Source organism: Onychomys torridus, chromosome 2, assembly GCF_903995425.1.
Source record: "Onychomys torridus chromosome 2, mOncTor1.1, whole genome shotgun sequence".
Lineage (NCBI taxonomy): Eukaryota > Metazoa > Chordata > Mammalia > Rodentia > Cricetidae > Onychomys > Onychomys torridus.
Genome location: NC_050444.1, coordinates 149915941 through 149987449, shown reverse-complemented (window position 1 = coordinate 149987449; position 71509 = coordinate 149915941). Strand labels below are relative to the sequence as shown.

The 71509-nt window shown below is 47.9% G+C and overlaps 2 protein-coding genes and 1 pseudogene across 4 annotated transcripts in view; 1 reads left to right on the top strand and 2 right to left on the bottom strand.

Moving 5' to 3' along the window:
- Positions 1-5865, bottom strand: part of Luzp1 (leucine zipper protein 1) — an 81273-nt gene extending 75408 nt beyond the window's left edge. For both annotated transcript variants that reach the window (XM_036178071.1, XM_036178072.1), the window contains exon 1: positions 5770-5865. The gene's annotated coding sequence lies outside the window, so the exon portion shown is untranslated. The remainder of the gene's footprint in view (positions 1-5769) is intronic.
- Positions 5866-28567: 22702 nt separating this feature from the next.
- Positions 28568-49278, bottom strand: Htr1d (5-hydroxytryptamine receptor 1D). Of its 2 annotated transcripts, none has more exons than XM_036179204.1 (2): positions 49252-49278; positions 28568-31084 (listed from the first exon to the last, which is right to left on the bottom strand). In XM_036179204.1, the coding sequence occupies exon 2, from the start codon at positions 30514-30516 to the stop codon at positions 29392-29394; it is 1125 nt and encodes a 374-aa protein (XP_036035097.1). In that variant the 5' UTR covers positions 30517-31084; positions 49252-49278; the 3' UTR covers positions 28568-29391. The 2 variants fall into 2 exon arrangements, with proteins under 2 accessions (XP_036035097.1, XP_036035096.1); XM_036179203.1 differs by lacking the exon at positions 49252-49278 and adding an exon at positions 48933-49011 and having other exon boundaries at positions 28568-31197.
- On the top strand, positions 31951-32283 carry LOC118578340 (annotated as a pseudogene).
- Positions 49279-71509: the final 22231 nt, after the last annotated feature.

Below are 71509 nucleotides of genomic sequence, written 5' to 3'. Positions count from 1 at the left end.
AACATGAGAGAATAAAAACACAAAAGATGACACAAACAAAAATGCGAACTTTGGGATATAATCATTAAATATTTATGCAACACTTACTCCACGCCGTACTGTGCTAGGCATTAGGGATACAAACACTGGAGAACAAAACAAATGACTTCTTTGCTCCTATGGAGTGTAGTAGGAAGACAGATAATAATCATGCAAGCAGGTGTATCATTATAAATCATAATAGGTCCAGTGAAGAAAAGCAACAGAAGCCAATGACAGGGAATAACGGGAAAGGACTAGCAAGACAGGGTGATGAGAAGGATCTCTGATACTCAACATAAGTTCAGGTACTTGGGAGGCAGAGCAAGTGGATCTGTGAGTTTGATGTCAGCAAAGAAAGTTCCAGGACATCCAGAGTTACAGGGTAAAACCTTGCCTGGTGGGGGGGACGACAGGACTCTTCCAGAGAAAAGAGGGGATGAAGTCCATAAAATAATAATTTAAAAGGATAAAAATAATTGCTGCTGGATAATCGTGAAGAAGAGAGTTCAGATCCCAACACTAACTTAAAAAGGTTTCACAATGCCTGTAACTCCAGCTACAAAAGACCAATACCTTCTTTTGGCTTTGTGTACACACACACACACACACACACACACACACACACACACACACAAACACACACACAATTTTCTTTCTTAAACACATACAAAGAAAAATCTTTAAAAAGAGAAGTGGAAGGTCAGCCTGGTTGACAGAGTAAGTTTAAGTTTAAAGCCAGGCAACTTAAACACTATCTCAAAATACAAGGTGATGTCATGTTCAATCCCTAGTACCACAAACACAACAAAAAAGAAAAGGTATGGTAGGTTTTTAAAGTTTTATGCAAGTTTTTAATAACACACACTTAAAATACTACTTGGTCAGGGCATGGTGGTACATGTCTGTAGTTCTATAATTCTAGTACTCAGGGAACTAAAGCAGGAGGATAGTCATGAGATCAAGGCCAGTCTGGGATGCATAGCAAGTTCAAGGCTAGCCTGGTCTGCAAAGCAGGGGGTGGGGTGTGGCAGAGCACTTACCTAGCATGTGCAAGGCCCTGAGCTCAATCCCCTGCAACACACACACTAAGTATTTCCTCAGCTACACAGGAAGTCTGAGGCCTGGGCTATATGAGACCATCTGAAAACTCAGATAAATAACTGTCCAGATAGAACAGAGAGGGGCACAGGCCAAGTATGAAGTTCTTGAATAACAAACTAAGTGATGGAAACTTTGGATCACATACAAAAGAGAGGAGTGGCCCAAACAGTAAATGAATACAAAATACTATACTTAAAAAGAATAAATGCTGAGTACGGGAAGGGAAATGTGCAATAAAAGATGAGCATTCTTTAGCATTAAGGAGGCATCTCTAGGAACTAAGAGAATAGATGAGAACAACAGCAGCATGCCTACTACATTGCAGCTCAAATTTTGACATGGTGTGTTCATGTTTATTATTTTAAGATCCCCCCCCCCATATACTAGAGTGTAACGAATAAAGCTTCAACCTGCCTGACCTCAAATATATAGTCAGCCCCTCACAGGGTCTGGCAGTAATCTCTGAGCTCAGCTCCCTCATGTATAAAATGAGGATAATAACTACTTCACAACTATGAAGTAAGCTACTATAATTTTCTCCCTACAGTCACCCAAAATGTTGAGTAGTCTGGAGGGTATTTTAATTTAATTATTATTTCCTAATAGTATATGGAGAGAGAGTCAACAGTTGATATTAACAAAAGTTTCTATTCTCAGAGAAATTCACAGATGAGAATGGAGAATTGTACAACAGAAACAAAATGAGAGAGGGGAAAAAAGGAAAGTAAGTAGAAATGTGGTTTCTTCTAGATTCTAGAAGCTCTGCAAGGAAGGTTTTGGCATTTCCCAATACAGAGACACTTAAACTAGAGCAACTTGAGTCAATTCAGTGACTCAAAGTATAAGGGGAAAAAAGTCAGCAGATTATCTTCCTAGCAAGCCAGTTTCTACCCAATATATCCTTCCCTTTGTGTAAGGTTGGCTAAAATCAATCAGAGATCAGCATTAAGGATAAACTGGTTACAGTGGGAAGGTGAGACTTTCAACCATTTCACAGCATCCCTACCCTTAAGTATTATGTGGACATGTTACGTTAACTATAACATTTTAAGCATTTATTATGTATACAAGCTACACGTCAAAGAGTTTTACTCTTAATAAAACTTTAAATAGAATTAATTTTAGCAAAAATATATCCTTGGGCTTAGAAGTAACTAAAATCTACTTCCTCTCTTATGTGCACCATTAAATATTTAAGATTTTCTTATTTCCTACCAAGTTGGCATTCAGACTCCCTAGTATGCATTCTGATCTCACAGTATAAAATCTAAGCACGGAAACCTCCTAATCTTCCTGGGATCAATCTGTTATCAATTCCTTAAAGAAAAGTTTAAAAGAATAAAGGTAGTAGTGACTTCACAATTATACAACACTACACCTTTGTCAAAGCTCAGACTATATACCTAACATTGGTCAATTATATCACATATAAATTATATCAATAATATATAATATACTCATTCAGCAAATAAATTTACTGAGTGTCTACTATGTGCATCAAATTTTATAACAAATCCTTCAAGTTGGATTATCTGAATCCTACAAGTAGCATGCTTGTGATAGTGTGATATTGTGTTCCCCAAAATATTGTGCAGATAAACTCATCTGGGGTCAGGGCACAGAACAGCCACTAGATACAGAGGCTAGAAAATGGTGGCACTCAGGCATTTAATCCTAGCATTCCAGAGGCAGAAATCCATCTGGATCTCTGTGAGTTCAAGGCCACATTGGAAACAGCCAGGCATGGTGATACACGCCTTTAATCCCAAGAAGTGAGCCTTTAATCCCAGGGAGTAATGGCAAAAACAGAAAGATATATAAGGCATGAAGACCAGAAACTAGAAGCATTTGCCTGGTTAAGCTTTTAGGCTTTGAGCAACACAGTTCAGCTGAGATTCATTTGGATGAGGACTCAGAAGCTTCCAGTCTGAGGAAACAAACAGGATCATCTGAGGAATTGGTGAGGTGAGGTGGCTATGGCTTGTTCTGCTTCTTTGATCTTCCAGGATTCACCCCAATACCTGGCTCCGGGTTTGATTTTTACTAATAAGAACTTCTAAGATTCATGCGACAGCATGTTTTAATTAGTTGGTACTGTCCCAAAACTGTTACATGAAAATCTTTCCATTTTTTGATCCTGAAGTCACCTTAATGGTGGCCTCTAAAATTCAGGTGCTCTCTAAGGCCAGGTGCAGAATCATTACACCTTTCTACCAGCTTCTGTTATATAGATGAAATGTATAACCAACTTAGGCAATCACTGTTTTAATACAAATGTTTCCAACACAAGCAAAGCATTAAGTACCTACTGTATACAGTACATATTTTTATGTAGCCTTTGTATCAAGGCCTCCAGAGCATACTGACATCACTCTAGGGTCCAACTGTAATCCAATGGGATGACTCAAAGATCTAGAAATTAAGTTTCTTGTTTCCCAAGGCAGCATACAATTGGAAGTAAGTATGGAACAAATAGACTTGGTTGGTTTCAAATTCCAGAGCCACTTCTTACTGGTTATATGGATCTTACTGGATGAGCTTGGTATAGTCACTTGTACAGTCTGTTCTTCACTTTTCTCAACTAGCACTTCACAGACTTATTTATTGAGACTGTATAATATACTCGCCACCTAGCACTATTATTGAGTAGCAACTCAACATTATTTGTTCCCTTTCTTGATCTTAAGGCTTAAAAATAATCATGAAGGCTAATTAACAATCCATGTTATAGGAGCTAGATAGAGCGCAAACGTTTAAGAGCCCTTCTTGCTCTTCCAGGAGACCAAAGTTCAGCTTCCAGCACACATCAGGCAGCTCGGAACCATAACTGCCTATAACTCCAACTCCAGGGGGACCTGGCCTTAGAGAGCACCTGAACTCATGTGAACATTCCCATACACAGGCACACAATTAAAAGCAAATCTTTTAAAAATCCTTGTTATTAATGAATGGTCAGCTGTGAACTTACACTTCCTGCCTTCATAGTCCAATCCATCCCTTACCCATCCCACTATTTCTAGTTTTTCAAACTTTAGTTGCTATGTTTAGAAAAGTGATTTAATTTTAGAGACCTGGAAAATTCTTCTGAGTAAATGGAGCAAAACCTTAATCTGCCCCAAGGGGAAATTCTGTGCAAAACAATTATTTCTAACAAGAGAAGAGTCTTCTATGGGGGTTACAGAATTTAACCACACAAATGCCACCAAAGTTGCACACGAAGTGACAGAAGGCCATCTGGAACATGCTGCACAGATTTTCCAAAAGGAAATGTCCTCCCCTCAGCTGGGGTTGCTAAATCTTCCTAGGTGATCTGAATTCTTCCCAGCTCTGTCACTAGTCCAGATCCTTAAGCCAGAACCACAGCAGTTGGTAAAACGAAATATCATAAACAAACCCCACTTCTCAAAAAATATCCCCCAAACGGCAGTGAGGTCCAGGGAGTATTTTCTCCTCAATGGACAGAAAAGCCACCACGAGGCGCTCAGATGCACAATCCTTCCCCCCAAGGTCATTCAAGTCAGTGAAGAAGCAGCGACGGAGAATCTGCAAGCTCCCCGGTAAAGAACACTGCGGAGATTTTTTTTTTTTTTTTTTTTTGAGGTGTGTGAAGGGGGATGGGGGTTTGCCTGCTCTCTTCCCCTCTCCCACCCCAAAGTGTGAGCACCCGCCTCGGCATTTCCGAAACAAGCCACAACAAGCTCTGCAGTGTTAGGAAAGGGGCTGACGCGATGAAGAAACAGATGCTCCAAAGCAAGATGGGTCTTTCTCGGCCGGCGGAGGCTCCTGCGAGGTAATTAGCAGAAACCGCAGGCACCTCGGAGAGGTCCCCACCGGGCTGCGGAACCCCCCAGCCCCGCCGTGCCGTGCCCGGGACGCCGGCTTTCCCTCGCTCGTCGCCTCGCCAGCCGCAGGCCAAAAGCGGCTCCCGAAACCGCACTTCATTCCTGCGCTTCGGGAAGCCATGGCTCCCTTCCCCGCCGGGCCGCGCGCGGGGCGGGGTGCGCGCTGCGGAAAGTTCACCGCGGCGGCGGGAGGGGGCCGGCGGCTGCCCGAGTGCCCCTGCAGATTCCACCGTTAATTAGTCCTCGGGACTGTCGACTGGCAACTTAAACAAAGCGAATGCCTCGAATTCCTTCCCGGGCCGCCGCGGTCTGGCCGCGAGACGGAGCAGCGCGCCGGCGGGAGCCGCGCGGGCCGCAGCCCGGGCCGACAGCTGCGGACGCCCCGGGGCCGCCGCGGGCCTCTCTCCGCGTCCCCCGCGCGCCGCGTCCCGCACACCGGCCGCGGCCCTTCCTGTCCGCTCACTTCCTTCCTCCCCGCCCGCCGCCCCGCGGAGCCCGGCGAGGACCCCGACGCCTCCCCGGCCGCCGCGGCCGCGCTCGCCCTCACCCGGCGTCTCCGCAGTCTCCTCAGAAACGTCCCTCCCCCTCCTCCGGAGTGGGGGAAAAAAAAAATCTCTGAGTCTCTCCCTCCAACTCCAGCCACACTCTCCGGGCCGGCCCACCGGAGACCTCCCCTTCCCGGCTCCGCTTCCAGAAGCCGCGCGCACTCCCTGCCGCCCCGGGACACCCGGCCGAGCGCCCCCGCCCCGCACACAAGCCGAGCCCTCGGGCCGCCCGCCGGGCCGCGCTCCCGCCGCCGCCTCACCTCTGCCGCTCCGGCCCGCGGTCCCGCCGCCGAAGGATCCGGCGCTTCGCTCCCAGCAGCCGGCGCCTGCTCAGGCTCCCCCAGACTGACAATGAGGGGCGGGGCTTCGTATGGCGTCAGCGTTCCGGAGGCGGGGCTGAGTCGATGCCACTCCCCTTAGGCCTTTCTCTTGCCCTCCCACTTCCAAACCCAGGGTTTGAATCCTGCCAAGTTTTCATTGCCTTCCTAGCTGTGCTGGGCTCCGAGGGCACCCTGACTTGGAAAGCAAGGCGGAATTCAAAAGGGATGCCTCTCAGAGACGTTGGGAGAGTGCAGTGAGATCATCCATGCACAGCGATTAGCCCAGGGCCTGAAATGGAGTAATCGCTCAACAAACACCACTGTTATTTAGTAAGTGTGGAGAAGGAACTGGGCGTGGCTCGGAAGTCATGAGTTCTAGTCCCACTAACTCCAGGTTCATTCCTCTTCTGCTGCCAGGAAAGTCCTTTCCTATCTATATTCCCTATTTTCAAACGCCTTCTATGTGCAAAGTAGTATGGCCCAGAGAAAGGCGAATGGACTTTGAAGGTAGCCTAGGACCCACACCCAGCAGAGTACAGGCCACAGTCAGACACATTCTCTGTGAATGCCCTCCCACGCGCTGGCACCCAGCAGCCTGCACAAGCCGGGACACAGATGGGCTAAAGGCTGCTTCCTCTCTGACTGCAGCAGTATGGTTGGTCTCTGGAGACGCCTCTTGTGTAAGCTCTTTATTGCCTATGGAACAAAGGCCAAATCTGTGGCCTGGTATGCTCACTTCCTACCTTCATACACACACTGTCTAAAGTTTACCCAAACCCCCTCGGCACACCCACTGTTTTCCCACACCTAGCCTTCTGCTCATGCTCTGTCCTTGCCCCCTCATCTCATGTGCGGGTCCTCCGAGTTTCCCCTAGGCAAAGCCAAACCTCTAGGCTCTCAGTACCTGATGACACTGACTTGAGCTCTCACAGGGCCATGGACAACATCATAACTTGTATCCGGTTGACCTCCAGCTGGGTGTGTGGTGGTGGCACATGCCTACAATCCTAACTCAGGAGGCACATGCATTACCAGTTTGAGACCAGCTGGCTAAGACTAAGAGAATATGCCTTTTAAAAAATAATGCCAGGCATGGCCATGCACACCAGTAGACAAATGCTAAAGAGGGTGGGACAGGAGGATCACGGGTCTAAGGCCAGCCTGGACTACCCTTTGGGGCTGGGGATAGAGCTCAGTTGGTAGAGTATTTGTCTAGTATGCACAATGCTCTGGCTTTAAGCACCAGCATTGTATAAACTGATGTGGTAGTACACTCCTGTAATTCCAGCACTCAGGAGGTCGAGACAGGAAAATCAGAAATGCAAATGCAAAACCAGCCAGAGGGTCTGTTCCACGCCTTAAATCCCAGCACGGGAGACAGAGGCAAGTGGATCTCTGTGAGTTCAAGGCCAGCCTCATCTACATAGTGAGAGGGCAGCCAGAGCTACATAGTGAAACCCTGTCTAAAAAAAATAAAAAATGGTCCAGTGGTTAGAGCATTCTGCAGAGGATCCAGGTTCAGTTCCCAGCACCCACATGACAGCTCACAGCAATCTGTAACTCCAGTTCCAGGAGATCTAATGGCCTTTTCTGGCTTTTGCAGGCACCAAGCACATACATGGTACACATACAAACATGTAGGCAAAACATTCATCCACATAAAAAATTAATAAATAAAAATAAAATTTTGGGTTGTTTTTGTTTTTGTTTTTGTTTGTTTGTTTTGAGACAGAGTTTTTCTGTGTAGCCCTGGCTGTCCTGGAACTTGATCTGTAAACCAGGCTGGCCTTGAACTCAGATGTGCCTCTGCCTCTAGAGTGCTGGGATTTAAAATAATAAATTTTTTAAAAAGAAAATTAAGGTCATCCTCAGCAACACAGTGAGTTTGATGTCATTCTGGGCTATATAACACCCTGACTTTAAATAAATAAATTTTCCATTTGTTTCTTAGTTATTTCTGGGCATGAGAACCCACACATGTTTGTGGAACTTGAGTTGTGATACCACAAACCCATTTCCCAACTCATAGGAGTTCACTAAGCCTCAGTCCCTTCATCTGTGAGATGGAAATAATCATATGATCCTTGTTTAGTCTTGACTTGGCAAACTAGCTCAGTGGTAGATCCTGGTCTAACAAGCACAAAATCGTGGGTTCAGTTCCCAGCACCAAAAGATTAATTAATTAATTAGTTAATTAGTGAATTAAATGTGATAAGTCAAGCAGAGTGAGACATGCCCGCAATTTCAACACTTAGGAAGGATTAGTTTGTGTCTAGCTTGGGTCACACGGTGAGATGCTGCTTCAGAAAATAAGGAAAATAAATACAATATTTTATAGAAAGCACCAGGCACACACAGTGTGGTTATCATTCTTATTTTCAAAATATCACCGTCAGTGATATTTCCAGCTTCTAACATCACATAGCATTCTTGTGATGATGCATCCAGTCACCAGGATGGTGACTGTAATCCCAGGAGTTCAAGGCCAAATTGGGCCATAAGACATTGTTAAGATCGTGTCTGAAAAAAAAAAGGTGGGGGGGAGAAAAGAGAAAAAAAATCCACCCAGTCATTTCATAGGGGAAGACCTCAAGGGTTAGACATAAGGAAGAGGTTTACTGAAATTACCCATTGGAACAGGAACCAGTTCCCCAGTCTCCAGACCCCAGGTGGATTCTGCAGGCCCCAGGGCATCAGTCTTGGCACACCTCCCAGTTGACAGCTGCAAGTTCTCTCTGCAGGTTCTTGCAGCAGAATGACCTGTTTCTGCTCTGTGCCTCCTCACAGAGAGATGGATACGTGTTAGGCTGCTCTTGGCTGCCCCATGGTCTTCCAAAAGAACCACAGCAAGGCACTGGGTATTTCCAGAACACCAGCCTGTGGGAAGAGGGGAAGGGCTTTGGACTTCTGATTAATTTCCTGTGTTGCAGATAGGCAAATAGTTGTCCTGAAATGCCTGGGCTAGTCCCCAGGGGCCCCTAAAACTTGTGGTTTATTTTTAGAACTAGGAGCTTCAAGAATGCTACTTCCCATGAAAAGTAAGCATGATCACAGGATTGCTTCAGATTCAAAGGGCCTTGCCTAAGTCCCTTTATCTGCTAAAATGCTGAATTAAGATACTGCTAACATTCAGCAGGGAGACGAAGCAGTACAGGGAAGGGTCTGCAGGTCTCTGAAGTGTGCATGGCCCCATCAATCACTAACTCATTCAAGGCAAAAGCTTTGGAACAGGACAGTTCAGGAGTTAAATTACTCTACCAGTTACCAGTTATGAAACCTCAGACTTCCAAATCTCTGCACCTCAGTTTCTCATCTCCAAAATGAGATGGCTGTTGTGGATTGAATGAAATAGTGTGTGGAAGAACTCAGTTAAAAGCACTCAGTTCATGAGAAAGAGGGGGGAGGAGGTAGAGAGAGAGCGCGCGAGAGAGCACTCAGGAGTGTTGTTGGGAACTGAACCCACAGCTTCATGCATACTAAGCAAGTGCTCTATGATTGAACTACATCCCTAATCTGCTGCTACTGTTTCACGATGCCCTCCCACTAAGTCTCTCATGTATTGGCCTCCGGGCTGGAAGGACTCAACAACAGTCCTGCCCTCCAGGAGCTCTTCGTAAAGGAACAGGGTGGGTTTGCATGAGCAGACAGGGGCAAGTGTCTGCTGAGTGTTCTTAACTGCAAATGGCAAGTCACAGAAGCGCAGGTGGACCCGAGGCCTGTGCTTTGTAGTGTGTGCTTAGTCTATGTATAGGGAAAGTTCAGCGGCAAGATGAAAACGTGAAGAGGGCCTTCACCTTCTTTTTTTTTTTTTTTTCATTACTTTTGTTTTTTCTGTATGTATATAGGAACTTAAAAAAAAAAAAAAGACGAAATACTAAAAGGGAGGCAAGTGGGTGAAAATACAGCTGCAAACACATCCCCAGAGGGGCTCTGTACCAGCTGTGAATAGTGCCATAGAAAGTCTCAAAGGTAGCTGGGTGTAGTATCACTTGCCTAGAATCCCAGCACTCTAGAGGCAGAGGCAGGAGGTTCAACTCAAAGCTAGCCTGGGCTACATAAAACCCCTTTTCTAAAATGAAAAACTAAAAGGTTCTACAAATCCCATCTCGTTTTTCTGTGTGGTCCTAGTAAATGTTTCTAAAGATAGAATTCTTTGCCCAAGACCCAGGATCCCAGCAACCATACATTCATTCATTCAAAGTAAGAGCTTCATCCCAGAGAAACACTGAGATTTGAATTTTAGGAGCTGAGGCTACAACTCCATATGCACATGCTGAGGCTTTGCAAGGCCTGGGATTTGCTGCATAACAGGCATACAAGTGTTTGGGGCTGGTGTGCATGGTTAGGGGAGGGCACAAAGTTCAAATCCTAGTCTCTTCTGGAATCATCCCCGCAGACACATCTAGGAAAGATCTGGGCATCCAGTACCGCAGACACACTGACACATAAAAATTAGCCCTCACACTGTGGGATGTCCCTTCCTCCCTCCCAAGCAAGCTGTCAGCTCTTGTGTCTTGTGTGCCTGAACTTGAACTTGCACTTTCATTTTCCCCCATGATATCTTCCTGCAATTTAATATTTTTTACAAGCAGCGCGTATTACGTTGTCATCAGAAAATAAGACAGTAAAAGCATATGTAAAAAGAATGCTAGCCAAGCTGGAGTCGGCTCACCGTTGTTGGTTTGCAAAGAGTAAATTCTAACGCAATCATGAATGAGGCCGGGAGCAAAGTCTCATAGGAATCGTGGAAAGTGAGAGTCGGGAGGAACAAAATCACCCTCTACCTGGCTGCTAGCCTTCAAATCGCATGGTTTATGTCCTCACGTTCCCAGGTTCCCAGCACCTCAACCATTTCACTCATTCATTCTGCAAGCACCTATGGCCCCTTTCGCGTAAACTAAGAATCGTGATGAGTGTTCTGCACCAACTATTTCATAAGGTTATAGGAAGTCTTTATTGCTCTTTCTGAATTAGGAAAACAAGGCTTAGGGGTAAAGCAAGTCAGACAGGCAAAGTAACTTACCTAAAAATCACACGGTATTTAGACCTAAACCAAGAGGCTGACGACAGCTCAATGGTAGACAGCTTGTCTAGTGGGCACAAGGCTTTGGAGTCCCTCCTCAGCACAACTCTCTGCCTCCACACAGGGAGGAGAGCTTGAAAAAGTCACTAAATTCCCATCAATTCCCCCACCTCCTTAAGATAAGAGCGTACAGTGACACCTTATGCAAATTAAGTACTTTGTATGTTGTACTGGAAAAGAAATCCATTGTCCCAGCCTCTAGGGACTGGGTGTCACTCATCTCTGTCTCTGCTGCTTGCTCTCTCCATTGATGTTCATCTCCAGGGCTGTTTAACCCGTTAGCGCATCCTTAGGACCATCTTCACTGCACAAACCCGCTTCATTCTCCTCCCCAGCCCAGTCTGGGACCTCCTTGAAGACAGGAACGGTGCTGATTCATTCCTGGTGCTTTTCTACCCTTAATGCAGCATCTGGCACGCATCTCTCATTCCTTCACTCCTTTATTTATTTCACAACAAATGGCTGAGTGTTTAATGTGTACATGCTACACAATCTGCCCCTTAGCAAAGGTTCCTATCTTCCTGAACTTTGGGACTTCTGAGGTGGAGAGATAGGGCATCGAATACAATAGTTTAATGGTATTAGCACTAAGTGTCACGAGGAATCAGGCCATGGGTTATGAGGGATCGAGGGATACGGAGTAGGGACCTAACGGAGTCTCGGGGAGTTGGAAGACTCCTTTAAGAGGACATGGCCTGGAAGCGCAGAGAAGTTAAGGAACCTACTTATGATCACACAGCTGGTAAGGGGAAAAGCTGGGACTTAAGCTCGAGAATGACCGATTCCAACGACCATGCTATACCAGAAAAGCACCGCCCTTTTATGTCCTCCATCTTTTTCTTCCTTTTAATTGGTGAAAAGGAATTGCGGTCTGCCCATCACAGTAGCCTCTAGGTCCGGAACTGTTTTTGAGGTCTTCACCATCAAGAAACTACATCTCCGGGCGCCAAGAACAAAGTTAAGGCTCAAAAAGACACCTGGGGTCTAACGCCAGCGGGTCGAGCAATTTCCTAGCGGTGCTGTGGACCACTCACCTACACACCCTCAGCTTGTCCGCCCCCTCCAAAAGAGTTCTGGCCAGAAGCCCTCCCTCCCTACGCCCCGGCAGGCGCAGTGGCGCCTGCAGGATCCCGGCCACGCGGCTGCCGCACTGGCGCAGGGCTGGGGCTGCGGCAGGGGCGCGCAGCGGCGGTGACAACTCGCTGCAGCCTAGGACGCCGCAAAGCTGCAGCTCCGGCTTTTCCCACCCACGGGCAGGGCGTTCCCGCCAGCCGGCTTCCTGCAGCCGAAGGCCGGGGCGGAGGGCCCCGGGGCCTGGCAGGCCGGGTTCCTGGCTTTCTCTGCGTTTCCTGAGCCGGACGACCGGGGGATGGGACCCGCGGTGCAAAGCTCCTTCCCCGGAACGCGGCCAGGAAGCCGCGTCCTTGTGAACTCCGGGTTCTCCTCTGCCGGGAACGCGCGGGGAGGGGAAGTGTGTGCGGTGACAGTCTTTGCACCGGGATGGGAGGCCACACACTTATCCCAGGGAGGCAGAGCCCAAGTGCGGCCAGATTCCAACCCCCTGATGTCAGCCTGTTAACTCCATCTTTCGGATGAGAACGCTGAGGCTGACAAGCGAGGGGCAAGAACCAGGTTGCGCATGAAGATGAGAGAACAGCTTATAGGATGCCATTCTAACTCAAGTCGTCCTGCTTATCACAATAGACTTTACCCACTGGGCTAGGAATCTGACAACCAGAGATCATGTGGGTTCTTCATCACATAGCTATGTAACTCAGCTAGGAATTTGACTCCAGGCTCGCGTTTCCAGACCTCAGGCCATTCCATTCATTACACTGCCTCCTAGCTCTAGCTCAGCAACCCGGAAGACTAGGTAGGACCTTATCTCTTTTCTCATGAGTCCTCCAAATGCCCACAGAACTTGGCACAAAGGAGTTAACTCAAAAAAGACTATGAGACCCAGCACCCAGGCTAAAACTCTGGGCATCAGCCTGACTCTTTCCACAACCTTAAAAACGAGTGAAAATTCAACCTCTCTTGGATTTTTCCCAGTCATGGTGTTCTCCATGTTTCCTCTCTTGTGGACAAAAGTTTAAACTGCAAATGTAAAGCCAGTAAACGGCTTGTCCTTAAAATGTCTGCCACAAAATCATGAGGACCTGACTTTCTCATCCCAGGACCCACAAAAAAGCTGGGTGTGGTAGGGCATGGTGGCACATGCCTTGAGTTCGAGGCCAGCCTGGTGTACAGTTCCAGGACAGCCAGGGCTACACAGAGAAAACCTGTCTCAAACAATAACAACAACAACAAAAAGCTGAGTGTGGCTGCCCAACCTGTAATGACATCACTGGGAGGTGGAGACTAACAGGTTCCTGAGGCTCATTGGCTGGCCAGCCTAGCTAAACCCATGAGCTCCGACAGACCCTTTCTCTAAAAGTACAGGTGGTGAGTGTTGAGGAGGGATGTTGACTTTTGGCCCCCATGTATGTGCACAAACAAACACAATTTTTAAAAAATGTAAATGTTCTCTGTGTGTGTCAGAGAGGCTGCGATGCTGTGGAGGACAGAGGCCAACATCCTCAACTGCTCTCCACATTATTTTTTTCTTAAGGTTCATTTTGTTTTTTAATCTCTCTCTCTCTCTCTCTCTCTCTCTCTCTCTCTCTCTCTCTCCCCCCCCGTGTGTGTGTGTGTGTGTGTGTGTGTGTGTGTGTGTGTGTGTGTACCTGAGTGCAGGTGTCTTTGGAGGCCAGAAGAGGGTGTCTGATCCCCTGGAACTTTAGTTACAGATTTTTGTAAGCTGCCACGTGGATGTTGGGAACGGAACCTAGATCCTCTTCAAGAGCAGCCAATGCTCTAACCACTGAACCAACTCTCCAAGCTCACCCCCTTATTCTTTTGAGACAGGCTCTTTCACTGACCCTAAAGCTCCCTGAATCAGATAGGCTCTCTGGCCAATGAGCCGCAAAGATCCATTTCCCAGTACTGAGACCACAGTGACACAAACATTTTCCCTCCCCAACCCTAAATGCTCCTTTTTACCCATGGTTCCTCGCAAACAAGGCAAGCCCATTTTTCTTCCTTCCCCCCACCCTGGTTTTTCTAGTTGGTTTCTCTGTGTAGTTTTGGTCCCTGTCCTGGATCTCACTCTGTAGCCCAGGCTGGCCTCGAACTCACAGAGACCCACCTGGCTCTGTCTCCTGAGTGCTAGGGTTAAAGGCGTGCACCACCACCGCCCGGCTCCCCTTTTCCTTCTTGTGGCCAATCTTCATCCATATATACATGAACTTGACCTGTGTCAGCTGTTCAGTAGAGATGCTTCCTCTCCATGTTTAGAGCGGTTTCAGAGAAACCCAGACTACATTTTTCCAGCCCTTCTTGCAATTACTACGCGACTCCTTCCTACCAAGAGGACAGTGGCAAGGATGACGAGGCACCACATCCAGGCCAACGTGGTTAAGAAGTATGCATGTGCTCTCCCATCTGCCAATTGGATGCCAACGCCAGGGTGACCTTGGAAGCCACATATAGAACGTGGCAGAGCCCAAGTGAGTCGGGGTTTTACTCCATTCCTACACTGGCCAGGGAATACATTGGAAGAGCTTCATTTTTTTTTTTTTACCTTTTCAAATATGTGTATACATGTGTGTGTGTGTGTGTGTGTGTGTGTGTGTGTGTGTGTGTGTGTTCACTTGTGTGCAGGCACAGGTGAGTATGGGAGTGCATGTGTAGGTGTTCATATAGAGTCCTAAGGCTGATGTCATGTATCCCTCTCCATCACTCTCTACCCTAAGTGTTGAGGCAGGGTCCCCCACTGAACCCAGGGCTCGCTGATTTTGCTACACTAGCTCTCTGGCTTGCTCTGGAGATTCCAACCCCACTTCCATGCCCTGGGATTCTAGGTGGGTAGGGTTTGGGAAGGATCCAAACTCAGGCATGTGACAATCACTTTACCCACTGAGCCACTGGAAGAGCGTCCCTTTAGTTAGGCACTAAGGATGTCGGGGCTGGTCTGTATCTCTCTATCATAATTTCATGAACACAGAGTCAACTTGGTTTCATTGTTCTAGCCAGTGGACACTGCTTGGAGACACTCATCCTTGCAGACTGTGACTGGCTGGCTCGGCTGCTCAGAAGGTCTCTATTCGTCTCATAAATGTCTTATGTCCTGCCGATTCCAAAAAGGGTTTGGAGGTGGTTTCCGCTGTGGCCTAAAGACCATTTGATCAATAATTAAAGAGTAGGAATCAAGGAGTAATGAAAGCCTGGGCAGAAGGCCAGAGGAGAAGGAAGGAAGAAACATGAAAATCTGATTACAGCTGCAAGGTTGTGGAAAGTTTTCTAAGGACAGAGACTGTGGTAGAACTCAAACTGTGGCTCTGAGTTTCCTGGCAGTCAAAGCAAAGAAGGAAACAGGATGTGTTTCAAATTGTATAGGAAGTAGTAAACGTGATTAAGTTTACTGGAGACAATGTTATGTTAATTAGCTTTTTTCCCCTGGTGCTGAAGACCGAATTTAGAGCTTTCTGCCTACCAGACAAGTTCCCTATCATTAAGCTATGTTATTTTGAAACCCAACTCTCCTACTTGCTAGTCACATGACTCTCAGTAATTTTTGAACTTCTCTGTTCTTTGGGGTCATTTGGGAAGATTAAACAAATCAAGCAAGTGGTGTGGGGCTCTTACAGCAGACTGGCATGAGGAAAACCATGTATGACAATTCACTATCGGGTTGGTAACATGCATCTAACATGTGCATGTGAGGCTCTGGACTCCGTTTCCAGGACCTCCCCTCCCTGCCTGGAGAAGCTTTGCTTTGGTATGACTGGAAGTGTCCAGGCCAGTGATTTGGGAGAAGCTCATATTTCCCCTTACTAAATTCTCCCTGGCAGATGTCATACAAACAGTGGTTAGTGCTGCCAAGCCGACAACTGCTGTACCTTGTGTTAAGTGTGTCCCTTGGTGGCTTTTGGCCCAGTTCTACTTACTGGATAATTCTAGGTCCTGGGGGAAACTCTGGCTCTAAGTGCACTGACCTATCCACAGGCCAAGGAAATGTTGATGCCTATACATGTGTTAACTTTTTCCAGCCTTGGTTTCCCCACCCATACAATGGGTGAATAACAAGTAGGACCGACCTACCTACCTACCTACCTCACACAGCGGCCATAATGAACACCTGAAAGAGTGCACATAAAGGCCTGGGTGTAACTCAGCGGTAAAGCACTTACCTAACATGTATGAGGCCTCAGGCTCAGTTTTTCAGCAGGCCAGAGGGGGGAAAAATGTAGGGGATGGAGAGATGGCTCAGCAGTTAAGAATGCTTGGTGGGTGAGCATAAGAACCTGAGTTCAGAACCCAGCACTCATATTTAAAAAAAAAAAGTGGCTGAGGTTTTCTGTTTGCCAGACTAGCTCAAGGTTCAGTGAGAGACCCTGTCTCAAAGAAATAAGGCAGAGGAGACTGGTAGAGCAATTCGATCAGTCCTCTGTGCAAGTACAGACATGTGTACACACTCACATACAGGCACACACACACACACACACACACACAGGCACACACACACACACACAGGCACACAACTTACACACATACAAAAACAAAGGAAAAAATAAAAAGGAGGGATAGAGACAAGACGTTTTCTGCAGTAATTGGGGGTTTGAGGCAACCTTCGGTGCACAGGCACAAAACAAGAAAAAGAACACCAAAATAGAACAGAGGTCCTCTCCTTGAAACCTGGCCCAGGAAAGTCATTCTGAATGTTTAAACAAGGGAACAGACACAGCGTCTTCCTCCAGAAGGTGGCCCTGGACTGACCAGCTCTGGTTCTTTGCCTTTGGCTAGATTTCCCTTGGCCTAATTCCATGTGGTGTCAGCCTGGGGCTGACCTGGTTTGAAACCCACCTGGCTCAAAGAGGTACTCCCAGAGTGCTCACCTACATAGCCAGACTCTCTGATGATAGACAACCTGAAAATCTCCCTTCTTGGGTCTTCTCTGACCCTTCCTCCAAGAACTGTGCTGAGCTCTATACACACACCACCTTGTCCAGCCCCTAAGACAGCCTGAAAGGTTGATCCTATCCGCAATCACATTTTATTTTTTATATTTTATTCATTGTTATTGTTGTGTGTACATGTTGGGGGGCTGAATATGTGTGGAGCTCAGGGAACAACTTTGTGGAGTTGGTTCTCTCCACTTTTAGGTGGGTTCTGAGGAGCTAACCCAGGTCATCAGGTACCGGCTGAGCCATCTCCATAGCCACATTTTACAGATGCAGGAGCTGAGGTGTGGATTACCAAAGCGAGACATGGCTGTGGTAACCCAGCCAATAATTAGCAGAGTTGGCACCTGAAAGAGATGCTTACCACAGGTATGTGTCCTAACAGACTGCCCTGCCTCTGCCCTCCCACTCACCAACCCCCATGATTTGGTTTTGCTCCTTAGACGATCTCTCTCCCTAGATATCTACTGATATCAAGGATCTTCTAGGATATACCAGATGGAGAAATTATCTCGTTAGGCCAGGGAAGCCCCCTACCCTGTGAGAACTGTCATCTAACCAAGACAACAGTTTCACTAAGGTGTCTAGGGGCCGATGGGAAGGTCTTGGGGGAATGGAGGGAAAATTGGCCCCGGCTGTCATCTCGCAGGTCCGGCCTGCAGCTCTTTGCTGAGCTTCTTGGTTGGCCTCTCTGTCTCCAGACTCCTCCATCTCCCTTCTTATGTCTACACAGCTCTGCACCGATCTCACCGTGCCATCCTCTTCCGAGTAATCTTCAATAGCGCCATGTTCCTCCCAGGATAAAGTTCAGAGCAGATAGCTTGCTTGAGTCCACAAGGCCCAGCCTGCTTTTCATCCAACCCTCCCTTTCTTCTGAGGCCTCCCTCAGTCCTGCTCCCCTCCTACCCCTCCCCCACCCATTCAAAGCTTCCGGCCTTCCAGCCTTTTTCCCCCGTGTGGTGTGAGATGAGCAGAAGTCTGATTGAACTGCAGGGTCTAAGCTGAGCTGTGGCGCTGTCGGACTCATTAGTGGCCCTTAGAGTGATGGGAGAGACTTCTGCCATCTGGTAGAACCTCACTAGAGGTGGCCACCAACCACCTAAGAAAAGCACCAACAACCAACCTCCATCTCTGTGCAGAGCCCGGGAAATAAGAACCTCATCTTGCATACCGTTTGGTGTGCCGATAACACAACCCTCTGAGCCAGATGCCAAGAAGGTCCCCAGCGGCAAAGTTTTCCTACCCCGTCCGCCGGAGTCTATCTCCCAGCTTTTACCATCGCCTTCTGCTACCTCCGCGGCCAAATTTGCCTCTGTGGGTGTCTGCAATGCGTACAGTGACCTTAGTGCGGTCCCAGAACAGGCGAGGCATGCTTGCACCTGCTTGTTGGAGAAAACTTGTGCCGGAGAAAGGCGGTCGCCCACCCTTCTTTCTGCACTTTTCCCTGATGCCTCTTCGCCACCTGGTGGACAGATAGGGAACGGACCAGGATTTCGGAGGAGGCCAATGCCATTCTCAAAACTTCATGAGGGCAAGATTTTCCCAACTGGGTTCTATCCTGTGTTGGGATCTCAGATCTGTACTAGCCCCTCTAGGGACTAAGTTCCTCTTTCAGGAAAAGGACAAGAAGGGAATGGGTCCTTCCAGCTCCGACACAACCAAAGCCCATGTCTAAAGTTACTCTGTCCAGCACTGGAGAAATGGTTAAGAGCACTGGCTGCTTCTGCAGAGGACCAGGGTTTGATTCCCCGCACCTACATGGACCAGGGGATTTGATTCCTCTCCTGGCCTCCTCAGTCACCCTGTATACAGGTAAAGCACCTATATGCATTTTTTAAAAATCTTAAAATTCAAATTAAAATCAAAGCCCAACGTGGTAGCACATATCTTTAATCCAGCACTCAGCAGAGACAGGCAGATCTCCATGAGTTTGAGGCCAGTCTCATCTACACAGCAAGTTCCAAGCCAGCCAGGACTGCACAGTAAGACCCTGTTTTAAGACAAGGACAAACAATAAAAAAAAAAAAATCAAAGCATTTGATCCCAGCCTGTCCTTAAAACTAAGTTTGTAGCTGGGCAGTGGTGGTGCACACCTTTAATCCCAGCACTCAGAAGGCAGAGGCAAGCAGGTTTCTGTGAGTTCAATGCCAGCCTGGGATACAGAGTGAGTTCCAGGAAAGGCGCAAAGCTACACAGAGAAACCCTGTCTCAGAAAAGGGGGGGGGGGGCCTAGATTTGTACCCTTGCCCAGTTTCTTCTCTGCTTTAAGCCTGTTTTCTTAAGCCCACAATTGGCCCAATATGGTGATATAACATGGTGACTGTTGCTATGGAGAAATGAGATGGACAGGCAGTGGTGGTGCACACCTTTAATCCCAGCACTCAGGAGGCAGAGGCAGGTGGATCTCTGTGAGATCGAGGCCAGCCTGGGCTACAGAGCTAATTCCAGGACAATCAGGGCTACACAGAGAAACCCTGTCTCAAAAGGAAAAGAAAAAGAAATTATATAAGGTCTTTGAAGACTACTAGTGTAAGCCACAGTGCCTGACTAGCACTGGGTTAAGGGTATGGTTGGTGGTGAGCACCCAATCCCTGAATCTTTTCAAGGGTACTTGGTGGGCACACCAAAGTGTCGTGGAATAAATGAACTGTCCAAGTGTGGTTCAGGGAAGCAGGGTGTGGTGGCTCACACCTTTAATCCCAGCACTCAGGAGGTAGAGGTAGGAGGATTTCTGGGAATTTGAGACCAACCTGGTCTACATAGTGAGTTCCAGAACAAGCAGGGCTACATAGTAGAGAGACCCTGTCTCACAAAACCCAGAGTAGTTCAAGAGTGGAATAAACTGGGAGGTAGTGATGCTGTTCTTAGGCCATCTCACCTAGATATTAATACAAGCCTCAGTCTACCTGTCTGCAAAATGGGGATGACGTGGTTTCCTCTTCACCGAGTTGGTGGTGGTCATCAAGGTAAAGCACCCCAAGTTCATGAATTGCTGCTGTGACCTGGGTGACCTGACTGAAGGTGTCCCATGTGATCTTTAAAATCCTCTTTTTCTAGGTCTGGGATCCCTGCTTTGGCCTTTGAAAACAAAATATGGGATTAGCAAAGCAAACAAATGTGCCATCCTAAGGCCCTTCAGCGAAGGACTGCTCGCCATCAGGTGCTTACCAGACACTGGAAAAAAGGCACTGTCCCCTTGCTGTCCTTCCCAGCTCTGACTCTGGGGACAGGAAGCTGGCTGGAAAGGCACCTGAGGGCACTGAGGGGGTGGGGCACAAGATAGGCTGGTGGAGGACAGGCTGTCTGCCTTTCTAATCTGTTTCGTGTACTTTGGTCCCCAGATGGACTCTGAGCTCTGTGAGGGATCTGGAGGCCATCTGGGTACAGAAAATAGCCAATCAGAAAAATAAGGATCGTAGGTTGCCAACTGGAAGCCCAAGGGCCAGACCTTGTTCTGTAGTTGGAATGGTCAAGTTGGAGGTGTGCTTTAGTTTGCCACTTAATTAGTTCCAAATGAGTAAGTGGTAGCCTCGTCCCATTCAGTGATCTCCCCAGGGTCAGGGACAGTACCAGGTGCCAGCCACCCTGCGGTTGATAGTACTGTCACTATGTAACACCAAGAAGGAACTGAGTCAAAGAACAAGGGACTGGAACCCCTGGTTACCAAACTTGTATGTCCCCACTGCTGTGTGTGTGTCTGTGTGTGTGTGTCTCTGTGTCTCTTTGTATCTGCTTCTGTAGGTCTCTATGTGTGTGTGTGTGTCTGTGTCTCCAGGTGTTTGTGGGTGAACATACATGTACCTGTGTGTGGAGGAGAGAGGTTAACATTGGATGTTGTGCTGTATGATATTTTTTGTGTTCTGACAAATAAAGCTTGCCTGGAGATCAGAGGGCAGAGCTAGCCACTAGTTAGCCAGGCAGTGGTGGCATACCTTTAACTCCAGCACTTAAGAGGAGGAAGCAGGAAGATCAAGGTCACCCTGAGGTATACAAAACTGAACCAGTCTAAGAGAACCAGAGCCCTGTAATGGTGGAGCATGCCTTGAATCCTGGAGACAGGAATATAAGTCAGATGGAGACCGGATCTCGGCCCCATTTGGTTTGAGGATTCATAGATGTAAGAAGTTTCTAGTGGCTGCTGCTCTGCTTCTCTGATCTTTCAGCTTTCACCCTTGATATCTGACTCTGGGTCTTTATTGTTAAGACTAATTAGGATAAAAAATTATTCACATGATTTTTTGAGACTAAGTCTCTCTCACTTGTACCTGGATTAGTTTAGCTGGCTGGTCCTGAGCCTCAGGGATCTGCCAGTCTCTGCTTCCCCAGTGCTGGGATTACAAACGCTCAGATCCTCATGCATGCACCTCACATCTCCCCAGCTTTACCTTACATCTCCCCAGTTCACTGCTTTAAATGGCATATACAGTCAAATGCCATTAGGGTCCTGGCCCATCCTTTGGGGTTTCAGAGTGTAGACTGGCTTTAATTCTGGCAGTGTGATAGAGGGCAAAAGATTTGGTTTCCTGGGGCTTTAGCACTTAATCTGAAGTATAACAACAGGGCTGGCTTCATTGAGCTGAGTGGTTAACGTTTATAAAAACGCTTAAGGCATACCTGGGCATACAGTCAGAGCTCAATAAATGCTAGCTATTATCTTTAGCCACTCGCTGGTCTGGCTGTATGCCAAGGGCTAAGAGGACAAAGATGGGTAAGTGGACCTGCAAGGCTCAGAGTCTGATGGGGATCATAGGGTGAGGGATGTGTGATGGAAGGGGCCTGACCTTGAAAGCAGAGGGGCTGAGGTCACCTGTGTCCACAGAGCTCACATATTTGCACAACCTTCAGGATTCACATCCTGGAGGCCAGAAGTCTGTTGCTAATTAAACTGTAGGGAAGGGATGGCTGAGAATGTAAGCTGAGTGGGCAATCATTTATGTGAAGCCCTAGGTTACCTTTCCAGCCAGCTCTGAAAAAAAAAATGAATAAACAATAAACAAACAAACTGGCCTGGGGAGCCAGGCTGTAATGCTGTGTACTTGCAGTTCCAGGTACTCAGAAGCCTGAGGCAGGAGTTCAAAGCCAGCCACCCTGGGTAACATACAGGGATCAGGCCTTTTTTTTTTTTTTTTTCTAGAGCCGAGGACCGAACCCAGGGCCTTGCGCTTGCTAGGCAAGTGCTCTACCACTGAGCTAAATCCCCAATCCCTGGGATCAGGCCTTTTTAAAAGGAAAAAAAAAAAAGTAAATAAAGATGTATTTTTAAATTTTTCTTTTAGTTTAAATACATTGGTGTCTTGCCTGGGTGTATGTCTGTGTGAGGATGTGTATGTGAGGGTCTTGGAGTCAGAGACAGTTGTGAGCTACTATGGGTGCTGGGAATTGAACCCCTGATCCTCAGGAAGAGCAGCCAGTGTTCTTTACTGCTGAGCCATCTCTCCAGCCCACTTGGTTCTTCTTGAGACAAGCTCTCTCTGTGTAGCCTTGACTGTCCTGGAACTTGCTCTGTAGACCAGGCTGGTCTCGAACTCACAGAGATTTATCTGCCTCTGCCTTCTGAGTGTTGGGATTAAAGGCTTGTGCCACTATCAACCAGCAGAAAGATGTAATTTTTAAAAATAAAATCGATTGGAAAAATAAATAAATAAAGCCAGGAATAGGGGTACACACCTGTAATTTCTACACTTGGGAAGTGGAGGCAGAAGTTCAAGGCTAGCCTGAGCTATATGAGATCCTGTCTCAAAAACAAAAACAAAAACAAACAAATAAATAAATACTTTTAAAAATAGTAAACAAAGCTGGATGGCAGTGGCACAAGCCTTTAATCCCAGCACTCGGGAGGCAGAGCCAGGTGGATCTCTGTGAGTTTGAGGCCAGCCTGGTCTACAGAGCGAGATCCAGGACAGGCACCTAAACTACACAGAGAAACCCTGTCTCAAAAGGAAAAAAAAAAGAAAGAAAAATAGTAAATGAAGAGGTATTATGGGGGAGGGGTATTTATTCGCTGTAAATGCTTTTTTGTCTTGTTTTGTATTTTAGTTTTTTGAGATAAGGTCTCACTTTGTTGTCTTGAATGGCCTAGACACAAAAGGTCCTCTTAACTTCTGTCGTTCCATGCCCACAGGGACAGTGTGCTTTTAAAAAACAAACTTAGGTTTCTAGGAGCAAGGGACAGGACTGGTGCCATGAACCTCTGCCACACTTGCAGAGGCCAGGACTTAGCAGAATCTCAGCAGGTTGAGGCCCTGCCTTCCCAGTGACATCTCCGTCACACTGGGTGTGTGTCTGTGACTAAGAGTGAAAGAATTAAGAGCATGCCCAGGATGGGAGGTGGGAGGAAAGGATTGGAAAGAGAAAGGTCCTCAGTACCGGCTGTCTCTATAGTCATAAGAAACTGTTTGTTTGCTTATATGTTTATATTGATGGGGACTGAACTCAGGGCCTCATGTTTGCTAGGTAAGTACCTAACCACCAAGCCATATCCCAGCAGTCAGATTCTACTATTTATTTATTTGTTTGTTTGTTTGTTTATAGATAGGGTGTCATGTACCCCACGCTGGCCTCAAACTCACTATGTAGCCCAGGATGACCCTAAACTCCTGGTTTTCCTGCCTCTACTTCCCCAGTGCTGGGAATGCATGTGGGTCACTCCGTGTGGTTTATGTAGTGTTGGGGATCAAACCCAGAGTTTCATGCAAAATAAGCCATCACTCTATCTATCTACTGAGCTGTGTCTCCAGCCAAACCTCACATTAACTTAATTTTTTGTGGCAGTCTCATTACATAGTTCAGGCTGGCCTCGAAATCATCCTGCCTCAGCCTCCCAAACTACGCTTCCAAGCCCACAAGTAGTTTGCCTTATTTTATTTCATTTTTGTTTTTTCAAGACAGGGCTTTTGTGTGTGGTGGTGGTGGTGGTAGTGGTGGTGGTGGTGGTGGTGGTGGTGTGTGTGTATGTGTGTGTGTGTGTGTAGCCCTGGCTGTCCTGGAACTCACTTTGTAGACCAAGCTGGCCTTGCTCGAACTCACAGAGATCTTCTTGCCTCTGCCTTCCAAGTGCTGAGGCTAAAGGGGGCAGCACCACATCTGGCTTGGTTTATTTTATCTTATTTAATTTTAATTAGTTAATTAATTAATTAATTAATTTTTGAGACAAGGTCTCAACATATATCCCTGGGTAGGCCTAGAATGATGTGTAGTGTTGGTTAGCTGATCAGACTATGGATTCTTTTATCTTAGCCTCTCAAAAGCACAGGCCTGTGCTAGACAAGTTTATTTTCAATGTGTCCTTCATGTGGCCTAATGAGTGCAGCTGTGGGAGAAATGTGGGCAGTCTTCAGATAATAACAAGGGCCAGCCAGTCTGGGATAGAGGAGAACTTGTTTAAAAAAAAAAAAATGGCCGGGAGATGGTTCAGCAGTTAAGAGCCCTGGCTGTTTGTACAGAGGACCCAGGTTCAATTCCCAGCACCGACATGGCAGCTCATAACTGTCTGTAATGCCTGTTCCAGGGAGTCTGACACCCTCACACAGACACACATACAGGCAAAATACCAATATAAATTATTTTAAAAAAAAAAAAAAAAAAAGGCCAGCACACCTCTTTCCCCTAGACTGGCTGACCCTACACCCTTTAACTTACACAGTACAGTGACTGCTGGAGGGTGGGGGCTGTCTGGAGGAGGGGGGCTGTCTGGAGGATGGGGGGCTGTCTGGAGGAGGGGGGCTGTCTGGAGGACCAGGGGCTGTTTGGAGGACTAGGTACTGTCTCTGGAAGATGGGGGCAGTGGGGGCTAAGTCACCAGATCCAATTTGACCCCTTGGAGACTCCTTGGGAAGTGTGGTGACCTTACCAGCCATTTCTTCTCAGCTGTGGCCTCCCATCTGATCCAGTCCCACCTGCCGATAATCCTCATACTAGGTGTAAAGACAAGACATTGAGCAACAGGATTGCATCTATCCATCAGTCACTCACTCATTCAAACACGTATCTATGCCAGCCCTTGTGGCTGCCAGTGATCAAAGGGAGAACTTGGCAAATAAGACCATCACCTTCAAGCTGCACTGCACACACGGTGCACACATGTAGGCAAACACTCATACACACAGAACAAAATAAGACTTTTTTTTATAAATCAGTAATAGAAGTTGGTAAGATAAAAGCCAGCCTGGTAAAGGCAGAAGCCTTGGGAACCTGAGTTCAATTCCTGAAACCCATATAAAGGTGGAAAAACAAAACCAACTCTATGAAAATGTCCACTGACTTCATATGCACACTATAGCACACACACATTATGCACATACACACATGCATACAAGCACATACATACCATGCACACACATACACACATTGGTACACACACACACACCATGCACATATAGACGATAATAATGGCTTTTTTTTTTTTTTTTTTTTGAGCTGAGGATCGAACCCAGGGCCTTGCGCTTGCTAGGCAAGTGCTCTACCACTGAGCTAAATCCCCAACCCTAATAATGGCTATTTTGAAAGCTGCTAAAAAACAATTCCAAAGAAGGGGCAGAGATGAGAGATGAGCTGGGTAAATGGGGCAGCCACTCTTTTTTAATAGAATCTGCAAACTCTGGCCCTTGAACTGCCTGCTGCCTGTTAGTAAACAATGAAGAAAGTTTATTTACATGCCATCTAGGCTGTGTTCATGCCTTAGTGGCAGAGATGGAGTGACTCGGAGAGCTGGAAAAAAAATCACTCTTTGGCCCCTTTACAAAGCTTTGCAAGGAAACACCATGTCACACCCACTAGAATGGCGCCAATAAAAAAAAGAGAGACAATAACAGGAGACACAGGATGTGGACAGACTGGAACCCATATGTACTGCCACTGGGCAGGGAAACCGGTGTGGCCACTCTGGAAAACAGTGTGGCCATTCTGCAGGAGGCCAAACACAGCTGTCATCCGACTGGTCTAGACCACTCCCAAGACTTGAAACCTATGTCCGCACCAAAACTTGGACTTGGATATTCACCACCTCATTTGCAGTAGTTAAAAAGTGGAAGTAATTCAAGCACCCTCAACCGATGAATAAAATGTGGTATAGCCACACAATCCAGCAATAGTAAGAAATATAACAAGCCGGGCAGTGGCGGCGCACACCTTTAATCCCAGCACTCAGGAGGCAGAGGCAGGCGGGTCTCTGGGTTCGAGGCTGGGAAGGGGAGTTGGGGAGATGGCTCAGGGGAAAAAGTGCTCACTGTGCAAGCATAAAAACCCAAGTTCAATTCCCGTTCCAGGGGATCTAATGCCCTCATACAGACATGCCTACAGGCAAGACACCAATGCACATAAACTGAAAATAAATTATTTTAAAAAAACAACCCAAGTTCAAATCCTCAGCACCCACACAAAACCCAGACACGGCCACACATTGAGGGGCTGAGATAAGCCAGTTACTGGCCAGCCAGCCTAGCCAAAGTATTGAGGTTCAGTAAGAGACCCTGTATTAAAGGGATAAGATGGAGAATACTAGAGGAAGATGCCGGATGTCCTTCTGTGACCTTTGCATGTGTGTTCATGGGCATATGCACTCACACACGCATTTATACACATGCATACACCACAAACACAAAAGGAAGGGAGGGAGGGAGGGAGGGAGAGAGGGAGGAAGGGAGGGAGGGAGGGAGGGAGGGAGGAAGGAAGGAAGGAAGGAAGGAAGGAAGGAAGGAAGGAAGGAAGGAAGGAAGGAAGGATAGAGCCTACTAGGCTAAGAGGAGCCGTGAGCACGCTGAGTGTCCCTGCCTCGGAGAAAGGCTTCACAGCCTCAAGACACTAACTGCATCATTCTCGAGGTGTGGAGACATAGGAATCTATCTCCCAGTGCAGGAAGCAGGGTTTACTTAGAAAGCAGACTTTGTCAATAACCTAGGAACCTGGGTGTGGTGGTTTGCACCTGTAGTTGAGCTACTCGGAGGCTGAAGCAGGAGCAGCTCTTGAGCCAACCTCAGGTTCAAAGTCAACCTGAACAACACAGTGGACCCTTGTCTCAAAATCAATGCCTGGTCCTGATGTCAGAGGCTCTGATTAAGTGTATCTGAGACCAGGGATCCAGGATCAGTAAGCTCGGGAGTGATTCTGAGTAGGAGGTCCAGGAACTGCACTGTGACACATTCAGCACAAACTTCCCTGCTGGGTCTGCTGGGTCCCTCCTCTCCCTCCCAGCCTCCTCCTTCCTCTCCTGGCATCCCGTATTCTGGCTCTCACTCCCCTCCCTGTGGCTGAGGCCTCATGGAACACTCCAGAAGCCCTGCTCTGGCTGTCTCAACCGGGACTGTGCACCCTGCCTTCCTCTGCTCTGCACCTTCTCCCCAGAGACCCCGTGGCAGCTCCTGTCCCTGGTCCTCCCATCAGGGCTCAGTTCTTGTGATGCTGTCTCTTAAGGAAGCCTTCTCCTAACCAAAGGTACATTTCTTTTTTGCCTGTGCAAGATGAGGAGGAAGAGAAAATGAGAAAAGGGACAGAGCACATGAGGGTAGTTTAGAAGGGCTATTTTATTATTATTATTATTATTATTTATTAGTATTATTTTATTGCTGCCTTGCTTGAGTAGGTCAGTTCCTGGATCTTTGAAATGATAGGCCCTTTCGTGTAAAGGGCTATGTTAATTTATGGCATAGTTATTATCGTCTCCATTTTACACTCAAGAAAAGAGAGATGAAGAAGGCTTTGGAAACATGTGCACAGCTAGGAACTGCAGCACTTGGGTTTGAACTGAAGCATTGGTTCTCAGTTTCTCTCATTTTGTTGTTGTTTGTTTTTGTTTAGTGCTGGGATCCAAACCCAAGAACTCAAACATGCAAGTACTCCGTCATAGAGCTGTGTTCTGAGACCTCAGCCCCGGTCTTGTGGGTGTTTTTCTTTTTCCTAACATATTTGAAAATTATCTTTTGTAAATATATGATGTGTGCGTGTGAGCTTGCATGTGGGCATGAGCTGAAATCAGAGGACAGCTTATGGGAGACGGTTCTCTCTACCATGCGGATTCTGGGTACCAAACTCAAGTCATCAGGCTTGGTGGTAAGTATCTTTACCCATTGAACCATCTTGCCAGGCCCAGTTTCTCCATTTTTAACTGTCACATTATACTGGCATCCACAGTCACAAGACTCAACAAATTGTTATAACAAATGCTAAGAAATTGGGCACAGGCCTGGCGTGAGGTGGGTGCTCAGTGGATGTTGTAAATCGAGTTAAATCGAAAGTCTAGACATCTGGGCAGAAGGGGAAAAGAAGAAACACGCAAGTATTTTACTACTCTTGAAAGGCTGGGGAGATGGCTCAGAGTATTTGCGGTCCAAGTATGCCAACTCAAGTTCCATCCCTGGAACACACGTAAAAACCAGATGCAGTGGTGCATGTCTGCAATCCTAACACTCCTGCGATCAGTCAGGAGGTGGGGACAGAAGAATCTCCCTGAAGGTTGTGAACCAGGAATATGCAAGGCAGAGGTAGAAACAAGAGACACCCAGCTTCAAATAAGGTGTAAAGCCAGGACCGGCACCTGAGGTGGTCCTGTGACCTCCACACACGCACTGTGGCATGCCACACCTTTACACATATGTCACATGCACACACATACAGAAAGCAATAGGTAAATAAATAATTCTGTAAAATCATCACTGCTCACTATGTGGCATGCTTTTTATTTGATAAGACTTCACATCTTAGGAACTCTGATGACAATGAGTTGTAAAAAAAAAATAATAAATAATGATTCAGAAAAAAAAATCAGAATGGGCAGAATGGGGTGACCCAATCAAAGCTTGGTGGGTGGGTCCAACACTTGTCAGTCTTCTTGAGTGGCATGATGGTAGGTTTGAACTTCTGAAAATTATATGCTAGAGATAGAGGGAAGGATAAAGGATGCAGAGTAGTTGATCTGGTCCCAAGTATCCCTCTCCCCTGATGCCACCTTCTGAATTTCTGTCCACATCACTCTGCATCACCAGTACCACTTTCCTTTTGGACAACCAGGACCCAGTGGAAGCAACTGGGTGTTATTTTCTAATCAAGAAGCTATAGAAGATGGTGACCCCTCCATTCTGACCCCAAATTCTCTCTAATTCAAGTCATTAATCATACCCACTCTCCACGGTCCCATATAAGATCCCAGGTAGACCAGAAGGCCTTCCCTCTGAGCCTGCTAGAGAATAAGACAGTTCCTCACCTCAGTCCTGTAGCTTAGAGTTCTTCCGATCCAGAGAACCATGAGAATATTAGATAAGGGACATTTTCAATCCCGTCCCCTTTCACACAATGGCCTAGCTTTAGGTGACTCAAAAGTCTGAAAGATGCTGGCAGTTGAATATAGAACGAGTCTATTGATTATTAATCCAAGACCCAAGATAGTACACATCAATCCAAGTCTTAGAGAAACAACAATAATTTAAAAAGGCAACCTTAGTCAGGTTACAGGATATAACAATGACCAAGAGTCACCCCCAAATCCGACTAGGAGGCCTTCCGGAAGTGGACAACTTTCTGAAATGCTTGTCGAAAGTCTTCATTGAACACAGTGTAGATGATGGGATTGATGAGGGAGTTTAAATAACCCAGCCACGTGAAGAAGTCGAAGAGGGCCGGGTGGATCCAGCAGGAGTCCCTGCAGATGGGGAGGACCAGAGACACCACAAAGAAAGGCAGCCAGCAGATGATAAAGGCCCCCAGGATGATGCCCAAGGTCTTAGTGGCTTTCCTTTCTCGAGCTGCAGAGATCCTCTTGCGTTCGAGGATGCTATCAGCAAGCTTGATTTTCACCTGGTTGAAAAAGAGAGGGGAGCCGGCTGTGTGTGAGTGGCTCTCGTGGAGGCTGGGGTTGAGCGAACAGAGTGAAGAGCCCGCAGAGCCTGTGATAAGCTGTGCCGTGGTGAAGCGCTTCCCATAGAGGGAGGGTGGGTTCAGGATGCGACTCCGGGCGGCCACGTATATGCGGCCATACAGGATAATGAGCAAGATGGATGGGATGTAGAAGGCCCCACAGGTGGAGTAGATGGTGTAAGAGATCTGAGATGTATTCACCAGACAGTCGGACATCTCCTCATGAGCTGTGGCCTGCCTCCAGAAGAGGGGTGGGATGGAGATACAGATGGAGATGGCCCAGACTGCCGCAATCATGGCTGCTGCGTGGCCTGCTGTCCGGCGTTTGCTGTACTCCAGGGCATCGGTGATGGCCCAGTACCTGTCCAGAGCAATGACACAGAGATGTAGGATGGAGGCCGTGCAGCATGTGATGTCAGATGACACCCAGATGTCACACAGGATTTGGCCAAAGTTCCAGGTGCGGGTGGTAGTATAGGCTATGCTGATGGGCATGACCAAGATAGAAACCAGGAGGTCGGTGGTGGCCAAGGAGCCAATGAGATAATTGGCCGGGGTGTGGAGCTTCTTGGTGAGCAAGATGGTGGTAAGTACAAAGGCATTGGAGAGGACAGTGGCCAGTGTGATGAGGGAAAGGATCACCACAAGGGAAATTTTGAGCGCCTGCAAGACCTGTGGGTTCCAATCCCCTGTAGCATTCAGGGATCTGTTGGAGACCTCCTGGGGAGGGCCTTCTATGGACTGATTGGGCAAAGACATGCTCAGTGTTGCTCTCTTCCCACAGACTTCTACTCACACGGCTCCCTCCTTCACTATTGTCCCACCCAAAGAGCAAGGTCATCCTTCGGCTGCACAATTGTGGAGGCCATACATCAGAACAGAGCACAGAAAAAAGCTCTCAGGACATGCCCAGGAAAGAACACCAAGGCCACCACTAGCTGCTTCTGGAAGCAGACAAACCTCAAGGCATCTTGGGGTTCTGGAACTTTTCCCAGCAGATGCTCCAGCCCAGCAGACACATGATGGATTTGTTAGAGAATTACCAGGGTCTCACAGGAGGATGGGCAGAGTGCTGGGGTTCTTGTCTTTGGCATTCTAGTTCTTTTCAAGACCGAGACGTATTTACTGAAAACTTCTACATTTCCTTGTTCATACTTAGGGAAGATTCTGGTCACTTCCAGAGAACTTTTAAGAGCTTTGAAAACTGGAGACAAGAAGTAGCAGCTGATTCAGAGGTGTGCCATCAACAGCTCCATTTTCCCAGGATCCTCCCGACACGTCATTGGTCCTCAGCGTTGTTGGTTCTATCCTGCTGACGGCTTTGAGTCTGACCAGACAAAACATTCCCGTTACCAAGACTCAAAAAAATGCATGAGCTAGGAGAAGGCAAAACAAATGGGTCACTGCTGGTTCACAGACATGGAGACGTGTTCGGAAGCTCTGAGGTTTGAGAAAGAAAGAGAAAGAAAAAAAAAGTAGAATCAGATTCTAGAAAGAGGATTCTGAAAGCTGAAAATGTAGACACTGCTCCATGCTTCCCTGGTGCTGTGAACTTGACTTTCTCCAGATCAAGAACATGGCAGAGGCGGTGTGCCCCACCCACACAATTCCCAGGGGGGACGGAGTGTCCTAGCTGTTGGAAGTATCACAAGCACATGAAGTCAGTGCTGTAAACTGGATCAGAAAGCGTCACTCTATTTATGCAGCAAATGGAAGCTAAACAAAACCAAACTGGGCCTGGGAGAAAGAAAGGCTGCCAGAGAGAACACCATGTTGTCACCACACACTGTCTAAGGGTGGAGGGTGACCTCCTTTCATTCATCTGACTTTCCAAATTTCCTAGAGTCCGCACAAGTGACCTTTGTGGGAGATGGAGGAAGGGGATGGTGTTTTTTGGTTTTTCGAGACAGGGTTTCTCTGTGTAGTTTTTGCACCTTTTCTAGAACTCACTCTATAGCCCAGGCTGGCCTCAAACTTACAGAGATCCACCTGGCTCTGCCTCCTGAGTGCTGGGATTAAAGGCGTGTGCCACTGCCGCCCGGCCCAACAAAATGTTTCTTATTAAGTAGAGACGTTAACTGCTGGCATCTGGGTGTCGTGAAACAGGTATGAAGTGAGAGCACTGAGGATCACAGCTGGGGTGGAGCTGGTATCATTTGTCTGAATAGTGGCTTTATGGAGAACCACATGGCCATGGCTGGAACACTGGTGTGCAAAGCACTGGACTATGTCTGGAGCAAGGACTCCCAGGACTACCTCATGAGTATGAACTTCTGGGGCCCATTGCCAACTGGGGTCTCCCCGTTGCTGTTATCAATGTCCTGAAGAAGTCTCCTGAGATTATCAGAGGGTGGATGACTTTAATCCTCTGTTGCTATTCTTTGACATTCTTGATATTTGCCTACAAGGTATGACCTGGAATCTGGCTTCTGTTTGCATGCTGTGTAACAAATGAAGTAGATCAGCTTATTCAGGGGAGAGGGGTGCCTCATCAACTACGAAATGAGTAAGCAGGCATCTGCCTAGCCGGGCAGCGCCTGCCGAGCAGTGGTGGCCCACGCCTTTAGTCCCAGCACTCAGGAGGCAGAGGCAGGTGGATCTCTGTGAGTTCACAGCCAGCCTGGTCAAGAGAGGAAGTTCCAGGACAGCTGGCTCTACACAAAGAAACTCTGTCTCAAAAAACCAAAAGGAAGGAAGGAAGGAAGGAAGGAAGGAAGGAAGGAAGGGACAGCACCCAAGAAAGAAAGAAAGAAAGAAAGAAAGAAAGAAAGAAAGAAAGAAAGAAAGAAAGAAAGAAAGAAAGAAAGAAAGAGGGAGGGAGGGAGGGAGGGAGGGAGGGAGGAAGGAAGGAAGGAAGGAAGGAAGGAAGGAAGGAAGGAAGGAAGAAGGAAAGGGACAGCACCCCAGACACTGCTGCAAACCACAAATCACATCAGCATCAAACACAGAACGCTGTCTTTAATAACCTTGCCAACATTATAGAATAGGTGAGAGTCCCTAGGCCAACTCTGCTGCCTTACCAATGCTAAAATGTATTTGTCTTCATCAAGTAGTTAAAAATATGCAACTCATTAAATAATCTTGAATGATTATTTATCTTTAGTAATCTGTAGTATGTGTATGTTATCTATAGGGATTTGAATAATAAGTATCTAAGGGAACAACGTTTTATAACTATAAGCACTTACATACTCAAAATTCTTGACTTTCCCTTTAATGGCTATAGTATATCCCTCAGCTGGCATGTCTAGACATAATTTCCAGTGGTAACAAGTATCAGTATTTTCCATAGTGGGCAGACACAGATCTGTAACTTAATGGCAATAAATGGTTTAAATGTTTGCTTAAAAAAAAGTTAACTGCTAAAATTTAAATCCTTGAGTATTTTTCATGATAGAAATTTACTTCCAGAAAAAGAATTCAACTTTATAAATGGAAACTGGATGTTTGGCCCTATGGGTTAGTTGGTTTGCTTATTCATTCATTTATTAATTTAGTGTGTGTGTGTGTGTGTGTGTGTGTGTGTGTGTGTTGTGTGTGTGTTATGTGTATCCATGTACATACGCATCTGTGTGAGAATGCAGATACACCTCTGCCACAGTGTGTGTGAGGGTCTGAGGACAACTTCAGGGGTCAGTCCTCAACTTCCACTTGGTTTTAGAAACAGCATCTCTCTTTTGGTAGTCATTTTTGCATAAGGCAGATGACCTTGCCCACGAGCTTTGGAGAACTTGCCTCTTCTCATCTCCCATCTCACTGTAGGAGCTACTGTACCTGGTTTTATGTGTGTTCTGACATAGTGAGTCCCAGGCCAGCCAGGGCTACATAGTGAGACCCTGTCTCAAAAAACAAAATAACAAAAATAACAAAAAGCAGCCAGGTATGATAATATATGACTATAATCCTAGCAGTCTACAGGTGAAAGCAGGAAGATAGGTGTTCAAGTCCAGCCTCAGTTATATCGCAAGTTTGAGGTCAACCTAGGTTATATGAGACACTGTCTCCAAGAAAGGAAGGAAGGAAGGAAAGGAAAAATACCCCCCCACAACAAACAACCCTAAACTCTAAACTCTAAAACATATTCCCAAATTTGAAAGATATTATTATTATTATTATTATTATTATTATTATTATTATTATTATTTTGAGGCAGGGTCCACTATGTAGCCCTGACTGGCCTAGAATTCATAATATAGACTGAGCTGATCTGAACTCACAGAGATGAGCCAGCCTCTGCCTTCCTGGTGCTGGATTAAAGGTACACCCAGCCTGTTATTATTATTATTATTATTTTTTTTTTTTTTTTTGAGCTGAGGACTGAACCCAGGGCCTTGTGCTTGCTAGGTAAGTACTCTTCCACTGAGCTAAATCCTCAACTCCTATTATTATTATTATTAGTGTTCTTGTTATGTTACAGGCACTGAGCCAGACCAGGGCCTGAGTCACCCAACCTGTCCAATGGGCAATATCCCCCAACTTACAAATTGGCCAATGGGTGTTCAGAGAGGTGATGTCACCCAGCTGGAAGTAGAAGGATTGAGTCCAGAGCTCTCCAAATCTCTACCTGCCTTCAAATTTCGAAATCCAGGAAGAAAAGCCTCAAGGCAACAGGTATGGCCCCGGGGGTAATAAGTGACAAAATAGTTCTCCTGCCTCCTCCTGCCCTGGGCTCCATTCCAAGCCTGCAGCTGCCTTCCCTTCTGATGGCTCACATGGACGATGTGAAGTCAGATTGGATCCTTAGGAATTGTCTTTCCTGCAGACAGGCAAGGTGGACATGCTACTGTCATGTCCCACAGCAGGCTGGTGTGCCTGCCCCACACACTCAGACATTCCAGCCACTCCCTCAGGGAGAGGCATGGGCTGGGAAGGCCGAAGGGCTGGTAGGCAGGCAAATCCTGAGTGACATCTTAGGAAGAGGGACAGGGAGAAAGGAGATGGCCTCGGTTAGGCGCTTGCACTGGAACTTTTCAAGGAAATGATGTCATTCTAGAACCTTTAGCTTTTCCTTTTTCCTTCCTAAACCAAGGAGGGAGGCTTGTTTCATCCTCTCATCGTTGGGAGCATGGACTACAGACAAATGCCTTTCTCCATCACAGCTCAAATTACAAAATAGAAATACAAATAAGGACGACCATTAGATGTTTTCACCCAGGACGTGAGAACGTGAGAGAATACTTTTTTTTTTTTTTTTTTTTTGGAGACAGGGTTTGTCTGTGTAGCCTTGGCTGTCCTGGAACTTGCTCTGTAGACCAAATGGCTCTCGAACTCAGAGATCCACCTGCCTCTGCCTCCGAGTGCTGGGATTAAAGGCGTGCACCTCCACTGCTTGGCTTGAGGGAACAATTTTTAATCTGATCAAGCCAGTGTGTGAGAAAGTGAGACCACAGGAAGTGTCATTACCTAAGAATAAAGCCAAAGTTGGAAGTGCCCAGTAGACACAGAGTTCGTATTGTCTCCAGACATGAATGGTGTGGTGACCGCCCAAGGACCTGTGATCCCATTTCTGTACATGCTTGCTCAATGGACAGACAAACTTCTATGTTCACAAGCTAATAGGAATGTGAATGATGTTGGTGGTCCCAACTGTAAAACCAAACATCAGAAACAAATGAACTGACCCTCAATGGGGAGACCTGAACACCCCAACACAGAGTCTATAGTGTCCTATTTTTCATTTCATTTTATTTGTGGTGTGTGTGTGTGTGTGTGTGTGTGTGTGTGTGTGTGTGTGTTGAGACAGAATTTCACTGTGTTGCCAGGGCTTTGTGTAAGGTAGGTGAGCACTCTACCAATTGAGCTGCACCCGAGCACTCTTTATTCTTTAATCTGCACACACATATATATGTACACACACACACACACACACACACACACACACACACACACACACATATACATACATATATACACAAACTACTTTGTAGGAAATAACGTATTTGTAAACAAAGAAAAAGGTCTAAAGACAATAGAGTCAAAGAGAAAGAAGCTCAGAGACAGAGACAGAGAGAGATACAGAGAGAGAGAGAAAACTGGGGAGAGAAGCAAGAAGCCCCACCCTTGGATGTCCATGAATGACCTCCTACCAGGAACCTTCACTTGGGCCAACTCAATCTCCTCCCAGCTAAGTCCCAGCAGGCCCTGAAAAGTCACACAAGCCAGATTTTCAGTTCTTCTGAAGCAAGCCCCTTTACCTCCTGGCCCCTCCTCATCTGTCAATTAGAGCAACACCACTTTTCTCCCAGAATCCTCCTGTGGTTGGAGCAAAGTCAGGACACCCTTGGCAGAGGGACTGGCACACAGCAGGGGTCCTCCACCAGCCTTTAATCTAAGCCTCCTGCCCTAGGCTCTGGGGCGATCCTTTCAGAAGGGTCTTTAACTGAGTCATAAAACCTGCCAGAAACAAAGTGGATGTGTGAGTCTCGTGGATCTGCGGAAGCCAGTCTCAACCTTTTAGAGGCAAGGGGAAAAAAAAATCCAGGGCTTTCTGATCAAAGATTTGTTGCAGCAGAATAAATCCCCCACAGAGGAATTCATGTCTGCTTTCTCTGTGGTACGGATGAGTGAACCCTGGACAGGGAAATAGGTCTCCACAAATCTGAGCACTTTCCGTTTTACAAAAGGCTTCCATGCTGTTATCTGATTCCACTGGTCCTGTGTGGGACCTCCTACAGTCAGAGTTCTCTACCGGAAAATCAAGGCATCACGCATGCTTCCTAGAGGTGGAGAGAAGGTTAAATGTATTCACATACATTTTAGACAGAAAAATCTTCCCATGACTATGGATCTCTCTCTCTCTCTCTCTCTCTCTCTCTCTCTCTCTCTCTCTCTCTCTCTCTGTGTGTGTGTGTGTGTGTGTGTAAGTGATAATTTAAAACATTAATCAGTATCTTGAGGTACAAATAAATAAGTTTCAAGGTTCAATATCTTAAATGATAAAATCTGGAAAATGGGGCTGGAGGGACGGCTCAACAGTTAAGAGCACTTGCTGCTCTCTCAGAGGACTCCACCTTGGAACCCAGCACCCACATCAGGCAGCTCACAACTCTGGCTTCCTCAGGCACACACACACACACACACACACACACACACAATTAAAGAATAAAAATCTGCCGGGTGGTGGCGGCACATGCCTTTAATCCCAGCACTTGGGAGGCAGAGCCAGGTGGATCTCAGTGAGTTCGAGGCCAGGCTGGTCTACAGAGCAAGTTCCAGGACAGCCAGGACTGTTAACACTGAGAAACCCTGTCTTGGAAAAAAAAAATCTTTAAAAAATCTGGAAAATGGGGGCCTGGAGAGATGGCTCAGAGGTTAAGAGCACTGGCTGCTCTTCCAGAGGTCCTGAGTTCAATTCCCAGCAACCACATGGTGGCTCACAACCATCTGTAACAAGATCTGGTGCCCTCTTCTGGCCTGCAGTCATACATGCTGTATACACAATAAATAAATAAATCTTTAAAAAAAAAAAAAAAAAAGGCTTGGGGATTTAGCTCAGTGGTAGAGATCGATCCTCAGCTCCACATTAAAAAAACAAAAAAAATCTGGAAAATGTTTGGGCATGTCTTACTGTGAGGCAGAGGCAAGGAGATTTCTGTGAGGGTCAGCCTGCTGTATAGAGTGAATTCCAAGATAGCCAGGGCTCTGTAGAGAGATCCTGTCTCAAAAAACAAACAAACAAAACCTTGAAAATGTAGAAGGGAAAGATAGACACATTCTTTTATTCTTTTTTTCCTCCCCCCCTTCTCTCTCTTTCTTAGTGTCTTGTATCCCAGGAGGGCCTCAAACTCACTATGTAGCCATGTGCACTGTTTGTGTGCCCCTGGGCCAACCCAGGCTAAGCAAGCTCTCTACCAACTGAACTACATCCCCAGCCCCAGTAGGCAGAACCCTGGCCCAGCACTTTCCACATCCATCTGCCCAACAAACATGAGCAGAGGCTTGGGGCTGAAGCTTAGAAGCAGAGCACTTGCCTGGTATACAGGAGGTCCTGGGGTGGATCCCCAGCACCGAAAAATAAAAAGTATGCATGAATGTCCACCGAAAAGATGTACGATGTATGCAAAAGTCGTTCCCAAGAACTCACTATTTATAACAACCTAGAAGGAATCTACCTAAACAGACAGCAGCGGGTGTGATTGGTAAGTAACTGTGGTATAGCCTTACGGCGTGCAGTAAGTACATCAGAGAATGACCCCAGACACTCACAACCACATGGATGAACCTCACATTAGGTCAAGAAGCAGCCACATACCCGCTGCAATGGGACTTTATAAAGTTCACCAGCCTGCAAAATGATCCCCTTGGTAAGGACAGGATCCAGCATGACTTTCGTTTGGTGTTGAGACATTGCCTTGCTATGGAGCCAAGGCTAGTCTTGAGCTAACCTCTGCTGATCCTCCTGCCTCAGCTAGTCACTACTGCCATGGTAGTTGAGAGAGATACCCTGGTTGGGTTTAGAACGTGAATCTTAAAAAGGGAGGGAGCCTCTGGGGGTGGGGGGGAGCGACACATGCTTTGTTCTGGAGCTGTGAAAATTCGCCAGGCCATAGCTTGGGTTTGGAGTATATTTGCTTTTACATCTCCCAAAACTAGGGATTATCCGTTAGATGCCAAGTGGCCAAAAGAGCACCCAGGGCACCAGGGCATATAGGTCGCGGGCAGACCTCAGGTTCATTAGTTGAACACCTATGCTGTTTCTTCAGGTAGAAGATGAAGACAACAGAGGCCCCAGTGCCACACAGCTAGCTGCTGTGTGTGAATGGACTATGGGGCGGAAAGTGTCAGGTGTCTAACAAGTGCTCCCTCGGTTGTAGCCACCATGGCCCCCAAGTTATCTGCTGCTTTCTCTGCCCTCAATACCCAGAGTCAACTCTGGTGGAAAAGCGTGACGTGGGAAGTCCCAGAAAGAAATAATTCCTGAGTTGTAAATTGTGCCCCGCTCTGAGCGGTACGATAAGATCTTGCGCAGTCCTGTCCAGACTGGCCCAGAGCGGAGTCATCCTTGGCCGGCGTAGCCATGCTGCACAGGTGTGAGCTCACTACCTGTCTGTGAGTCGCCCAGAGCTGTTTCCCCTGCAGACTGACTGCTCGCTTCTCCTAACCCTGGTGCTCAGGTGTCCTTCATGTGGCTGGAACCTTACCCTGTGTCACTCACCTGCTTCCTTCTCATCATTTAGGCATTTAGGTATCAGACCATCCTGCATCACAACGAAAAGATGAGTGGGGTGGGAAGGGGGACATGTAGTCACATAACTTAGAAAAAAGTTTTTTAAGACAAGGTCTCACTATGTAGCTCTAGCTGTCTTGAGACTAGCTCTCTAAACCAGGTTGTCCTTGAACTCACAGAGATCACCTGCCTCTCCAGAATCTTCTTTTCAACTAAACATCTGACCATGTCACTCCCCTAACACCCGCCTGGGGCTCCCCGGGCACTTTCACTGCTTAGTTTAAGAGACTCGCCATGGAGAGTCCCTTCCACCTCTAACACGTTCTGACAGTTTGCTGTCATCTCCATACTCCAGCCATGCATAGCTGCCTGTTTTTGCAGCAGGGCTACCTCCTGCTCTGACCCTGTGTCCTCCTATGCTTGGAAAATGTGACTTCTGCCCTCTGGTTGTCTCACTCCAAGCCACCCTATGGACCAGGCATACTTGTAATGTCTTTCCTAACTTGCCTGCCCTAGGCAGCCCAGGCACCCCTCCCCTGAGGGCCCAGCACCATCGCTATCCACACGAATTCCTTAAACACGGGGTGGGGGGGGGGGGGGGGGGGGGGGGCTGGTCTTATTCCACTTATGACTCTGACAAGAGACAAATAATGTTTGTCTTGGCGGAGAAGGGGAGCACCCAAAGAGATGGCTTGGCTCGGGGCTTAAGAGCCTTTGCTGCCCTTGCAGAGGACCCGGTTGCGTTCCCAGCGTCCATGTTAGAAGACTCACAGATGCCCAGAACTCCAGCTCCAGGGCATCCAATGCCTCTGAACCTCCTTGAGCTCCTGCACTCACGTGCACATACCCACACAGACACACAGTAAAAACTAACTTTTAAACGTTTATGTCAAGACAGTGACCAGAAGAGGAGGGGCCCGGCAGAGGTGGGGCTCCTGGGCTTTAGCTCCTCTCTGCCACTAACTCTGTGTAACCTAAGTCACTTCCTTCTTTGGCTCGCAGCTCCTCCAACTTCAAGAAGAGTGTTGGGCCAAATCAGAGACTCCCCTGGGGAGTATTAGAAGCACCTAGGGAGCTTTTGTGACACAGAAATGGCTGGGTCTGACAGCACAGGCCTGTATAACCACAGGTACTTAGGAGGCTGAGGCAGGGAAATCAAAAAAGTTCAAGGAGCCGGGCAGTGGTAGCACACGCCTTTAATCCCAGCACTCGGGAGGCAGAGGCAGGCGGATCTCTGTGAGTTCAAGGCCAGCCTGGGATACAAATCGAGATCCAGGAAAGGCGAAAAGCTACACAGAGAAACCCTGTCTCAAAAAAAAAAAAAAAAAAAGTTCAAGGGCCAGCGGTGGTCCGGTGGTGGTGCATGCCTTTATTCTCAGTACTAGGAGGTGTGGGGGTGGGGGGCAGAGACAGGCAGATCTCTGAGTTCGAGGCCAGTCTGGTTTACAGAGTAAATTCCAGGACAGCCAGGGCTACACAAAGAAACCGTATCTTGAAAAACCAAAAAAACAAACAAACAAAACCTACAATTATCTAGCCTTCTCCCCCAGGGGAGAGCCCAGACACTGTGATTTTTAAAATTCCTCAAGTGTTTCTACAGTGTGGTCCAGCTGGGGTGACATCGAGATATGGTCATCACTGATGGCTGAAGATCGATAAAATGTCCCATACAGGAGAGACCTGTTTTCAGGGCCTTTGAACCAGTTAGAGAGGCAAAGTTCAAGCGTTCCTCTTCTTGGTTTTGCACTGGGATGTTATGAGACCTCAACAGGCCAGAGGCCACTGTGAACAAGCCACAGCAAGAGCTTTTGTCACTGGTGGTTTGGGTGGATTCCTGTGCGTGTGGTAAAGTGGGCAGCGAGGTCTTAAATTCCCTCCATCTGCCTCTACTACTGCCCTTGAGGCAGGATCAGTATACCATTTACAGATAAAGACACAGAGTGGAAAGATGAGCAGCTCAAGTCCACGCATGGCACAGCTGGATTGAGAGACCCAGCGGGGAACTCCAGAAGACTCAGTACTGAGGTCACTGCACAGCTGGGTTGAGAGCCCCAGCTCGGGGAACACCACAAGATTCAGTACTGGGGCCACACTGCACAGCTGGAATAAGAGATCCAGCGGGGGAACTCTAGAAGACTCAGAACTGAGGTCACTGCAAAGCGGGATTGAGAGATCCAGCCGGAGTAAGTCCAGAAGACTGAGTACTGAGGTCACCGAGCACTTGAAATGTAGACACTGACAAGTGACTTGAGTGTCAAAAGAACACCTGGATCCCAGCTCTTGTGAAGCTGAGGCAGGAAAATAGAGTTCAAGGTTAGCCTAGGCAACATAGTGAGACCCTGTCTACACACACACACACACACACACACACACACACACACACACACACACCCCAAGGGCTGGACAGTGCAGACCCAGACCCAGTCATTGTCAACAGGGTGCTATCACCCCCTAGGGGTCACTTAGGGATTTTGTCCTCTGTGAACTGCGGTTCTGGTCAGGGTTTTGGGGCAGACAAGGAGGCCTTGTAGGGGTCAGCCACAAGGAGAGCTTGTCAGGAACTGCCTTAAGCTTCCCTACCGACTGTAGTTATCACGATCTTTTCCTATTGTTGTTTCCCAGGGGAGGAAACTGTAGTTCAAAACTCTGTTCCAAGTTAGGATGGAATTCTAGGGCTGGGATTTGGGTTTGCCTGGCTCCATGCGGCACCCTCCTAAAAGGTGTGAAAGCCTGTCCAGTTCTCCTTTCTCTTCACACAAACTGCTGTCCAGTACAGGCCTGCAAACAAGCAAGACCTTAGCCAGGCCTAATGGCTCACACCTCTCACTCCAGCACTTGGGAGGCTGAGGCAGCTTGAAGCCAACCTGGGCTGCATAGCAAGACCTTTATCTAAGAAAAAGAAGAAAGTGGAAAAGGGAAGAGAAGAGAAGAGAAAAGAAGGGAAGAGAAGAGAAGGGAAGGAAGAGAGGAGGGAAGAGGGAAGGGAAAGGGAGGAGGGGAGGGGAGAGGTGGGAAGGGAAGGAGAGGGAAGGAGCTTTAGTCCAGTGTGCTCTCCTGGCAGGGCCTTCTCCCACCAGGCCTGTTCGGTAGATGGTTAACATCTTTGTTCAGCACTTGGCACAGCCCGGAGGAAAAGAGTAAGTGGCGCCCTCGGCATGTCTCACACTCGGCTGTGCCTGGAGCGGGCCTGAGAGCCTGCCTGGCTTGCTGCAGGTGAGACTGCTGGGACCAGGCTGCACAGTGCACACTGAGCAGGGTGTGCAGGGGAGGGAGGAGTGGGGCTGGAGGGGGTGGACACAACACAGTTACACCAGCCCTGGGATTTGCAAAAGACCTAGGTGTTGGAGCGGGCTTTTCGGAATCATCCAGTCCAGCTCCCATGCAGTGCTGATGAGGGGACAGGCTCAGCAAGGGTGAGACACTCCAGCGAGTCACATAGTGAGTCACAGGTACAGTGAGTCTCCCAACCCCCAGACTCTCACTTGCAGAGCGAACCTGAGACAAGGTGGAAGTACTCAGGGGCCTCCTGCCCCCCGACTCATGCCAAATGCTTCTGGTGTTTTCAAGTGCCAGCCCCGCTCCCCCAAGCAGAGGCAAGTCTAACAGCAGACAGACAGGCCAGACATACAGGCCTTTTGAACTGCACCCCTTGGTCTGGAGCTTAGCCTGCCTCCTCTCCTCACCTCCAGATGCTGCACATCTGGATCTCTAGAGAGCATTTGAGCTCATGGGGCGAGTCTACCCTTCTCTGGGGCTGAAGAGAAGTTGCCTTCTCCAACGTGGGTAAACAAGATTCTAACAGCAGGGATATTTTTCCTGGAAGCCAAACAGGGAATTGCAGTGTTTAAAGGACTCAAACCCACTAGCTGCCATCTGCTGTCCCTGCTGGGAGGCATAGGGCAGCAGCCATTAGGGGCTAACACAAGCTTCCGAGTGAGGTAGCCCATGGAATCAGACAGGCAGCTTGCTTCCCAGCTCCCTTGATTAGCTCTGTGATCTTGGATAAGTTACTAGGCCTTGCCAAGCCCGTTCCCATTCAATAACTCCTGAGGGTGTGGACGATACAGATCTGGCACTGGTCTCAGGAGACTTGCTGTGACCCCTGGAAAAAACGCTTTCTGTGTATGGGATGACGGTGGCAGGAGGCATGCTAGGATCCCGGGAAAGCAACAAGGACAGGAAACCTGCTGTCCCTCTGAGCCCCCGCTCTGAGAGTGGCTTTGAAGCACAGGACTGAAGCTTGGAGAACACTTGCCTTTAGTCACCCCAAGTCCTTTTCACTTCCTGCCACTTACCTTTGCAAAGACCACATGGGCCAGCCCCTTCCCCTCATCCCCCTACCGTGTATATATACATAGACTCATCAAAGCCCCACCTCTTAGCTGAGGCCTGTACTTGTGAAGACAATGATTCTTTTGCTTCTTTGAGTTTCCTCACAGGTCACTCCCACTACCTAGAATACCTTCTTTTTTATTGTTTAAAATATTTATTGTAAGCCAGGCGGTGATGCCTGTAATCCCAGCACTCGGGTGGCAGAGGCAGGAGGATCTCTGTAAATTCAAGGCCAGCCTGGTCTACAGGGCTGGTCCAGGACAGGCTTCAAAGCTACAGAGAAACCCTGTCTCAAAAAACCAAATATATATATATAGTATTGTGTAATGAGTGTGCGATCTATATGTGCACATGTGTGTGTACCAGCCAAATGAGGAGACTCTCTTCCTTGAGACAGGGTCTTTAGAGGTCACCATTCAGGTTGGGCTGGCTGACCTGTGAGCTCCCAGGATCTGCCTGTCTCTGCTCCCCCAAATGCTGGGGTTACAGGTGTGCACAATCATGCCCAGCTTTTTGACATGGGTGCTGGGAACTTGAACTCAGGTCTTCAGGCTTGTATATCCGTCCTTCTCACACACTGAGCCATCTCCCTCTCCTCCAAAGAATGCTTTCTGAGCTTTCCAGAGTAGAGCTGATCACTCACTGCTCTCTGTTGTACTAAGTATCTTTTGTAGGCGTTACATTTGCTCTCCCCAACTGTCCTCACTTGCTGCCTTCCTGGGTCCCCTGCAGACTGGAATCCTGGAAGGGAATGACGCATGTGTGGTGGAGCCCACTGTCCTTCCCCAGCTACCTCCAGGACTGGTTGCTCTATCTCCCCTTCATGAAATTTCCTCTTTCCTCTGTGCCAGTCTCTAACACAGAGCCGGTTCCTAACACAGACCCTGTCCCTAACACAGAGCCCGTCCTAACACAGAGCCCATCCTAACACAGAGCCCGTCCCTAACACACAGCCCATCCTAATACACAGCCCGTCCTAACACACAGCCCATCCTAACACACAGCCCATCCTAACACAGACCCTGTCCCTAACACAGAGCCCGTCCTAACACAGACCCTGTCTCTAACACACAGCCCATCCTAACACACAGCCCATCCTAACACAGACCCTGTCCCTAACACAGACCCTGTCCCTAACACAGAGCCCGTCCTAACACTGAGCCCATCCTAACACAGAGCCTGTCCTAACACAGACCCTGTCTCTAACACACAGCCCATCCTAACACACAGCCCATCCTAACACACAGCCCATCCTAACACAGACCCTGTCCCTAACACAGACCCTGTCCCTAACACAGAGCCCGTCCTAACACTGAGCCCATCCTAACACAGAGCCTGTCCTAACACAGACCCTGTCCCTAACACAGACCCTGTCCCTAACACAGAGCCTGTCCTAACACAGACCCTGTCTCTAACACAGACCCTGTCCCTAACACAGACCCTGTCTCTAACACACAGCCCATCCTAACACACAGCCCGTCCTAACACACAGCCTGTCCTAACACACAGCCCGTCCCTAACACACAGCCTGTCCTAACACACAGCCCATCCCTCGCTGCAATGCAGAACTTCTGTGTCTCTCTTCTCCACACAAGACAGACCAGGGACTTGGCTTTGTTCATAGCTGAACATTTTAAAGTTGATACAGGTGATCAATAAAAATTTACTCAAAGAATAGATGAAAGAATAAGACAATTTTACCCTCCTTGGCCTGTTCCCTCATCTCTCATAATCCAAATGCCTTTTGGTGATTCTATCTGAAAGCTCCATAGGAGTTCTAAACTCAATCAAGTTCTCTCACCTAGACTATAACTTGGCTGCCCTCATATTGCTGATCAAACCCAGGGCCTTGTGGATGCTAGATAAGCACTCTACCATGGAGTTGGTTTTTTTTAAGACAGGGTCTCACTGTATAGCCCAGATTGGCCTTACACTGGACATCCTTGTGCCTCTGCCTCCTGAGTGATGGGTTTACAGGTATGCACCACTAGGACCAACTTCTTAGTTAAATGGTTTTCATTGTTTGTTTTGATCAACTTGTGGGTCACTTTTCTCCTTCCACCAAGGGGTTCCCAGGGATCCAACTCAGGTCAACTGGCTTGGCAGTAATAGCCATTACCTACAGAGCTATCTTCTCAGCCCCTATTGATCTTTTTTTGGATGGGGATTGAACTCAATGTTTCATGCACACTAGGCAAGCATTCTGCAACTGAGCCCCAGCCTAGCACCCAAACTAAGAATTCTTTCTACATTTCCCCCCAGCATTTAACCAGCTATCTCAAAGAAAGGAGGAAGTTGAGTCTCACATGAATCAATGGCACAGTGGAGAGCCTTGGTCTTAACAGCCCAGGTATCTCATATCCTGGCAGGCTCTGTTTCCTCTCTCCATATATTGGGGACATTCATTTGTCTTAGGTTGGGCTACTCTGTCTTTCTGGAGGCACAACATCTCCTCTGCAGAAGCCACTTCCTCTAGGAAGCCCTTCCCTGGTCAAATGGCATGAAATACCACACTTTCTGCATAGTCACATGCAGCACAGACTGGCTTTCCACTAACTGTGCAGTCGGGAATGATCTCGAACTGCTGCCTCGACCTCCTGAGTGCTGGGATTACAGATGTGCATCATCATGCCCTGTTTTCTGCACCACTGGGGATCAAACCCAGGGCCCTGTGCATGCTAGGCAAGCACTCTACCAACTGAGCTCCATCCCCAGCCTCCAAATAGCTCTCTTTTAATCCCTCTTCTGACTCCAAGTTTATTTGTGCTTCCTCCTGCCTGTAGCTAGAGGCTCCCTGAAGATAAACCTAATCCTGCCCCACTCCAGTGCCTAGACCACTTGCAACCAATCTAGAAAAAGTCTTTTTCTAAAACTTAGACATACCCAGAAAAAAAAATCAGCAGTATTGGGGCTGGGGCTGGTTAGGGGTTTGCCCCCCACTCCTGTCCTCACCCTCCACATGCTAATAATAATAATAGAAAAATATCAGTCTTCCTTTTTACTTTTTTTTCTTTCTTTCTTTCTTTTTTTTTTGAGACAGGGTTTCTCTGTGTAGCACAGGCTGTCCTGGGACTCATTCTGTAGACCAAGCTGTCCTCAAACTCAGAGATCTGTCTGCCTCTGCCTCCTGAGTACAGGGATTAAAGGCGTGCACCACCACTGCTTTCCTTTTTTCTTTCTTGACAGAGTCTTATTATGTAGCTCAGGCTGCCCTCAAACTCAAGATCCAACCACCTCTGCCTCTTGGGTGCTGGAATTATATAGGTCTGGTGCATCATTCCTGGCTTCTGCACTCTATAATACTTGATGGCCCCTGACCATCCAGGATAAAATCCAAACCCTCACCATGATCTACAAGTCCCTCACCATCTGCGCTGAACCCCATCCTCTCTTTGAGCTAGCCTCCTATCTGTGCCCCTCCCCAGTCACTAACACCACTTCTACCCCCACACACAGCGTCTCCCAGCCAGGTCACCCCTGCGCTCATTTGGGCGCATAACTCTAGCTGATGCTTTCCGCTTATCTGTTTACTGGCCATCTCTCCACTCCACACCCCCGCCATACCCACATAACACATAGCTCTGTCTAGCTCATCACTGTATCCCCAGGGCCTGACTAGTGCCTGGCTGACAATAAATGGATGGTTTGCCAGCCCAAGAGTGCTCTAGGCTGGAGACAGCCACCTCTGAGTCACGTGCAGAGAGGTGGTAACAAGAGCCCCAGGGAAGGTGAGATCACCCAGGGAGAGGGTCTACCATAAGCAGGCAGGAGGGCTTGGGCCATCAGAGTACCTAGTGCCTGGGCATAGGAAGAGGAGCCTGAAAAGAAAAAAAAGGAAGAAGAAGAAGGAAAATAGTGTTAAGTTGAAGGACCCCAAAGAATCCTGTTTCAGAGGGGAAGTGTGGCCAACAGCGTTAACTGCTGGGAAAGAGAGGAAGTTAAAGTGAATTTGGCTTCCTGGATGCTGTGGCTTGCTGACCTTGGGCTCTGTAGGCCTGATGGGAGCCGTCTGTGCAACGAGGGCATCCTCTCGGGGCTGGGAATGCCAGTCTCTGAGGATCTGTGATTCTGTTCGTGTTCATGTCACCCTTCCCCAAAAGAACTGCTATCCATGAACTGCTTTCCATCCCAGGAGAGAAGGGATCACAGCAGCCCCACCCTCCATCAGGCAGCTGGCAAATCCAAGGAGGCATCTTTGTATTTCTGGCCTTGTAATTAAATGAGGAAGAGGGGACATCCAGGGTCCTACCACTTACACCTGCTGGCCTGGACTCCAGCTTCCCATGGAGTCCCCGTCTCTTGGACAAAACCCACCAGCTGCCAACCAACCCAGCTTCCCAAATGACCAGCTTGCTGCTGTCATAAAAGGCCCCTTGGAGGGAGGGCTGAGACTCTAGCCAGTGTCACCGGGGTCCAGAGGAAAGCACAGACTCCACTAGAGAACACTGTAAGGCAGTGGTTCTCAACCTTCCTAATGCTGTGACCCTTTAATACAGTTCCTAATGTTGTGCTGATCCCAATCATAAAATTATTTTCATTGCTACGTCACAACTGTAATTTCACTGTTATGAACGGTAATGTAAATATCTGCGCTTTCTGATGGTCTTAGGTGACCCTAGTGGGTCGCAAACCACAGGTTGAGAGCTGCTGCCATGGAGCAATTCCAAAGAGATCCAAGCCTGATACTACAAAACAGGGCAAGGAGGGCGGAGCTCCTGCTGGGGTCAGATGTTATACTAGGCAATGATCCCATTTGATTTTGCAAAGCAAACCTTCAGTGTGGACATTGTCATCCTCATTTCATATAGGAGGGAACCAATTCTCAGAGGTCCACCGGCTTTCCAGCGATTGCACAGCTAAGTGGCCAGGGCTAGTTTCCTAATGCAGCCAGCCTGAGAGTATCAGGGTCTTAATCCCTGAACGTCCCCAAACCTAGCAAGTCAAGGGGTCTGAGTCATATTCTCCAAGTACTGTAACTCTGGGCAAGATTTCTTCCCCATTCCTCCCATCTGCCATAAAGCGAATGTCCTAGAGCTTCGCAGTTCTCATGTTACCGGAGCAGCTAGGATCTGCAGAGAACTTTACTGTGGATAAAAAAGCATCCACGGCCTCTCACCCATTCCCACCAGTCCGCAGTGAAAGAGAAGCATCCTCTCCATTTGATAGATGTGCATACTGAGGCTTGGAGAGAAGCAGTGACCTGCCCAAGGTCACGAGCAAGTCAAGGCCCTTCCCAAACCCCAGCTCCAAACTGGACGCTCCCTTAAGTCCCCTCCCAAACCCGCGTCACCCCGAGACCTGGCCAGTAGAGGGCTCCCGGCTTCCCTCAGCTACCTCCAGGGGCCACCTGGGGGAATGTCTCAGATAGGGCCTGGGGTGCAACTCCCACCCCATGTGATCTCCTTAGAGCACCAGACACTGAGGACGTGCTCCCGGGGTCCCGCAGCCACCTTCGGGGCCTCCCTCGGTCCACCCTCGCTCCAGACAGCGACCCGGCATGCTCTCTTCGGGTCCCGATGGTCCTTTGGGACCGTCTGTCCGTGAGCATCCCTCACGTCCGAGAGGCGCACAGAGGCGGGACGCCGGGTGATCAGGATCTGCTCTGCTGGGACCCGCCGGGCCAGGCTCAGCCCCGCCGAGGCTGCGATGCCCGGCTGCCCCGGGCTCCCGCGCTTACCGGCTCCCCGCCGGCAGGTACCGGCCGACACTGTGGGCACTCCGCATCCCCCTGGGCAGCAACCCGGCCTCCTCACGACCCTGCTGAGCTCCAGGCGCCGCCGCCCTCCGCGCTGGCCGCTCGGGCTCCGCGCGCCTGCAGCTCGGGCTCCGCGCTCCTGCCCGCGCCCGCCTGTGCTCCACGCTCGGCTCTGGGGCTCCTCCCCCGCTGGGCTCGCTCCCCACTCGGCCTCCCGCCCAAGGCAGGGGAGGTCCGCCCGGAGCCCCTGCCCCAGCCCCACCACCGGAGGACGCCCGGGACTCAGTAAGAGGAGGCCCACCTGTAGGAAGGAACGGACTAATCTGGGAAAGTGGACCGTGCCTAGACTCCATCTATACCTCACTGCGAGTTCTTCACAAGCTGGGTCTCCCGCCCCCTACATTAAATTTAGCAAATATTTATCGATCCGCTTTATGTCTGCATGGACTATGCACTGGGGTTAGAACCATTGTGCACCTCCCATCCCCACTTCCGCCTCTTGGGGCTCACATTCCATTGGGGTAGATGCAACGCACTTAACGAGATGGCAGATGTTTCAGGAGGGAAATAAAGCAACAAAGGAGGTGGGGAGTTGGGGGGGGGGGTGTTGCAGGTGGGGTGGCGAGGGTCTCACCCATCGGGAAAGTAGTCTCCCAGGACAGAGAGGAGCTAGGAAGCGTCCTGGCCACACACTAGAGGTAGAATGGGTACAGTCAGTTTCCTGCTGGGCAAGTTGGGTGATCCCAGAGTTGGAGTAGCAGATCTGAATGGCAGCTCCCCCGTGCAGCGTTTAGCAGGTGCAGAGAGCCAGGGCAGAGAGAGGCCTGACTTCAGTGACAGGAACAGCAAAAACTCCTGCAGAAGTCCGAGCTCCAAGTGGGTCTTGATCAGGTTCCACACAGCTTGGGTGGACCTGGCCTCGGGTGTCCTTGCCCACCGTGACTCCTTATTGTTTGTGTATTCTCATGCCTTGCCCCACTACGCTGGTTATGCCGTCTTGATTAATTGACCCTATGAGCATTATTATGCAGTGACCCTGACCCTCCATCTCTGGTAACAGTTATGTCTTTAAGTCTCCTTGGGGTGTGTGTGTAGGGGGGTGCAGTGCATAGGGAGAATCTGGAAGCACCCACCAGCACCCACACAGCTGTTTAACATCTGGCACACCAGCAGATTGAGAACTCAGCAACTATGTCACGGTTTGCTTTCCATGTCCTTCTATGTCCTTCTATTTGCACCAAATTCTCTGCCCACCTGGCCCTCCCCTCCCCTCCCCTTACCCTCCTGGTCTATCATTTGTGATTGGCTTAGAGCCTCCATCTCTTACAATCTCTTTTTTGGAAGGCTGTGATCAATGGTCATTAATAATGCAGATGTTCTTTTTGTCTTAGCACAGATCTCGGGCAAATAAATCACTGGCATGAATAGACAGGAGTCCTCAGCAACCACACCTCAACCTTCTCTCCTTTCTTTAGGCCCTTGGCTCTTATCCAACATAGGAGATGGGAAGATTGAGCAATGCCAAATGTAGGTGGCCCTTAATATAGGCTGTGCTACCAGTGTCCTGGTTGAACCATTATAGAGGAGCAGAGGGTCCTGATACATAGCTCCTCATGGCAGCTGCCAGAGTCCTTCCCTGGGGTCTTGCAGTTGAAAAGTACACGCTTCAGAATAGATAGAAACATGCCATGAAAAAGACACTGGAAAAGCTGTACTGGAAAGACATGAGCAACATAGCTCAGTTGGTAGAATGCTTGCCTAGCATGTACAAACCCCTGAGTTTGGGGCTGGAGAGATGGCTCAGAGGTTAAGAGCACTGACTGCTCTTCCAGAGATCCTGAGTTCAATTCCCAGCAACCACATGGTAGCTCACAACCATCTGTAATGAGATCTGGTGCCCTCTTCTGGCCTGCAGTCATACATACTATATACATAATAATAATAAATAAATAAATAAATCTTTAAGAAAAAATCCCGAGCTTAACATCCAGCATCAAATAAACCAATAGTCATGCACATACCTGTAATTCCAGCACTCAGGAGGAAGAAGGAGGCTTGGAAGTTCAAGGTCACTGGTTGTGAGTCTGATTTATCTCAAGATGATGGTATGAAGAAGATGATGATGGTGATGATTATGGTACAAGGATGATGATAGTGATGATGATGGTGCTGAAAAGACAGGAGAGAAGGATAAGCCTCAGGCAATGCTTTCTAGTAACATCTGCTTAAAAAACAGCCCAGGATGGTGACATTGGACAGCTGGTTGATGGAAGTGGCGGCTATGTCTGTGATACTCGGGTGAGAACTGCCAGCAGCACCTTTGTAGTCCCCATCATTGCCACCACAGTACAAAGAAGGGAAGAGAGAAAGTGAGAGAACCCTGGGGGAGGGCCCAATTCCCAGTTAGCTTCCCGCCTTCTCCAAACGGCCCTCTAGCTTCGCCACCTCCTGAGCACAGGGTTCGGAGCCTCTGGCTAAAGCTTTGGCATCCCCAGCTTCTCCCACTGCCTCCCGAGAGGCCCTGCTTCACTTGGCATCCCAAGTCTTCCTCCACAGCTGGACCCGGCGCATGTTTAGAAACTCCTTCTCCATGTGGTCCTCGGATTCCTCACGCACAAGAGAGTGGGTCCCTCCTGGGAGGTTTACACCAGAGTGGTTAAGTGTGCAAGTGAAGATCCCTCCGACTTTGACTCTTGCCTTTAGTGTTCCAGGGCTGTATGACTCTGTATGCATCTTCCCAGTCCTGGGAACCTTGGTGAGTTTGTCTGCATCATGATCATGGTGAAGACTGCTTACCTCACAGGGCTACACATGTGAAAACCACACTGAAGTCATGCAGTACCTGCCAGCAGGGAACCTCAGGAATGTCTCCCTCACCTTCACTGTAGTTGAATTCCAAACATCTCCCACAATGTGATGAGTTCCTGGCAGGGTGAGTTGAGCCTAAGTCATCTTGGAGCACCCAGTGCTTAGTCCTGCTCTGGCACGCCATAAGCATCCACCCAAAGCCCGATGTGGACCGCTAGATAAATAATGGAAGAAGAGGGCTGGGGATACCACTCAGCTGATAGAGTGTTTGGCTGGCCTACACCAAGCTCAGGGATTGATTCCTCAGCACCACACAAGCCATTCATGATGGTGCAAGCCCATAATCCCAGCACTCAGGAGGGGAAGGCAGGAGGATCAGGACTTCAAGGTCATTCTCTGCTACACACTGAGTTCCAGGCAAGCTTGGGCTCAAGAAGAAGGAGAAAGAAAAAAAGGAGGTGGAGAAAGAGGGGGGGGAAAGAAGGAGAGAAGGAGGGGGGAATGGGGAGGAGGGAGAAGGGAAGGAGAGGAGAAGGGGAAGGGAGGAGGAGGGGGGAGAGAAGGGGGAGGAGGGGGGAGAGAAAGGGGAGGAGGGGGAGGAGGTGGGAGAGAAGGGGAGGAGTAGAGGATGCAATGTGGGGAGGGGAGGTAGAGGAAGCCACCACTCTGCTATTCCTACTCACTAGAGTCTCTGCTTCAGAGGTGGCAGCCCGACTTACCCTTTTCTGAAGAGTGCTGAATGGATCTGGTGTTGGGGAGCGTGCGTGCGTGTGTCTGGGGCAGGCTTTGTTAGCAGACAGGCTGTGCTTTGCAGAGTCTTCAGAGCTGTCTAGACAGAGGGGACATGCCTGCCGGGGAGGAATGGGGACTGCACGGGAATCAGAGCCCAGGAGAAGGCTGTCCAGAGAGCCAGGCTTCAGCCCTCCCCTCCTCTGTGGGGCTTAGGACCAGCCCCCAGCAGATGAAGTGACTTTATGTGGCTTTTCCCTGGGGACTGCAGAATGCTTCAGCATAGACCATCATGCCAACCACTCTCCTTCCTCCCCAGAACCCTGTTACAAAGGGTTTTGAGTTTCTAGACCATCGATGAAGAGAGATGCACACAAAACAAATGGCCTCTCTTGCAAGGCCAGAGACAAGACTTTGGTTAGATCTGCTTCCCCCAGGAATCCGGTGTCCAAATAGCTTTTCTTTTTCAGTATACATTGCTGTGGTAATTGGTATCGGGTCATCCAAGAGACTTGAGGTCTGCTGTCTACTCCCGGGGAGTTCACAACCAGAGGACAGAAGTGAAGTCTTGCTAATCTTTGTATTCCCAGCTCTGCCTGGCAGTGTAGTGAATAAATTATAGACTGCCAAAGCTGGAAGGTTCGAGTCTTTGCAGTTCAATAGCTTACTGAGATCTGACAGTAAGGTTAGGAGCTTTGGATCCTGGAGCCAGACCTCTTGGTTTGAGTCTCAATTTTCCCATTTCCTAGCTGTGTGACTGTGGGTCGGTCACTTACCCTCTCTGGATCTCAGGTTGTCTGAAAGAGGGGGAAAATTGGAGGAATGAACTGAGATCACCCATGCATGAGATTCATCAAAACACTTAGCACATAATTCATTCAGTTTGCCTGATGGTTAGTGATGGGTGACCTGGTTACTCATCTGGGATGCACTCATTGCTTTCCAGCTCTCTGCCTGATGCCCTTTTCAGCTTTCCCTGGCTTCTGTGTTCGCCAGAGTGTGCTCAAGGGAGAAGGGAGGTCACATGGGAGCGGCTCTGTGCTTGGGTTTGCTGTCATTGTGGGCAAGTGCCTCCCCCGTGCCTCCACTCCTCTCTTCAGCCTAGGACATCACAGAGGCTCCCGATAACCAGCTGGAGTTCCCCCCACCCCACCCTGGTCCCCTCCATGGCAATTTCCTCTGGGTCAGACAGAGTGGGCTGAGCTGGCCAGAGCCAACAGGAAATTCCAGCACCTCAGAGAGAGGGGCATGGACAGCCACAAAGATGACTATCACCTCCAGCCAAGGCGTGAGGCTTGGCCTGAGCCAGCAAGAGGCATTTGCAGAGCGGATTGCTGTTTGTTTTCCTCTGCCTCCACTTTTAACAAGAGAATTTAATTAAGAGCTCTATGGCCCTCGCCTGGGGAACAGAGATCCCAGGGGCCAGCAGAGATGAGACTGGTGGTTGTGAGGAAGGCAGGGAGAAACAAAGCCTCCCTTGACTCAGATAAACCTGCTGTGGACTCCAGCATAGAGAGCAATGAGTCTGACCCCAGGACAAAAATCTTTCCCTACAGTAACTGGAGGGGTGTTAGACTGACCAACGATTGATTGATTGATTGATTGATTGATTGACTGATGGACTGATTGATTGAAGACAGGATCTCACATAGCCCAGGCTGACTTCAAACTTTCTAAGTAGCATGGATGACCATGCACATCTTTGATTCTACTTCTAGAGTTCTGGGATTATAGGGCCACCCTGCCTGGTTTTGTGTGGTGTAGGGGATTGAACCCAGGGCCTTGTGCATGCTAGGCAATCACTCAACCTATTGAGCCATATTCCCAGAAGTGTTAGATTCCATGGTACAATTTTTTTTTTTTTTTTTTTAAGTTTAAACCAGCCAAGGAAGCAGGCAGAGCTTGCTCTCCCAAGTGTCTCTACTCACATCTTTCAGGAGAAAAAAATGTTGACAATACTCATTAAGGCACAGCAAAGCAGACTTTGTTCAGGGTCATTGTAATAGACAAAGTACCCACAGCAAGGGAATGTTGTAGTATGGAGAAACACCAATGTATCTGTCACACCAAATATATTGGGGACAAGTAGAGCTTATAACCAAGGGGGGTCTGAGGAAACAGGGTGAGGAGGATGCTCTCCAAATCCACCCAGCAGGATTCTTGCTGGAGACAGGCCAGGAAGACATCTCCCTGGAGATGAGGGAGAGAATAAGAACCAAATAGCAAGGATGACCAAGATCAGATAGAGGGATGGGGATCTTGCCCTGGGGACTGTCTTAGTTAGGATTCTATTGCTGTGACAAAACATTATGACTAAAAATCAAGTTGGAGAAGAAAGGGTTTATTTGACTTATACTCCAACACCGCTGTTCATCACTGAAAGAAGTCAGGACAGAAACTCAAACAAGGAGCTGGATCCTGGAGGCAGGAGCTGATGCAGAGAGGATGCATGGAAGGGAGCTGCTTACTGGCTTGCTTCCCATGGCATGCTCAGCCCACCTTCTTATAGAACCCAGGACCACCAGCCCAGGGATGGCACCACCCAACATGATCACTAAATGAGAAAATGCCTTACAGCTGGATCTCAAGGAGGCATTTCCTCAACTGAGGCTCCTTTCTCTGATGACTCTAGCTTGTGTCAAGTTGACACACAAAACCAGCCAGTCCAAGGACCTAGCCATATTCTTTGCTAAAGGTAGATTTTACAAGAAAGTGCTTGGAGGAGCCTGGGAGAGGTTCAAGCATCTGAGTAGGTTTTGGTTAAGCAGAGACTCTTTGTTATTTTAACCAGTAGTATTAAAGTAACTTTTTTCTTTAACCAAACTGTGCCAGACCCGGTAGCACACACCTATAATTGCAGCATTCAGGTTGTGGAGGCAAGAGGATGGAGAAAGAGTCTAGGCCAACCTGGGCTGGAGAGTGAAATCTTGTCACAAAACAGAATGAAACCATGTCTTCACTGGGGCTGTTGAGGCACAGAGGAAGTCAGAGGATCTGGTTCTGATTTCAATGACCCTCCCTTGTCTCAATCTGCAAAATGGAGAGAGCTCTGCTGCCCCGCATGGTCCGCCTGCCAAACAAGAGTGGTAATACCTTCCCACAGAATCACAGGAGGAATATGCGAGCTGGGACCTGGAGGGAGACAGTGTATCAGAGAGAGAGGAAACAGGCTTAGGAGACAGGACTGACTGGGAGAGGACCCCCACGCTTCCCTCAATCGGCTGTGTGACTTGGGCAGGGATGGTACCTCTCTGAGCCACAGTTTTTCATCTGAAAAAGAATGATGTTTGTGTCTATTGTTACACTTGGGTACTGTGAGAGGTCAATGAACCAGGAAATAGAAATGTCTCCAACTGGGCCCTCCATGGGCACCCATTAATTTCATTTGGAGGGCCTGGGGCGGGGGGTGGGGGGGCAGAGTCTTATGTAGCCCAGGTTAGTATTCAACTTGCTGTATAACTAAGGATGATCTTGAACCTCTGATCCTCTCACCTCTACTTCCTAAGTGCTAGGATTACAGACATGTACACCAGGCTTGGTTTATACAGTATAGGGGATTGAACCCATGGCCTCTGTATGCTAAGCAAGCACTCAACCAGCCGAGTTACACCCCAAGTCCCTTATAAAATGCCAAATTAGAACCAGGCATGGTGGTACATGCCCATAATCCCAGTCTTTGGGAGGCTGGAGCAGGAGGATCACAGGTTTAAGGATAACCTGAGCTACATGTTGAGATCTTGTCAAACAAACACAAAGCCAAGATGGCTCAGCAGGTAAAGGCACCTGCTGTCAATCTTGGCAAGCCCAGTGACCTGGGTTCAATCCCCAGGCTCCACTTGGTAGGAGGAGAAAACCGACTCCCAAAAGATGTCCTCTACCTCCACACACGTGCAATGATGTGGGCACATACATACACAAATAAATGCAATAAAATTTAAACAAAACCCAAGTATTTAAGGAGCTGTAGGTATAGGGGTGTAGACTGTTGGCAGAGCATGTTCCAGGATCTTAGTCAATTCCCAGTACCAACCAAACAAAGCAAACAGATGGGGGCATGGAGATAGCACCAGCATTATGGCCTGAATTCAACCCCAGACCCACATAAAACAGCTGGATTCAGCCAGGCAGTGGTGGCACACGCCTTTAATCCCAGCACTCAGGAAGCAGAGGCAGATGGATTTCTGAGTTTGAGGCCAGCCTGGTCTACAGAGTGAGTTCCAGGACAGCCAGAGCTATACAGAGAAACCCTGTCTCAAAATAAACAAACAAACAAACAAATAAGCAAACACAAAAACAGCTGGATGTAGTGATGTGGCAGAAACAAGAGAGATTCTAAATAAAATCTTCAAAATTTTGTTTTAAAAGATCTGGTATTTAGGACTAGGTATGGTGGCACATGCTTTTAATCCCAACACTCAGGAGGCAGAGGCAGGCAGATCTTTATGAGTTTGAGTCTAGCCTGGTCTACATAGTGAGTTCCAGGACAGCCAGAGCTACATAGTGAGACCTTATCTCAAACACACCACACACATACACACACACACACACACACACACACACACACACACACACACACACACACACACACACACACACACACACACCAAACAAACAAACAACAACAAAGTGACCCCGTATTTAGAAGGTAGTGGTAGATCGGGCTTCTGTGTGCTGTGGAGGATACGGGGTGGATAAAAATAAAGATCTAGGGGTTGGGGATTTAGCTCAGTGGTAGAGCAATTGCCTAGCAAGCGCAAGGCCCTGGGTTCAATCCTCAGCTCCACAAAAAAAATAAAAATAAAAAAATAAAAATAAAGATCTGTCGTGAGGGGATCAGGCAGAAAAGACAGGGCCTGACAAACATTTCTGAGATGCCTCTAGGTCTTCACAGGTCCATCTGAGCCTTCCACAGAGGCTCAGAGGTCATCCCTAGCATCCTAGGATGCTGGAACCTTCAAAGTCAACCCCTCTCTCTGACTTCTCTAAGAGCTGAGTTCATTCAGTGCAACAGAGTCAGTAGGTCTGTGTGCATTGATAAGCTATGCGAGAATAAATTAGGTTTTGGAGCCAGGAGTGTAGGGCAGTGCTAGAGCACATGCCTAGCATACCTGAGGCTCTGGGTTCAATCCCCATTCCTGGAAAAGAAAACTGTGTGGGCTGTGACTCCATTCTGGGCCCACAAGTGTATATATGGATGGCTATAAAAAAATAAGTAGATATGCTGGGCAGTGGTGGCTCATGCCTTTAATCCCAGCAATAGAGAGGCAGAGCCAGGTGGATCTCTGTGAGTTCAAGGCCAGCCTGGTCTACAGAGCAAGATCCAGGAAAGGCTCCAAAGCTACAGAGAAACCTTGTCTCGAAAAACAAAACAAAACAAAAAAGCATTTAATTGGGGTGGCTCACTTACAGTTTCAGTCCATTGTCATCATGGTGGGTGGGGATCATGGTGGCATGCAGGCAGATATGATGCTGAAGCTGAGAATCCTACATCTTGCAGGCAACAGGAAGTTGACTGAGATACTGGGAAGTATTCTGAGCATAGGCAACCTCAAAGCCTGCCCCCATGGTGACACACTTCAACAAGGCCAGACCCACTCCAAAAATGCCACACCTCCTAATAGCGCCACTCCCTTTGAGATTATGGGGGCCAATTACATTCAGACTAAAACTTAAATATTTACTTTCCAGTGCTAGGGACTGAATCCAGAGTCTCACACACTAGTGAGCGCTCTGCCACTGTGCTATATTCCAGCAATAGTCTTTTAATTCTGACGTAGCATGTCACTAAGCTTTCAGGCCCTTAAATTTATCCATAGCCCAGGCAGGCCTTGAACTTGACATCCCCCTCTTCAGCCTTCTGAGTTCCTAGGATTCCATGACAGTGTCACCACGTATTTAAACCAAAGGTTCCCAGCCTTGCTCTCATCAGTCACAAGAGAATCTCGCTCAGTGTCTCCAAAGACTTGGAATCCATCAGCTGCTGGATTGTATGATATGATCGTATGATAAAACTAACACAGCACTGCTGGAGATTCAGCTCCACGTAGAGCTCTTGCCTAGCTTACAGAGGATCTGGCTTCCCTCTCCGCGCTTCAAGAAGCATTAAACAAAAGTGGTCAGTGAGTCTCACAAAGGAAAGAGACTTCCTCAAAATCATAATGCCAACGGTTCCCACTCCTGAGCCAGTGGCTTCTCCCCTCCTGTCCCAGGGCCTGGGAATATAAAAAAGAAAAAGCCTCCCCGCTTCCCACCCAGCCTCCTCCAGAGTGCACCAGCTGTGAGTACCACAGAATGAAACCTCAAACATTCTAAAGCCCATCCAAACACATTTCCTCTCTTGCGGAGGAAGAGCATCCTTGAAGGAAGATGCTAAATTGCCTTAATTATATTTCTTTCAAAGGCACAACGTACCCATCTGCTTTTCTTGGTAGGGGGTGAGGATGCATACTGAGCACAAATATAAATCAACCCAAATACAAACACAATTAGCAGGCCTGGCCTGGCCTGCTATCTTGAAGAACTGCCCCACTGTGGGGCTGTAGTTCAGTTCAGCTGAATTACCCTTTGGGGTTCCAGCTGGCTGATTTTTTCTTCTAATTTTATTTATTTATTTATTTATTTATTTATTTATTTATTTATTTATTTATTTAGTGTGTGGAGGGGTGTATGAGTGTGTGTGTGGGGGAAGGGTGCATGTGTATGTAAGGGTAGGTATGAGTGAGTGTGTGTGTGTGTGTGTGTGTGTGTGTGTGTGTGTGTGTGTGTGTAAGGGTGGATATGTATATGTGGGTAAGTGGGTGGGTGTGTGTGAGTGCAGGTGTGTGGGTACCATGGGGCATATATAGAGGTCGAAGAACAAGTCAGGAGCTGGCTCTCTCCTTGCACCATGTGGGACCAGGAGATCAGACTCAGAGAATCAAACTTAGAGGCAAACATCTCGACCCACTGAGCCATCTTGCAGACCATGGAGCTGACTTTTGACAAGAAGTGAAGAGTGGGTGGTGAACCTCATTCTGGGCCTTGGGGGGACCCTGGCTGGAGCAAGAAGACTGGACAGTCATGGAGTCACTGGAATTCCAGGAAGACAGAAAATTCTAGAAGAGACTTTGAAATGGCAAAGTAGAAAAAACACAGAAGACAGCTCAAACCCCAGCCCAGCCACTTCTTAGCTATGTGGCCTTGGAGAAGATATATAACTTTCCCTGGGTTTCCTGGGGGTAGAGTGATAGATTGAAATGAACGGTAGAAGGGGACTATGTACACAGTTCTATACACCACAAGCGATTCCGTGACTGACTTGTTAATTATTCTCCCCCCACCCCATATGTAAAAGCAAAGAGCCTTTCTTTCAAGCTCTGAGCGTGGTCTCTCTGTGGTTAATTATTCTTATCGGCTCTGTAGCTCCTTCAAGGTCTTCCCCTTGCCTGCACACATTGATAGGTAGGGTCCTACCACAGAGCTGCACCACAATTATCACTGACACTCTGTGACTCTCTTCTCCTTACATGACAAGAGAGACGGCAATTTGGAACAAGGAAAGCCCCCGAATCTGTGTCCCTGAAGGAAATATGCATGACCTTCACCTTGTTGGGACTCAGTTTCTCCATTTATAATGAAAAGTCCAAAGGATGCTTCAGCTTCTACCTCAAGCTCTGACACAATAGAGAGAAAAGTCCCAGTACTCGCTTGTGACTTAGAACACGGGAACGGGGTCAGGAAGAGATGGGCTGCGGATGTTCCACTGAACAAAGCCTATTTTCCTTTCCTGAAGGTAGTGAAGACTCTCCACCATGATAGTGGCTTCTATTTTTTTAAACCCACTCTGCACCAGGCACTGTGTGGGGGAGTTCACACTTGTAAAATTGTCTATCCTTGTCATACCGCTAGAAATAAATGACCTCATTTTAAAGAAGAGGAAACCTATGTGGAGAGGTTAAGTCTCTTGACATGGAGGCAAATAGTGAAAATGGGATTTATATCCAAGATTGGTCTGGCCCCAAATCCCTGTGCTTGAGGAAGTGTGGATGAAAGTCTGGATTTGGTGGATGTCACTTGCTACAGTGGATTGAAATGTTACACTGGACCCCATTCATAAGCACACTTCTGTTTACTACATGTTTATCAAAACTTCCTTAGGGATGGAGCTACAGCTTAGGTGGTAAAGCACCTGTCTAGCATGCACAAGGCCCTGGGTTCAACTCTCAGCACCGCATAAACCAGGTGTGGAGGTGCATGCCTGTCATTCCAGAACTTGTAAAGTAGAGGCAGGAAGATCAAACATGCAAGACTATCCTTGGCTACTTAGATAGTTGGAAGCTAGCCTGGGCTGTATGAGACCCCATTTCAATTCTTCTGTAGCCCTGGCTGTCCTGGAACTCAGTTTCTTGACCAAGCTGGCCTTGAACTTCCAAATCCTCTCTCTACCTCCCAATTGCTGGGATTAAAGGCTTACACACATCACACCCAGTAAGACAAACAAAACCTTAAATTAAAATTTTTATTTTTATTTTTCAACAGTTTTATTTATTTTCAGTAACAGCATAGGGTTTAATAGGAATAAACAGGGTAAGCATTTAAAATCATCTCTAGACACCTTGTCTCTCTTTGAAAGTTATTTGCTTTTTCAGCCAGTGAAATGGCTCAGCAGGTAAAGACTCTTGCTGCCAAGCCTGACAACCTGAGTTTGATCCTCAGGACCCACATGAGAGAACATATTCCCATAAATTTCCTCTAACCTCCACACACACACATACACACACATGCTCGGAATCCACATATGCTCATAAAATTGTGTGAAATGTAATTTAAAAGAAAATTATTTGTTTTCGAGTAAAAATTCCCAGGATGCACTCCTTTGGAAGCTGTGGGTGTGACAGTGAATTCCAGCCCCCACAGACCTGGCATTCTTATGAAACCATCACGTCACGATTCTCCCTTCTTGGAGCTCTTATCTCTTCATGGTCCCCATCCGCTTCAGGTTCACTTGGTTCACAGACATCGGTTAAACCGGTATAGGTGGCAAGAACAGTGAACATTCACCATGGGGGAGAATCACAGCAGCCCTCACCGTCCCCAAGGCCACAGTCAGTGGAAATCTTCTCAACAGCCCCTCTTGAGTCTACAACCAAGATGCTTGCCTGGGTGAGGTCTGGGCTGAAGGAACCATTTCCATACTCAAGAGGGAGCTGGCAGAATTGTTTGTGGGTGGTTGGACTGAGGTATTTAATCATTTGCTGGCTGGGCAGTGGACTAGGGTCTTGCCATGTGGGCCTTTTAAAACATGGCTATTCCATTGGAATGTGCAAGCTGAAAGACAAGAGAACCTTCTCTTTCATTTTTCCTGAAGCTAAGGTATGTCTTTTTTAGTCCTGTAAGACTACGTAGTCAGGGCTGGAGAGGAACTTGCCTAGCATGCAGGAAGCCTGTGGTTCCACCCCAGCCCAGTATAAACTGGGCGTGATGGTCCATATAGGTAATCTCAGCACTTCAGAGGCAGAAGCAGGCAGATCTCTGAGTACAAGGCCAGCCTGATCTACAGAGCAAGTTCCAGGATGTTCAGGGCTACACAGAGAAACCCTGTCTTGAAAAAAATATAGTAAAGGAATTCAAGGTCATCCTTAGCTACATATGAAGTTCAGGCTGTCATGGATGGACTCCGAGACACAGACAAACTGAGAGTCACTCACCTTGCTTGGTATTTCATAGTGTAGATAGTAGCCAGCCTCAAAGATGCCCTCTGAAACTCCTTAGCTGCTTTTGAATGAAGGAGACATTGTTTCCACTCACTGGTCTTTGGTGAAAGTTAGTCCTGTGAATATATATATACACATACACACGGAGTCTCTGGGGAGAGCAGGGCAGACTGCATCACCATCAAGGAATGGCTTGAGAGAGCAGGCTGGGCTTCATGCAGCACCCATTTCACTGGTGAATTGCTTGAGATAAAGGCAAAGAAAGAGGCTGATGAGGTGACTCAGCATGTAAAGCCACTTGCCTGGAAAGCTAGGTGACCTGAATCTGATTCCTAGGATATGACCAAATGTGGAAGGAGAGGGCGGACTCCACAGAGGTGTTCTCTGACCTCCATGCACAATATGGCATGGGTGAACCCACACTGATGACGGTGATGAGGACAGATGTTCTGGTTTCATTCTGTAGCTATGATAAACACACTCTGACCAAAAGCAGCTTAGAGGAGGACAGTATTTGTTTGGCTTACACTTCCAGGTCAGTCTATCACTGAAGGAAGTGCGGGCAAGAACTCAGCAGGCACTTGAAGCAGAAACCCTGGAGGAACACTGCTTGCTGTCTTGCTCTCTGGTTCATGCTTAACTGGCTTTCTTGTACACTTAAGGACCACCTACCTAGGGAATGGAACTGCCCACAGTGCACTAGAAACCTCCTATATCAATTAATAATCAAGACAGTTCCCGACAAACATACCCAGAGGTCCATTCCTCTGAGCTAGTCAATTCCTATATTGAGGCTTTCCTCTCAGATGACTACATTGTATCATGTGGACAGTTAATGCTAACTAGCACAATAAATAAAAGCTACAAAATAGTTCAAGGTATCTGCAATAAACATACTTTGAAGCAACAATATTTGACAATATCTGATTTTAATTTAAGCCACAGGAACTGTAACCATCTGCTGGTTGTGGCCTTCATGAGTAACTGACTTTTAGTGAAATGTCAGGGCAGGAGGGACAGACTCTCCCCACGTCCATGCCCTGCTGCAGGCAGTGGACCCAGGTGACACTCCCGCCCAGACTCCAGTGAGTCACTAGATTGAGCTGCGTGAGAAGTCAAACCTTGGAGCGCTCTGTGAATTCCCAAAGGCTCATTGCATTGAATAAGGCCAGATGTTTGGCCGAATGTGTGTGATGCTCTCCCATGTGCACCCGGGAAAGGAAGTCTTGCATTCAAAGGGCCAGCAAGAGACACATGAGGCACTGGGAGACCGTGCTCTCTGGTTCTCAGCAGCTTGAGCATGTGAAATATGCAGCCTAAGTAACTTGTTTCTAAACCACAGTAGACTTCTTCCCTACACCTTGCTGTGTTTCCAACAGATGGCACGTTCTCAAACAGGGACTTCATTAAGGAAGACCGCCTGCCCGAGTGCAGCAAGTACGGGGAAGGCATCTCCCATGCAATTGTATGTATTGAATGCATTGATGGTCAAGGCTCTTAAGGGGAAAGAAAGAAGCGGTGTGGGGGGGGAGCCATTGGCCCCAGAAATGAAAGTCTAGGAATGGAGGATTTCAGGTGCTACTGGGCCCGCATGAGAGATTCTGATTTCTCTACTGGAGTCATAAAACCTGAGTGTGAGATGGGGCCAGGTGGGGGATGCTCCTAAAGGGAGACTAGGTCATTTGTATCTTCCTCATCCTAATCATCTTTATCTTCATCATCATCATCATCATCATCGTTGTTGTCTGGGACAAGGGCCACATCTGAAGCAAAGCTGTGAAGACAAATTGGGGGCTGGCTCAATGATACGGCCCTTCCCAGGCATATGTGAAGCCCTGGATTCCATATCTAGTATTGGGGGAAAAAAACTTAATGTATTAATTGACCTGTTATTTTATTTTTTCCAGTTACTTAGAATAGAAGACATCTGGCAAGGGAGCCAAGTGAAACTTCATGTTGAAATTGGACTATCTAAATAAAAATGTGGGGCTTAAAAATAAACTTTATTTTCTTAAAATATTATCATGGCTGACAGACTTGACTACACAAAAATAAATGCTTCTGTATGGCAAATGACACAATAAAGAAAGTCAAAATGACAAGATTTGGGGAAATATTTCTCCACAAAACAAGGGATTTAGAGCTAGAGTGGGTTGGGGAGCAGGGAGTAGGGGAGTGAATGCCTTTAATCCCAGCACTCTGGAGGCAAAGGCAGGAGGATCTCTGTGAGTTCGAGGCCAGCCTGGTGTACAAAGCAAGTTCCAGGACAGCCAGGACTACACAGAGACACCCTGTCTCAAAAAAACCCAAAATTATTTAATTAATAAAAGCCAAAGGACAAACAAAGCCTGGAAGCAACCTGGAGAGTCTCCGGTGCCCAGAGTCTGTGTATTCATCTCCTCCCCTCTACCAAGTGTGACTGCTACTACAGAGAGCCGCCTCTGTGTGGGTGATGAGGAGCAGGAAGTAGAGGTTAAAAGGTCAAAGTGCCCATGAGTATCCCCTACAGGCACAGCACAAACGCCACGTGCTGCTGTGTAAAATGGGAGACAACACACTTCACATTTGGTGTGGGAGATACCTCTGTGTCTTCTGGGGGACAACCAGCTACCAAAGCAGAGTGGGGGGAGGGACGGCCATCTTAGAATCCTCATGGGTTCTTCTGCAGTTTTGAACTATGTTCAATGTTTGTTGTTGTTGTTGTTGTTTTGGGTTTGGTTTGGTTTGGTTTAGTTTGTTTGTTTTTTTAAAGATTTATTTGTTTATTTTGTATACATCATGTATGACTACAAGTCAGAAGAAGGCACCAGATCTCATTACAGATGGTTGTGAGCCACCATGTGGTTGTTGGGAATTGAACTCAGGACCTCTGGAAGAGCAGTCAGTGCTCTTAACCTCTGAGTCATCTCTCCAGCCCTTGGTTTTTTTGTTTTTGTTTGTTTGTTTTTTTTGAGACAGGGTTTCTCTGTGTAGCCCTGGCTATCCTGGAACTCACTCTGTAGCCCAGGCTGGACTCACATACACAGTGAAGCTGTAAGAGCTAAGGCTGTAACTCAGTTGTACATCCCCTGTTTGGTATGTGAGAGGTGCTGGGTTCAGTCTCTAGCACTCTGCTCACACTTGCATGTACAGGAACACACACATTGTAGACTAAATAGGCAGATCTAACTATATCAGAAAGGTATCCACAATATATTGTTAAATGGAAAAAATATATCTTTTATAACAATATGACTAATCCTTTTTGTAGAGAAAGGAAAGCAAGGTGGATGAGGTGGTACACACCTTCAATCTCATCACTCAGGAGGCAGAAACAGGTCAACAGGCCAGTCTGCTCTACACAGAGAGTCCAAAGCCAGCCAGATCTACACTGTAAAACCCCATCTCAAACAAAGAACAGAGCAAAAGAAAAGCAACAACACAAATCCTGACACTGTACACACACACACACACACACACACACACACACACACACACACACACACGCAGGTACTCACAGGCCAGTAGAGGGTAATTGAATACTTGGAGTGAGAGTGACAGGCAATTTACAAGGCAACACGTGGGAGCTGGGAACAGAACTTGGGTCCTCTGCAAGAGCTCTTCAAATTCTCCTAATCACTGAGCCATTCTCTCCAGCCCCCAGTGGTTTGTTTGTTTGTCTGTTTGTTTAAATACAAGAGTAGGAGCTAGGGAGATGACCCAGTCGGGAAGGTGCTTACTGTGTAAGCATGAGGGCCTAAGTTCAATGCCCAGCACTCATTAGAAGTTGGGACAGCCGGGAGGTGGTGGCCCACACCTTTAATCCCAGCACTTGGGAGGCAGAGCCAGATGTATATTTGTGAGTTCGAGGCCAGCCTGGTCTACAGAGTGAGACTCCAAAACTACACAGAGAAACCCTGTCTTGAAAAACCATACACGAAGAAGGAGGAGGAGGAGGAGGAGGAGGAGGAGGAGGAGGAGGAGGAGAAGGAGAAGAAGAAGGAGAAGAAGAAGAGGAAGTTGGGACACATCTATGATCCCATCACTGGGGAGGTGAAGCTGGGAGGGACCCCTGCAGCTCACGGGCCGGTTAGCAAAATGGTCAAGCTCCAGGTTCAGAGAGAGCCTGTTTCAAAAGACGATGTGGAAACGCAAAGGAGGAAAACACCAGATATCAACGTCTGGCTCCAGTGTATGCAAGATTTAGACTTTTCTGGTCTTTGAGAATACAAGGTTTGCAGGTGAAACACTCATACATACAAAATAAAGTTTCAGAATCTAAAAAAATAAATAGATAAATTGCTGGGCCTGAGGATGTAGCCCAGTTGATAGAGTACTTTCTCAGCATGTCTGAAGGCCTCAACAAAGTGTGGTAATTGGTGCCTGTAGTTCCAGCCCAGAGTGAGGGAGCAGAGGCAAAGGGGTCAAGAGTTTGAGGTCATCTTCATCTACATAGCAAATTTAAGGCTAGCCTGGGCTGCATGAGACCTTGTCTGGGAATTAATTATTGGTTTTTGTTGCTTTTGTTTTGACGTGGTGCTGTGTTGATTTTGAGGTAACTCTGGTCTGGAGACTCCATTCAACTCTCAACCTCTCGGCTGTGGTGCAGAGAGTGTCTTGTCTTCATGAGACCTATTGTGGCCAGATGGACATCGCTTTCCTATCCCTGGAAACTTCAGGCTTTGTGACAGCTTTGGCTGCCAAGCTTAGCCCCTCCCCACACAGGAGAAATGGGGTACAGACTGTGGAAGGGATCTGTAGTTAGAGTTTTCCTCCCTGGCCTAGTCAGGACAAATCTCTCTTACCCGCCAGTCCCACAGTCGCTCGGACCCAACCAAGAAAGCACACAGAAACTTACATTGTTTAGAAACTGTATGGCCGTGGCAGGCTTCTTGTTATCTACTTCTTCTATCTTAAACTAACCCATTTCTGTTAATCTATACTTTGCCACATGGCTTGTGGCTTACCAGTGTCTTTACATGTTGCTTTTCATGGCAGCGGCTGGCGGTGTCTCTCCCCAGCCTTCTACTTCCCAGAATTCTCTTCTCTCTTGTCCCGCCTATACTTCCTGCCTGGCCACTGGCCAAACAGAACTTTATTTACACAGAGTGATATCCACAGCAGGGATCTGAGTGTACCCCAGGAAGAAAAGCTGCAGATAAAGAAGCAGGGCTCAGGGCTCAGGGGCAGATGGGGCAGGGACCTTGCAGAGCATCACCTCCATGGAGATCTGATTGGGATTTTGAGAGCCACCTTTCCACTATTACAGAGACACCAGGGGTGAGCTTACTCCCTAGTCATCATGTGATGGGCTGAATCCCAAAAGGTTAGTCCCAGAGGGAGGTCCAACTGCATGGTAGCCGTTGACTTGCTGGCTTTCTTGGTCTGATTTGTTGATCAATGAAGGGAGCGGGGATGTAGCTCAGCTAGTAGCATGCTTGCACAGCATGCAGGAGGCCCTGGTTTTGATCTCCAGCACTACATAAAACAGGCATGGTGGTGTATACCTTCAATTCTAAGGAAGTCAAGGCAGGGTCAGGCTGGCACTACAGTTCAGCGGCAGAGCACTTGCCTGGTACATGTAAGACCATAACGTTACACCTTAGCACTTTGAAAAGAGTGTCAGGGTCTTAGGGACCGGGTCTTCAGTCCTTCCTCTGCCACACGCTAAGGGATCCTGGGTAGTTGATGGTACCTCTCTCAGCCTCAGCTTTCCCATCCGAGTACACAGCTTGTCTCCAGAGAACTTTGTGAACGGCAATGGTCCTGCCAGTGAGCTTAGTACATAGCAGACCTCAAAACCCACTGGCTTTGGGCACAGTGGGGCTGTGGCAAGTGGAAATGGCTGTCCTGTGGCCCAGGGTTATGGGACAGACTGCAAGAGAGGGCAACTGTGGTGACGTGTGGGCCTGAGTACACGAAAAAACACTCGCAGAGTCTTCCCTTCTGGGGGACGGCTCAACTGGCTGGCTCAGCAGAACCACAAGCAGGCAGTCTGCCATCTTGAAGCTGAGAGCCAGAGAGGGACTGCTGCAGCCAATGCTCCGGGCCCTGCTTATAAAAATAACCCTCCAAGTCCCCCGTGGGGTAGAGGCAGCACCTCCGTCCTGTTCTTCACACCTCAGGTGGGATTCACCAGGCAGAGTTACTAATTATTTCAGAAATAACTGTGGCTGCACTTGCCACCCTGACAGCTGAGCCTACAAATGCCCAGTTGGCTGATTTTAATTATTTTTTCATGGAAACTGTTGCACTTGTCAATCACAGGCTGTTATGCAGGTTATCTAGTGGTGAGTCTGAATTCAGGAGAGAGGACTGTACCTCATCCTGGCCCTCAGGTCACTCCCCAGGGCGGCCTTGAAGGAGAAGTATCACCTAGAACAAGCTGCTCCTCGGCTCTGGTTCGCTAACTCACAGGAGAGCTGACAGGTGGGGAAGAGGGCCTGGGTTTGCATCCAGGCTCTACTTGCTGGACCATGATGTAGAGCAAAGTCATGCAACTTGCTTCCATTTCTTCTTCCTGGCCACTAGTTGTGATTGGACACACTGTCCTATATAGCCGCAGAGGGAATGGCCAGAAGGAGAAACTGAGGATCAGGGAGCCACACTGACTTCTCGAGGCCACACAGCAAGTCCCTGCCAAATGAGACCTTAATACAGTAAGGGCTGTCACTGCTATGCTCTCCTCTCAGGTGCCATAAACACCTGGCGGCTGCTGCCCTCCTGTGGCCCTCGACGTGCCTCCAGCACTCCAGTGTGTCAGGTCTGTTGGTCGGCCTCACTGTTCTGAGTTCACAAGACAAGTCTGAATGTCAGTTCACCGGAAAAAAGAGGGATGAGGTACGAGGTCCAGCGCTAGGGAGCAGAAGGAATTTTCCTCTTGCCCCGTGTGTTGATTAAGCTGTTGACTCAACACAACCTAAAGTCCCCTGGAAAGACAGTCTTAATTGAAGAATTATCTAGAACAGGTTGACTTATGGGCACAGCTCTATGGGATTGTCTTGACTGTTAATCGGTGTGGAAAGATCCAGGCCACTGTGGGTGGCACCATTCCCTAGGCTGGAAGTGGGAGGGTGTTGGGGTGTGTGTCCTGCACTGTAGAGGAAAGGAGGAAAGCAGCCAGCAGGTCTGCGGGCATGCATTTCATTCTGCTCTTGACTGTGTGTGGTGATTCATGCCCTGCCACTGTGGCTTCTCTGCTGTGACAGACTAGAACCAGGAATGATAAACTGAGTAAGCCTGACTTAGGGTTTCTATTACTGTGAAGAGACACCATGACCACTGCAACTCTTATAAAGGAAAACATTTCATTGGGGGGGCTCACTTACAGTTTCAGAGGTTCAGTCTATTGTCATCATGGTGGGGAGCATGGCAGCATGCAGGCAGATGTGATGCTGAGAGCTGAGAGTCCTACATCTTGCAGCCAATAGGAAATCAACTGGGCCACTGGGAGGTATCCTGAGCATAGGAAACTTCAAAGCCCACCTACAAGGTGACATGCTTCTTCCAACAAGACCATGCCCACTCCAACGAAGTCAGACCTCCTAATAGTGCCTCTCCTTTTGGGATTATGGAGGCCAATTACATTCTGACTATGACAAAGCCCTTTCTCCTTTAAATTGCTTTTTGTCAGGGAATTTTATCACAGCCACTGAATGAAACTGGAAGACTCAGGAATGACTCAGCCCTCAGGATCTCCATTCCAAAATCCAGCCATTCCCAAATCTCCATAGTCAGATAATTCCCTAGTAGCTTCAGTATAAGGCAGTCCTGGCTGGGAACTCAGAGAGGCTCAGTAACGAGACCCTCTAGCCTCTCTGTCTGGAGTCAAATCCTCACTCTGCTTTGTGACCTTGAACAAGTTGCTTCACGAACCAGTAATTCCATTTCCTATGTGAAAACTGAGATGACAGTGCCTGCTGACAGGCTGTTGATTTAAGAGAGACAGTGTACTTCTGTGGTCTACTAGGTTCCAGGCCCACCTGCTATGGGATGGTCTTTCTGTATGCTGTGAATATATGTTGCTACCATTGGTTAATAAAGAAGCTGCTTTGACCTATGGCAAGACAGGAGACGCTGCAAGCCACCACCTGAGAAGCAAGATGTAATGGAACTCTGGTAAAGCCACGAGAGATGTGGCAATACATAGATTAATAGAAATAGGTTAATTTAAGATGAATGAGCTAGTTAGTATTAAGCCTGGGCCATAGACCAAACAGCTTGTAATTAATATAAGCCTCTGTGTGTTTATTTGGGACTGAACAGCAGCAGGACACAGTAAAACTTCCATCTACACCCACCCACCACTGGGCCTCTATGACTACACTAGCTGATTACAAATAACCTCTGATTATTTTCATGTTTCCCTTACCTAGAATGCAAACTCACTGAAAGCAAGGATCATGTCTGGTTTGTGCTTTGCACAAAATAGACACTAAAGATATAAATTAAAACATAGGGTTATGGCTGTAGTTCAGTTGGTAGCATGCATAAGGCCCTGAGTTTGAAACCCAGCATTAAAATTCCCAGGATAGGGGTTGGGGATTTAGCTCAGTGGTAGAGCCCTTGCCTAGCAAGTGCAAGGCCCTGGGTTCGGTCCTCAGCTCCAGAAAAAAAAAAATTTTCCCGGGATATATCTGACCATCTCTGAGGATATGGAAGTCCCTTAGTAACAAAAACGGTTACAGGTAGCCACTGATGCCTCATAGGTGCCTCCTAGCCATAAAGACTCGTGTGTGTGTGTGTGTGTGTGTGTGTGTGTGTGTGTGTGTGTGTGTGTAATCCAAGTTCCCGGTACAGGACACTAGACTTTCAGCTAGGAATGTTAATGACCTTGCTCATGACCCTTCTTTCCCGCTTCCAGCTTTCTCCTTACTATTATGTATTGGAGACTGAGTCTCACTATGGCCTGGAACATACCACGTAACCCAGATTGGCCTCAGACTCACAGCTACCCTCCTGTGACACTCACCAAATGTTTTAATTCCAGACACGAGGCATCACCACGCCCAGCTCTCTCTTTCTAATTTCCCCTGGTGTTTTAAAGCACAGACAGAAGGAGAAAAAAGAAAAAGCATGCCTGAGTCCTGAGACTCCTGCTTCAACCAAAGCACACGCTGTCTTTGAACTCCTTTTCCCTGAGAGTAAAGAAAGCTCTCTCTTTATCATCTGTTGGCTTTTCCCTAGCTGGTATAGTTTTCTTTTTCTTCCTCCCTCCTCCCTTCCTCCCTCCCTCTCTCCATCCCTCCCTCCCTCCTTCTCCCTCCCTCCCTCTATCCTCCCCCCCCCCCCCAACACACACCAAAAGAAATTGCTTCTAGCATCTTTCTTTCCCTCCTGACCAATTACTTA

Excerpts from the sequence above, each read along its gene's own strand:
- Htr1d (XM_036179204.1), bottom strand. The coding sequence starts at position 30,516 with ATGTCTTTGCCCAATCAGTCCATAGAAGGCCCTCCCCAGGAGGTCTCC.